Raw genomic sequence first — 52,044 nt, 5'->3', positions numbered from 1 at the left:
AACGGGGTGTTACAATTGGTATCAGAGCAGGTCGGTCCGTCCGGCCAAGTAGTGAGTCGAGTTGTGTCTTTAGGAGTTGGAATACCACTATTATGATATTCTAAATGTTGTGTGTTGTGCAGAGAAGAGACCTGGAGGCTGCGAATCTTATTTGCTATAAGAGGACCAGAATGGCTGGAAGAAATGATGCTGCGATTGCTGCTGCTTTGGAAGCTGTAGCTCAAGCTGTGGGACAACATCCAAATGCTGGTGCTGGTGCGAATGCTGATGTGAGAATGTTGGAGACCTTTCTGAGAAATCATCCTCCTACCTTCAAAGGAAGGTACGACCCTGATGGAGCACAGACGTGGCTCAAGGAGGTTGAGAGAATTTTCAGAGTTATGCAATGTACTGATGATCAGAAGGTGCGTTTTGGAACGCATATGCTGGCTGAGGAAGCTGATGACTGGTGGGTGAGCCTCCAACCTACCATAGAGCAGGATGATGCAGTTATTACTTGGGCTGTGTTTAAGAGAGAATTCCTAAACAGATATTTTCCTGAGGATGTTCGCGGGAGAAAAGAGATCGAGTTCCTTGAGCTAAAGCAAGGAAGCATGTCGGTGACAGAGTATGCAGCAAGGTTTGTGGAGCTGGCTCAGTTCTATCCACACTACACGGGGGACAATGCTGAGTTCTCCAAGTGTATCAAGTTTGAGAATGGTTTGCGTGCTGATATTAAGCGAGCCATTGGTTACCAACAGATCCGTGACTTTTCTGCTTTGGTGAGCAGATGCAGAATCTATGAAGATGACAGCAAAGCTCATTATAAGATTATGAGTGAGAAGAGGGGTAAGGGCCAACAAAGTCGCCCAAAGCCTTACAGTGCTCCTGCTGACAAAGGAAAAGGAAGAGCTAATGATGAGAGGAGGTCTAATAAGAAGGATGCTGGTGCTGAGGTTGTTTGTTACACTTGTGGCGAGAAAGGCCATAAGAGTACTGCTTGTACTAAGGATATTAAACGGTGCTTTCGTTGTGGCAGTAAAGGACATACACTTGCAGAGTGTAAGCATGCGGACATTGTGTGTTTTAACTGCAAAGAAGAGGGTCATATTGGGTCTCAGTGTACGAATCCGAAGAAGACTCAGACTAGAGGGAAAGTGTTTGCTTTGACTGGTACTCAGACTGAAAATGAGGATCGTTTGATCAGAGGTACTTGTTATATTAACAATACTCCTTTAGTTGCTATTATTGATACTGGTGCTACACATTGTTTTGTTGCTTTTGATTGTGCTTCTAAGTTGGGTCTTGATGTGTCTGATATGAGTGGAGAAATGGTCGTCGAAACTCCAGCTAAGGGTTCGGTGACTACTTCTCTTGTTTGTTTACGATGTCCTTTGTCTATGTTTGATCGTGATTTTGAGATTGATTTAGTTTGTCTGCCTCTGAGTGGAATGGATGTAATTCTTGGTATGAACTGGTTAGAGTACAACCATGTTCTCATTAATTGTTTTAGTAAGTCGGTGCGTTTCTCTTCTGCTGAAGAGGAAACTGGAGCAGAATTTTTGTCTACTAAGCAGCTGAAGCAATTAGAACGCGATGGGATCTTGATGTTTTCCTTGATGGCATCCTTATCTTTGGAGAATCAAGCAGTGATTGCTAAGTTGCAGGTGGTGTGTGATTTTCCTGAAGTTTTCCCTGATGAAATCCCTGATGTACCACCGGAGAGAGAAGTTGAATTTTCTATTGACCTTGTTCCGGGAACGAAGCCTGTGTCTATGACACCTTATCGTATGTCAGCTTCTGAGTTGGCTGAGTTGAAGAAGCAGTTGGAGGAATTGCTAGATAAGAAGTTCATTAGACCGAGTGTTTCACCTTGGGGAGCGCCGGTATTGTTGGTTAAGAAGAAAGATGGAAGTATGAGGTTGTGCATTGATTATCGACAACTGAATAAAGTAACTATAAAGAATAGATATCCACTTCCTAGAATTGATGATTTGATGGACCAGCTGGTGGGTGCACGTGTGTTCAGCAAGATTGATTTAAGGTCGGGATATCATCAGATTAAAGTAAAAGATGAAGACATGCAGAAGACGGCCTTTAGGACGCGATATGGTCATTATGAATATAAGGTGATGCCTTTTGGTGTGAGTAATGCGCCTGGCGTGTTTATGGAGTATATGAATCGCATTTTCCATGCATTTTTGGATCGCTTTGTGGTTGTGTTCATCGATGATATTTTGATTTACTCTAAGACAGAAGAAGAACATGCAGAACATTTGAAAATCGTTTTGCAAGTGCTGAAAGAGAAGAAGTTGTATGCTAAATTGTCTAAGTGTGAATTCTGGTTGAACGAGGTAAGTTTTCTGGGCCATGTTATTTCTGGTAGTGGTATTGCAGTCGATCCATCTAAAGTTGAAGCAGTATCACAATGGGAGACTCCTAAGTCAGTTACAGAGATTAGAAGCTTTTTGGGTTTGGCAGGATACTATCGAAGATTTATAGAAGGATTTTCTAAGTTGGCACTTCCGTTAACACAGTTGACGTGTAAAGGTAAAACCTTTGTGTGGGATGTTCATTGTGAGAATAGTTTTAATGAATTGAAGAAGCGTTTGACGACGGCTCCAGTTTTGATTTTGCCAAAACCTGATGAACCTTTTGCGGTGTATTGTGATGCGTCCAAATTGGGCTTAGGCGGTGTGCTTATGCAAAATGGTAAAGTTGTTGCTTATGCATCAAGACAGTTGAGAACTCATGAACGAAACTATCCTACTCATGACCTTGAATTAGCTGCAGTCGTATTTGTCCTTAAGATTTGGAGACACTACTTGTATGGTTCGAGATTCGAGGTGTTTAGTGATCACAAGAGCTTGAAGTATTTGTTTGATCAGAAAGAATTGAATATGCGACAGCGACGGTGGCTCGAATTGTTGAAGGATTATGACTTTAGTTTGAATTACCATCCGGGTAAAGCTAATGTTGTTGCGGATGCCTTAAGTAGGAAGAGTTTACATATGTCTGCTATGATGGTGAAGGAATTTGAATTACTTGAACAGTTTAGAGATATGAGCTTAGTTTGTGAAATGTCGTCTCGGAGCGTTAAGTTAGGAATGCTGAAAATTGATAACGATTTCTTGAAAAGTATTAGAGATGCACAGAAGGTTGATGTTAAGTTTGTGGACTTGTTGGTTGCTAGTAATCAAACTGAAGATGGTGACTTTAAAGTCGATGATCAAGGTGTGTTGAGGTTCCGAGGTAGGATTTGTATTCCAGACAATGATGAGATAAAAAGGATGATTCTGGAAGAGAGTCATAGGAGTAGCTTGAGCATTCATCCGGGAGCTACAAAGATGTATCATGATTTAAAGAAGCTGTTTTGGTGGTCAGGATTGAAACGTGATGTGGCACAATTTGTGTACTCTTGTTTGATTTGTCAGAAGTCGAAGGTAGAGCATCAGAAACCTGCTGGGTTGATGACACCGTTAGATGTACCAGAATGGAAATGGGATAGTATATCCATGGATTTTGTGACGAGTTTGCCAAATACTCCTAAAGGGAATGACGCAATTTGGGTGATTGTTGACAGATTGACGAAGTCGGCACATTTCCTTCCGATTAATATTAGTTTTCCTGTGGCTCAGTTGGCAGATATTTATATTCGAGACATTGTGAAGCTGCATGGTGTTCCTTCGAGCATTGTGTCAGATAGAGACCCACGATTTACTTCTAGATTTTGGAAGAGTTTGCAAGAGGCTTTAGGCTCTAAGTTGAGATTGAGTTCGGCTTATCATCCTCAGACAGATGGTCAGTCGGAAAGAACAATTCAGTCACTCGAAGACTTGTTGAGAGTTTGTGTACTTGAGCAAGGTGGGACTTGGGATAGTCATCTCCCGTTAATAGAGTTCACATATAATAACAGCTATCATTCAAGTATTGGGATGGCACCTTTCGAGGCTTTGTATGGTCGGAAGTGTAGGACTCCGTTGTGTTGGTTTGAAACAGGTGAAAGTGTAGTTTTAGGACCAGAAATTGTTCAGCAGACTACTGAGAAAGTGAAAATGATTCAAGAAAAGATGAAAGCGTCGCAGAGTCGACAAAAGAGTTACCATGATAAGCGTAGGAAAGACATTGAGTTTCAAGAAGGGGACCACGTGTTCTTGAGAGTTACTCCGATGACCGGTGTTGGTCGTGCATTGAAGTCTAAGAAGTTGACTCCGAAGTTTATTGGTCCTTATCAGATATCTGAGAGAATTGGCACGGTGGCTTATAGAGTTGGCTTACCACCGCATTTATCAAATTTGCATGATGTGTTTCATGTGTCGCAGCTGAGGAAGTATGTTCCAGACCCGTCCCATGTGATTCAGAGTGATGACGTGCAAGTTAGAGACAACCTTACGGTGGAGACTTTACCTTTGAGGATTGATGATCGCAAAATGAAGACGTTGAGAGGCAAAGAAATACCTCTAGTGAGAGTTGTTTGGAGCGGCACTACTGGTGAAAGCTTGACGTGGGAGCTGGAGAGTAAGATGATGGAGTCTTACCCAGAGTTGTTTGCTTGAGGTAAATTTTCGAGGACGAAAATTCTATAAGTTGGGGAGAGTTGTAACGCCCGTCTTAATTATTTACTTAATTTAATGAGGATTTATATATTTATTTATATATATATGATTTAAGAATTTAAATATGTTTGCATGATTTATAGATAAATTATGTGATTTTCTAGAATGACGTGAAGTATATTGATGTTGTGAAGTTGTTATGTTGGTGTGACTTATTTTATTATTAAATAAAATAAGATATGAGAAATAAAATAAAAATATTAGAATTGGGCTGTGATGTGTAAAGAGTAAGTTTAGAGGTGAGAAGAGTAATACGAAAAGATAAATAGGGCAAACATAAGTTAGAAACGTTTTTTTACGTGAAACGCTTTTGGAGAAAAGGGAGAAAAGTCAGAAAAGAGGAGAACTAGAGGGAGAGCTGCGATTTCATCATAACCAGGTAAGGGTGAGACTAATTTTCAATATTATTAAGAGTATGATTCTATAGGATGAATTTAGCATGATCAGGTTAAGTTTTGGTGAGAATTGAGAATTAGGTTTAAGAACAATTTTGATGATTGAACCATGAACAGATGTTAGATTGATGCTAAATTAGTGTACAGAACTCAGATATACCATAAGATGATAATTAGATGTTGAATTGAGGTTAGAATTAGGAGATTAAGTGAAAAGTTGGAATTTTTAGGTTTCTGGCCGTACTGACATTCATCGCTCGCACCTGCGAGCAAGAACACTCGCAACTGCGAGCTAGAACCCAGAACTCGCAACTGCGAGCAATGCAACTCGCAACTGCGAGTGACCTGTGAGCCCGCAACTGCGAGCAGAATAACTCGCCACTGCGAGTAAATACGTAGGAACCCAGAATGCACACTTTGCTCGCCATTGCGAGTGAAGTTACTCGCCACTGCGAGTTAGGCTGTTAGTTGCCCAAAATTGTCCCGATGCGATCCTTTCGCACGTGTAGTCTTGAGATGACCTTAGAAGTAAGTTAGAGCGCTGTTTAGGATGCTTTCATAAGCTCCAGAAGTCTGTTATGGTGACTGAAACTAGAAGTGTTGCTGCATGAATGCTATAATGATGTTTTATGATATTTATATTGATGTAATTAATTCTTTATGTGAATGTTAACACATTCAAGCGTTGTTAATTGTTGTATGTTGCTGCTGTTTTCTGTTGTTGACTGTTAGTGTCTTGAGGTTGCATGAGTCGGTCTATGTTGTTGGAATTTAAGAAGTCGTCCGTGATTATGAGTCGTATGAGTTGTACACGTCGTTGTCTAAGTTGTTGGAAGTTGAGTTCATTGCATACTCATTAAAGTTGGGGGCTTTAGGCCCGGCAGCCTTTGTGCTCATTAAAGTTGGGGGCTTTAGGCCCGGCAGCCTTTGTGCTCACACGTTGAAGAGCTTATTATGCTCATTTTGTTGTTGAATGGTACCACATGCATTTGCATATCAAGAAGTTTCATGTTGTTCAAGTTGTCAAGTTGTTGTTGAGTTGATAGAGTTGCATGGTCAAAGATGAGTTGTGTTGTCAAGTTGTTGTTGAGTTGATAGAGTTGCATGGTCAAAGATGAGTTGTGTTGTCAAGTTGTTGTTGAGTTGATAGAGTTGCATGGTCAAAGATGAGTTGTGTCGTCAAATTGAGTGTTAAGTTGATTATGATTTGCGATGAAAATTAGTAATGGTATTTGATGATTGTATTTGTTATGAAATGAAAAATATGCTAATTGTTAATTGTTGATATGTTATTAATGTTTAAGTTGTTAAATGCATTTTATTAGATTATATGCTTAATGTATTGATTATGAAATCTCACCCCTTCTGCGTATATGTTGCCTCGACCGTGGGTAATGTGCAGGTAATAAAGACTAGCTGTGTTCGTGAGTAGACTCCTCACATCGTGTCGTCTAGGATGCTCTGATACGTAACGGGATGGGGATTGTCTGATGCTTGTTTTCCTTGTTACGTATTTTATTTAATAAATGTTGAACATTTTTATGAAGACTATCTGAGATGTTAAGTTGTGGCCTTTTATGCCAAAGATTTTATGTGACGTTGCGAACTAAATTTCCGCTGCATTTGATTATTGAATTTTATAAAGACAGGTTGCTTAAATAAATAGTATTTCCTAGTATTATATTTGTTGTTAAATGATGTATTGATGTATGTGATGCTCCGTTATGTTGATAAACTCTGATAATTTTTATGAAATTTTTAAGTCGGGAAAACGGGGTGTTACATTAAGAGTAAAAACGATTGCAATTCAGAAAAACAACAAACAAACATAGCATTAATGACATTGGGGGCGCGTGAAAGTACTTTCAAAGCTTTTAAATCATCATTGCCCTTTTAAGTTATACACCAATACAGGTAGGCCACGTCAGAAGTGCTCAGAGTAACTGCCAAGTTAGTGGGCCAGTGTTACTAAAAAGTAACTTCCAGCGTTTCCACTAACTCTACTATTCAGAAGCACAAAATCCAACTTCTGGACTTCAGATGCTGACGTCATCATCAAAAGCGTATTTTCCTTAGAACCTCAATTAAGGGCTTCTGATGGACCATAGCTTTTGAATTGACTTCAGAACGTAAAAACCTATTGAGGAGCAAGCAAGCTTTAATCAGACATAAAATGCATGTTCAAATTTTTCTTTATAAAATCAAATCTTTCAATAGTTAAAGGCTTAGTAAATATATCAGCCCATTGATTCTCAGTATCAATGAATTGTATATCTAAAATTCCTTTTTGAACATAGTCTCTGATAAAATGGTGTTTGATTTCAATATGCTTAGCTCTTGAATGCAAAATTGGATTTTTAGACAAACAAATAGCAGCAGTATTATCACAATAAATGGAAATACTATTAGCAATTATCTGATAGTCTTCCAACTGATGTTTCATCCAAAGTAGTTGTGTACAACAACTTGCAGCTGTGATGTATGCTCCTTCTGCTGTACACATAGCAATGGTTGTTTGTCTTTTGCTAGCCCAGGATATAAGATTATCACCCAGAAATTGACAATTACCACTGGTTGACTTTCTTTCAATCCTATCACCAGCATAATCAGCATCACAGAATCCAATTAGCTTATAATCTAAGGATTTCCTATAAAGAAGTCCAAGATTAGTCGTTCCCTTCAAATACCTGAAGATTCTCTTGACAGCAGTCATATGAGATTCTCTAGGATCTGATTGGAATCTTGCACACAAGCATACACTAAATAAAATATCTGGCCTAGATGCAGTGAGGTATAACAAAGAACCAATCATACCTCTGTACATCTTCTGATCTACTTTTGCTCCTTCATCTTCTTTGCTTAAAATGCATGTTGGATGCATTGGAGTGTTCATCACTTTACAATCTTCAAGCTTGAACTTCTTCAGAAGCTCCTTTGTGTATTTTGTTTGATGAACATAGACTCCATCTTTACATTGATTCATTTGAATGCCCAGGAAGAACTTTAGCTCTCCCATCATTCTCATTTCAAATTCATCCTGCATTAACTTAGAAAATTCCTTGCAAAGAGATGCATTAGTAGAACCAAATATTATATCATCAACATATATTTGCACAACAAGAATATCTTTCCCAAGGGTCCTTCTGAAGAGTGTTGTGTCAACCTGACCTCTTTTAAAATCATTTTTGATTAAGAAATTACTTAGTCTATCATACTAAGCTCTAGGAGCTTGTTTCAAGCCATATATTGATTTCTTCAGTTTAACATGATCAGGATTTTTAAGATCCTCAAAACCAGGAGTTTGTTTGACATACACTTCTTCTTCTATGACACCATTAAGAAATGCACTCTTGACATCCATTTGATATAATATAATGCCATGATTAACTGCATAAGAAAGATGTAACCTGATTGCTGCCAATCTTGCAACTGGAGCAAATGTTTCAGTATAATCAATGCCTTCTTGTTGGCTATAACCTTGTGCAACAAGTCTTGCTTTGTTTCTTGTTACTTCTCCTTGTTCATTCAATTTGTTTCCGAATACCCATTTTGTTCCAATAATGTTCTTATGCTGAGGTTTGGGTACCAGATCCCACACATCATTTCTTTGAAATTGATTCAACTCTTCTTGCATAGCTAAGATCCATCTATCATCTAAAATTGCTTCATCAACTGTTGTAGATTCAATCATTGATATCAATCCAATCATTGTATCTCCTTGTCTGAAGTATGATCTTGTTCTTCTAGGACTGTCTTTGTTTCCAATGATTAGCTCCTCAGGATGTGAAGACTTGTGCTTGAATGTGTTTCTGGGAGGATCTGCTTGATGTGAGCCATCTTGTGCTTCATCAGAAGCAGCTTCATCTTGAGCTTCTAATGTGCGTTCAACTTCTGGACTATCTTCAGATTCAGCTATCTGATCAGGTTCTGGAGTATCTTCAGGAACCTGTATCTCTGCGAAACTTTCATCTTGCTCTGGATTTTTACTCTCAGGCTCTTTTTTATCAAATATAACGTGCATTGATTATTCAACACAAAGTGTTTCTGAATTATACACTCTGTATGCCTTTGACCTTTCAGAGTAACCTAAAAAGATTCCTCTTCGGGCCTTGGCATCAAATTTCTTTAGGTGGAGCTTGTTATTTAGAATGTAACATGTACATCCAAATTGATGAAAGTAAGAGATATTGGGTCTCCTTCCTTTAAAGAGTTCATATGTTGTTTTCTCCAAGATAGGTCTGATATAGATCCTGTTCTGGACATAACATGCTGCATTCACTGCTTCTGCCCAAAAATGCTTTGCTAAATTGTTTTCATGGATCATGGTTCTAGCCATTTCTTGTAAAGCTCTATTCTTTCTTTCTACAACCCCATTTTGTTGTGGAGTTCTAGGAGAAGAGAATTCATGTACAATTCCATGTTTTTCACAAAAAGCTTCAAATGGCCCATTTTCAAACTCTCCACCATGATCACTTCTGATTTTCAAAATCTTTGTTTCTTTTTCAGATTGAATTTGAGTGCCGAAACTACTGAATACATCACAAGCAACATTTTTACTCTTCAGGAATTTTACCCAGGTCCATCTGCTGTAATCATTAACAATAACCAATCCATATTTACTTCCATATAAGGATGCAGTGCTAACTGGTCCAAATAAATCAATATGGAGTAGTTCTAAGGGTCTGGAGGTTGAAACAATGTCTTTTGTTTTAAAAGATGATTTCACAATCTTCCCTTTCTGGCATGCACCCCAAAGTGCATCTGAATGATAGTCAATGTCTGGAACCCCCTAGTCCTCCTCCACCTCCACCTCCACCTCCTCCACTGCAAATTTATCAGCGTCGTCCACGTCTCCTTCCTGCCGATCCACAATCTACGAAAAGTCCAAGTGACTCATCTCCTGCCCCAATCTCGTCTTCTACTTCATATCCGCCGACATTGTCAGATGACCTTCCTGTTACTTTACGTAAAGGTACACGTTCCACCCGTAATCCTCATCCCATTTATAATTTCCTAAGTCATCATTGTTTATCACCTACACACTGCACTTTTATATCTTCTATTTCTTCTGTCACTATTCCTATGTCTCCACTGGAAGCTCTTTCACATCCAGGTTGGCGACAGGCTATGATTGATGAGATGACAGCCTTGGAACTAAATCAGACATGGACTCTTGTGCCTCCTCCTTCTGGAAAATCTATTGTTGAATGTCGTTGGGTTTATATTGTTAAAGTTGGTCCAGATAGGAGGATTGACCGATTGAAAGCTCGTTTGGTGGCGAAAGGATACACTCAGGTGTTTGGCTTAGATTATAGCGATACCTTCTCTCCTGTGGCTAAAATGGCTTCCGTTCGCCTCTTTCTTTCTATGGCTACCATGCGACATTGGCCATTATATCAGTTGGATATAAAAAATGCATTTCTTCATGGAGATTTAGAGGAAGAAGTATATCTGGAGCAACCTCCTGGTTTTGTTGCTCAGGGGGAGTGTCGTGGGTATGTTTGTCGTCTTCATAAGGCCTTGTATGGTCTCAAATAATCCCCTCGAGCATGGTTTGGGAGATTCAGTAATGTTGTTCAACAATATGGCATGATTCGAAGTGAAGCCGACCACTCCGTGTTTTATAAATGCTCATTGATGGCGTATTTCGCAAGTGTACGAAATCGTTCAAGTAGTAAAATAAAACGGTAAGACCGAGTGTCGAACTCGAGGATCGCGTTATACTATTGAATTGTATTTATAACTTAATCGAACAAAAGGTTACGAAGTTGGTTTTATCGCAATGATGAAAATTAAACAAAGTAAAGTGGTTCAAATTAATAAGAGAAAAGTGTTGGGGATGAGTTTTGCTGGATGACTATTTCATGTTAACAACCTAATTATCGCTATTGAATCGACTCATCTAATTGCTACCGAATCCTCTATAAAATTTGTGCCCTAATTCCTTAGTGACAGAAACGTTAATTCTAAAATAAACACCTAATTCCTTAGTGAGTTTTAAGATTAAAATTAAGCATGAACGAGCAAGGATTCTCAAACGGTTCCAAGGGTTTGCATCTATTCCTAGATTACAAAGGCAAGGATTTCTTATCTCAAAGCGTTTATAAATTCCACTTCCGTTTCACAAAATAAACCGTAAATCAATTTAAAGGTGATCAATCAATAAAAGCATTAAGAACAGAGATAAGAGAAGCAATTCAATGAGTTTCATCAATAATAAAAACTAGGTCATATGACAATCATGTTCATCTAGGGTTACTCATCCCCAACAATGGAGGGTTTAGTTACACATAGCAATTAAACAAGAGAAAGGGATAAAAGAAAGATTACAAGAATAATTCATGAATGATTCTTGCTCAAAATCTCCTCCAATGATGCTCTAGATCTCTCCTTGTGTGTTTCTATGCCTTTTAATCTCCAAAAACGTGAACCCTTAATTCAGAAACGAAGTTTTATATTTATAAGCAGGCCAAAATCGGCCCCCGAATCATTAAAATCGGCCCCCGAGCTGAATTTTCGTCACCCTGTGAACAGTAAATCGGCCCCCGATTGTGGTAAATCGGGGCCCGATTTTTCCAGAAAGTTGTTCCTCCCATTCTTGCTGAAATCGGCGCCCGAATGTGGTAAATCGGGGCCCGATTTTTCCAGAAACCCAATGACTTGAAATCTTCAATTTCTTGTGCTTTTGGCTTGAATACCTTGATGAATTACCTTACAAATACATGAAAAAATGTCTACAAAACTAGTCATGACATAGTGTCATCACAACCCCAAACTTGCATCGTTGCTTGTCCTCAAGGAACACACTAAAAATGAAAAATAACAGTAAAATAACACTTACTCCACCAAGGGTCGTGTCAAAAGTTCACTCCTTAGTTAGCAATTGATGAGCTAACGTGCTTGGCAACACATCCAATCCACAACTTCTCGCAACAATATTGAAACAAGGTTCACACAGTCGACATGCAAACTACTATATTACCAAGACTTGAAAAGTTTCTAAGCATCAATCAAAGTCAATATCATGCACACACTTTTAAGGACTTTTTCGGTTATAACGGGGCTTAGGTTCGAGGTAGGATAATTTGGAAAGTAGGCTTAAGAAAAATGACTTGGAGTTAAGCATCATCCTATGGTTCTAAAAATTAAAAACAATACCACACAAAATTCAGGGACTAGAGATCATAAACATTGAATAATAAAAAAAACTGATCACTTGTTGTCTTTATGCATATATATTTTTTTTTTGAGCTGAATTTTTAACGTTTCAGCTTATTTTTGACATGCTCTTTCTTTTTTTTTTTTTATAAGACAACACAAAATGATCTTCAGTTCTCTAGTATCCCTACCCCAAACTTAGAGTGTTGCTAGTTCCATGAGCAACCCCAAACTTGAATTTTTGTAACATTGAAACACAAATTATGCCTAACTCCAACAAAATTATTGGGACAATCGTATGGTCTCTAGGCTTGTAATGTGGTTCGTCACCGAAACAAGGGGTCTAATCCTAATGGCTCAACTTGGCTTAAACAAAGGAATAATTCAATATAAACTTAGGTTGGCTTCAAAGGCTCAAGGTACAAGCAATTTGCCTTAGTGTGCACACAATATAACCAATCAATAGCAGAGAAAAATCGCAAGCCCTAGAAATAGTATTCACATGGAAACACTCATATTTGTAAAAATTGAAAAATAAAAATTTGGCTATGACCTTACAAGCTGAGGTTTCTGGAAGTTGTGGCTACCTAAGCATTCCGTCCGGCCGTACACTTCCCATTGAAAGATCCAATCAAGCAACCACCTCCTTTGAACTTTTGACAAACCATTGGTGGAATCTTTGTTACTAAACTGGTACATTTCAAGAAAAGTGAATTCATTAATAATAAACAAACGCAGATGCATTACAAAATAGGGGAACAAATCCATAAGCACCAAGACACTACTCAAGTTTGACTCAAATACAACTGAAGCAAAGTACAAAAGCAAATAACTGACATAACAAAAAAAATACTAGAAAATTGCTTACTGACGTGGGTTGCCTCCCACGAAGCGCTTTTTTAATGTCATTAGCTTGACGCATCAACCACTGTTAAGGTGGCATATATGATACAAAGAACACATCATCCTTCTTCTTCCTTTTGTTGGGTAAGAACTCCATGAACGTGAGCAATAGATGATGTTGGTTCCATATCATTTTCAAGTGGAGAACAATGAACAAGGCATAAATGACATCTAGGACTTCATCAATCTCTTCCTTTTTCCCTGCCTTGTTGCTAAAAAAAATTGGAGAAATGTTTTGTTGAGGAATTTTTGGTTGGACACCTAAATCTCTCCAAAGTTGGGACTTTTGAGTTTCCTTACCAACAAGACCATCCTTAATGTTTACCGATTCCCCGTCATCTTCTTTCTTTTCCACAACACTGAATTTATCTTCAATCTTCAGCTTCTCAAACTCAACCACTTGCTCAAATAACCTTTCACATTGACTCTCAAATCTTTCAATTGAACCTTGATTATTATTCATGAATTCAATCAAAATATTCTTAATGTGAAATTTCCTGTCATATGATTCGTTGGGAAGAATTTGAATAGGTAGCATTTGCTCCCAATTAATTTTTTCCATGAGAAACTCATCTTGTGCTTCCAAAACCAATAGATCTTCACCTTCTGGTGGTGGGACATAACAATCAAAAGTGTCACTCTTATGCCCTTCTATACAAAAATCAAATCTATGAGGTAAAAACCGAAGAAGGTCCTTTTCAAATGTATCTCTCATGATCTGCCCCTCCAATATACGACATTGTGCAGTTAGAAGACAAGTTTAAGTTTCTTCCGAAAGTTGTAGAAGAAGATAATCATCAAATTCTTCCATACTATGCGGTGGTTAGTTATCTCAACGGAGAAGAAAAAAAATCACTAGAACTCGACATTAGAAAACTTAACAAATAAAAATAAAATAAAAACAAAAATTTTATTGCAGAGCAAAAAATTTCAATTAAGCAAAAATAAAATTCAACAGTGATTTAGCAATCCCCGGCAACGGCGCCAAAAACTTGATGGCGTATTTCGCAAGTGTACGAAATAGTTCAAGTAGTAAAATAAAACGGTAAGACCGAGTGTCGAACTCGAGGATCGCGTTATACTATTGAATTGTATTTATAACTTAATCGAACAAAAGGTTACGAAGTTGGTTTTATCGCAATGATGAAAATTAAACAAAGTAAAGTGGTTCAAATTAATAAGAGAAAAGTGTTGGGGATGAGTTTTGCTGGATGACTATTTCATGTTAACAACCTAATTATCGCTATTGAATCGACTCATCTAATTGCTACCGAATCCTCTATAAAATTTGTGCCCTAATTCCTTAGTGACAGAAACGTTAATTCTAAAATAAACACCTAATTCCTTAGTGAGTTTTAAGATTAAAATTAAGCATGAACGAGCAAGGATTCTCAAACGGTTCCAAGGGTTTGCATCTATTCCTAGATTACAAAGGCAAGGATTTCTTATCTCAAAGCGTTTATAAATTCCACTTCCGTTTCACAAAATAAACCGTAAATCAATTTAAAGGTGATCAATCAATAAAAGCATTAAGAACAGAGATAAGAGAAGCAATTCAATGAGTTTCATCAATAATAAAAACTAGGTCATATGACAATCATGTTCATCTAGGGTTACTCATCCCCAACAATGGAGGGTTTAGTTACACATAGCAATTAAACAAGAGAAAGGGATAAAAGAAAGATTACAAGAATAATTCATGAATGATTCTTGCTCAAAATCTCCTCCAATGATGCTCTAGATCTCTCCTTGTGTGTTTCTATGCCTTTTAATCTCCAAAAATGTGAACCCTTAATTCAGAAACGAAGTTTTATATTTATAAGCAGGCCAAAATCGGCCCCCGAATCATTAAAATCGGCCCCCGAGCTGAATTTTCGTCACCCTGTGAACAGTAAATCGGCCCCCGATTGTGGTAAATCGGGGCCCGATTTTTCCAGAAAGTTGTTCCTCCCATTCTTGCTGAAATCGGCGCCCGAATGTGGTAAATCGGGGCCCGATTTTTCCAGAAACCCAATGACTTGAAATCTTCAATTTCTTGTGCTTTTGGCTTGAATACCTTGATGAATTACCTTACAAATACATGAAAAAATGTCTACAAAACTAGTCATGACATAGTGTCATCACTCATCCAACAAATATATCTATTTGGTCGTGTATGTTGACGATATTGTTATTACAGGTGATGATCATGATGGGATTGCAGGACTTAAACAATATCTACTCCAACACTTTCAGGTTAAAGATCTAGGTCGGTTGCGTTATTTTCTCGGTATTGAGGTGGCTCAATCTAAGGCAGGAGTTTCTATTTCCCAGAGAAAGTATGCTCTAGATATCTTGGAAGAAACATGTATGCTTGATTGCAAACCGATTGATACTCCTATGGACCCAAATGTTAAGTTGCTACCTGATCAAGGGGAGACCTTGTCAGATCCAGGAAGGTACATGAGGTTAGTTGGGAAGCTGAATTATTTGACCATGACAAGACCTGATATTTCATATACAGTCAGTGTTGTTAGTCAATTCTTGAATTCCCCTTGTGATATTCATTGGGATGCTGTGGTTAGAATTCTAAGATATATCAAGAGAGCCCCTAGAAAAGGTCTTGTTTATGCAGACAGAGGTCATTTAGATATTGTTGCGTATACAGACGTAGATTGGGCTGGAAGTCCGTCTGATAGAAGGTCCACATCTGGATATTGTGTTCTTATCGGAGGCAATTTGATTTCATGGAAAAGTAAGAAGCAAAATGTCGTTGCTAGATCAAGTGCAGAGGCAGAATATAGAGCTATGGCACTTACTACATGTGAGCTCATATGGCTCAAGCATCTGCTCCAAGAGTTTCACTTCAGTAAAATAGGCATTATGAATATCATTTGTAACTATCAAGCAGCCCTACACATTGCTTCTAATCCAGTCTTTCATGAGCGAACTAAGCATATTGAGATCGATTGTCATTTTATTCGTGAGAAAATTATGTCCGGTGAAATTGCTACTTCTTTTGTTGGTTCTAATGATCAACTAGCCGATATCTTCACAAAGTCTCTTCGAGGACCAAGGATCACTTACATATGTGACAAGCTTGATGCATATGATTTGTATGCCCCAGCTTGAGGGGGAGTGTTGAGATATGCGTAAAAATAGTATCATTGACTGATATATTATCTCCTTATTTATATTATCTTTATTTCCTTGTAAATATCTACAAGGAAATATATGTATGCCACGTCGTCAAAAATGTGCCAAATCATCAAGAAAGTAGCTCCAAGGGTATTTTTCATTTTTTTTTCAAGGATATCCAACCAAGCCATATTTGCACGGACCATTTTCTTATTTCAACCTTTTTATATTATTTTATTATATTTAGTTAATAAATCTATTTGTTAAAAATATGTAGAAACAAGTAGGGGTGGGAACAGGCTAGGCCGTCCGACAGGGGCCTACGGCCTAGCCTATTTAAAGCCTAACTCGACCCAGCTCGTTTATTAACAAGGCCAGACTCAAGCTTTTTATAAGGTCTATTTAATTAAACAGGCCAAGCTAAGGCTTGCAAAAAAGCCTATTAAGCCCATCAGGTCAGCCTATTAAGCTTTTCATATATAATATATCTTCCATTATTGATATTTTGAATTTTTTTCCATAAATACCATGAAGGTGAGAAAAACACAAGAAGGGGGGTTGAATTGTGTTTTGAAAATTTTTTCGTTTCTCCTAAACTGAGCACACTGGTCAGAAGCTAAGTGAGACAGCTTATGAAGTGATAAGAGGTGTGAAAGAGACGTTGTACATTCAGAGGTGTGAAAGAGACGTTGTGAAATTGTCAGCACATCAAAAGAGTCGTTGTTGAAGCTTGATCTTTCACCGATGATCTTTTGCCTGGTTTGGTTGTTGTCCTACGAAGAACCAATTTCAAATCCATTCCAGTTGAGAGGGAACAATTCTGCAGGCTTGGTTGTACAATCAGAGCTGTTATTTTGTCTTGTAGCAGAGACACAAAACAGAGTAGTGGAGAAGGTGGTTGTACAGTTTGTACAAAGTACAAATGTCTACGCTTTTGTTCCTTTTGCAAGCAAATGCCTTCAAACACTTTTGAAATGACCGTTGCAAAGTTCCACTAGTCTTCTGCTATCTTTAGATGAATTTCGATCCATGAAACAACTCTTGAATCCTTGAATTTTGCAAATTTAGTTGATCTTCAGCTTCTGGTGAAAACTGTAACACCCCGTTTTCCCATCTTAAAAATTTCTCAAATATAAATCAGAGTTTAACAACTTTAAACGGAATGTTTCACTTCTTAAAATTCTTAAACCGAATAAATAACAATTTATCCTTCAAATTCAACATCATAAAGTATGAAACTTCGCAACTGAAAATTAGTTCAACATAAGAAAAGTCTTTGGCACGCAGGCCTCATCATAAAAATCTCATAAGTCTTGGTCCAATATTTATTCATAAAAAGTTCATAAATAATACGTAAGGAATAGAAATAAAAGCAAGTGTCATCCCGTTACGTATCAGAGCACCTAGACACAATGTGAGGAGTCCACTCACGACCGCCTCTAATCTTTATTACCTGCAAGTTAACCATACGAAGGGCAACATTTTCAAGCAGAAGGGGTGAGATTTCACAAACAACATATTAAGCATATAATTCATCAAAAAGTATTTAACAACATAAAACATCATTAATACAGCAAACATTTATCACTTAGCATCATATTAAATCATAATCAAAATATCATCATTAAATCATAATCAAATATCATCATTAAATCATAATCATTAAATCATCATCATTAAATGCATATTCAATCACTTAATCGACTCGACACTTGACTCGACAATGCGACTCAACTTGATAATGCAACTCTTAATCATCTTAAATCATCTCAAAACTTCTTGATATGCAAATGCATGTGGTACCATTTAGGGCATCAAGCCCCCAACATATATGAGCGTAAATAGGCTCCAGGGCATCAAGCCTCCAACAAAAGTGAGCAAAAGCTCCAGGGCATCAAGCCCCCAACGTAGTTTGAGCAAAGCTCCAGGGCATCAAGTCCCCATCTTTAATGAGTATGCAATTGACTCAACTTCCTACAACTTGTCAACTTAGACAACATCATGTACATCTCTTATAATTCCATTAACATGGACAACTTCTTAAATATTTACAATTTGGACCGACTTATACAACTTTGTGACATTTAAATTATCAACAGCAGCAAACAACAACATAAAACAGTGCTTGAATATCATATCATCATTAAAGGAATGAATCTTATCAACATAATATCATAAAGCATCATAATAAATTCTTATAATTCAATACTTCATTGCTAATTCTCACAACCCTCTAACTCAGGCTTCTGGACAACTTTAATCATTCTAAACAACTTCATTCTTACCTCTAGGATCAACTCATAACTACTCGTGCGAAAGGGATCGCTAAAACTTAACAAGGTTGTCTGTCTTTTAGCTGCTCGCGAGGCGAGCTCATCTACTTACCATTGCGAGTTCCTGTTTCTGGGTTACTCGCCATTGCGAGTTGGTCTGCTCGCGAGGCGAGTTAAAGTTTGGTTGCTCTTGGGTTCTTGACATTTTTCACCCAGAAATCCCATTTTTAACTTCCCTGGGTCCATCCTTGACCCCAAAACTTGCCTATTCGTTCTTATAACTATTAAGGCACTCAAAACCATATAAAACTTGGACTAAAACATCAATTGAAGAATCATGATTTTCTCGTTGGGTTACTCGCCGTTGCGAGTTGATTTGCTCGCGAGGCGAGCGATGAAGTTCATCACTCGCGAGGCGAGCTAAGCTACTCGCCATTGCGAGCGATGAATGTCAGCTCGGGCAGAATCCTAAAAATCTCAACTTTTCATCTATTCTCATGGTTCTAACATCAAAACAGCATCTAATTATCACCCTATCAAATATCTAAGGTCTGTACACAAGTTTTGCATCAATCTAACAATTTTTCATGGTTCAATCATCAAAATCGGTCATAAACCCTAATTCTTAACTCTCACAAAACTCAACCTAAATCATGCTAAATCCATTTTTTTTTCAGAATTAGAGACTTAATAATATTGAGAGTTAGTCTCACCCTTACCTTATAACAGATGAAATTGCAGCTCTCCAGGTCTCCTCTTCTTCTCTTGACTCTTCTCTCTTTTTCACCGAAAACGTACGTACTGTGTAAAACTATTCTCTCAACCTAACTTCTCTATATATAACACTCTTCTATTCTTCTCTCACCACTAAAATTACTCATCTCACATCACAGCCTCACTTCTTAGTATACTTATTTTATTTTCATATCTTATTTTATTTAATAATAAAATAAGTCACACCATCATTATAACTTCACAAAAATCATATAATTCGCATAAATCTTGAAAATCACATAAATCACATATAAATCATATATCCCTCATAAATTACTTAATTCATATAAATATATGTTAAAACTTATTAAAATAATTAAATAATTACGACGGGCGTTACGACTCTCCCCAACTTATAGAATTTTCGTCCTTGGATAAGACTCCAACATCTTACTCTCTAGCTCCCACGTCAAGCTTTCACTGATCGCTCCATCCCAAACAACTTTCACAAGAGGTATCTCTTTGCCTCTCAACTTCTTCACTTCAAGACCTTTGATTCTCACTGGTAAGGTCTCAACCGTAAGGTTATCTCTAACTTGCACATCATCTCTTTGGATCACATGCGATGGATCTGTAACATACTTCCTAAGTTGCGACACATGAAACACATCATGCAAATTCAAAAGCTACGGTGGTAAACCCACTCGGTAAGCCACCGTCCCGACTCTTTCCTATATCTGATACGGACCAATAAACTTCAGAGTCAACTTCTTTGACTTCAATGCACGACCGACACCGATCATGGGAGTAACTCTTAAGAACACATGATCTCCTTCTTGAAACTCAAGGTCTTTCCTGCGCTTATCATGATAACTCTTTTGTCGACTCTGCGACGCTTTCATCTTTTCTTGAATCATCTTCACTTTCTCAGTAGTCTGTTGAACAATTTCTGGTCCTAAAATCACACTCTCGCCCGTTTCAAACCAACATAACGGAGTTCTGCACCTCCGACCATACAAAGCCTCAAAAGGTGTCATCCCAATACTAGAATGATAGCTGTTATTATACGTGAACTCTATCAATGGAAGATGACTATCCCAAGTTCCCCCTTGCTCAAGTACACAGACTCTCAACAAGTCTTCCAACGACTGAATCGTTCTTTCCGACTGACCATCTGTCTGAGGATGATAAGCCAAACTCAACCTCAGCTTAGAACCTAAAGTCTCTTGCAGACTCTTCCAAAATCTAGAAGTAAACCTTGGATCTCTATCCGACACAATGCTCGATGGAACACCATGCAGCTTCACAATGTCTCGAATATAAATCTTTGCCAACTGAGCTGCAGGGAAACTAATATTAATCGGAATGAAATGCACCGACTTCGTCAATCTATCAACAATCACCCAGATATCATCATTTCCCTTCGGTGTACTGGGCAAAATCGTCACAAGGTCCATGGATATACTATCCCATTTCCACTCTGGCACATCTAAAGGTGTCATCAATCCAGCAGGTTTCTGATGCTCAACCTTCGACTTCTGACAAATCAAACAAGAATACACAAACTGTGCCACATCACGTTTCAATCCAGACCACCAAAACAACTTCTTCAAATCATGATACATCTTCGTAGCTCCCGGATAAATACTCAAGCTACTTCTATGACTCTCTTCAAGAATCATCTTTTTCATCTCATCATTGTCTGGAATACAAATCCTACCTCAAAACCTCAACACGCCTTGATCATCGACCTTGAAGTCACTATCTTCAGTCTGATTATCTGCGACCAACAAGTCCACAAATTTAACATCAACTTTCTGCGCTTCTTTAATACTTTTTAAGAATTCACTATCAATCTTCAGCATTCCTAACTTAACACTTCGAGATGACATTTCGCAGACTAAGCTCAAATATCTAAACTGTTCAAGCAATTCAAACTCTTTAACCATCATGGCAGACATATGTAAAGTCTTCCTACTTAAGGCATCTGCAACAACATTAACTTTACCCGGATGATAATTCAAATCAAACCCGGATGATAATTCGAGCCACCTTCGCTGTCTCATATTCAATTCCTTCTGATCGAACAAATACTTCAAGCTCTTGTGATCACTAAACACCTCGAATCTCGAACCATACAAGTAATGTCTCCAAATCTTGAGCACAAATACAACTGCAGCTAATTCAAGATCATGAGTAGGATAACTTCGTTCATGAATTCTCAACTGTCTTGATGCATAAGCAACCACTTTACCATCTTGCATAAGCACACCGCCTAAGCCCAACTTGGACGCATCACAATACACTACAAAAGGTTCATCAGGTTTCGGCAAAATCAGAAATGGAGCCGTCGTCAAACGCTTCTTCAATTCATTAAAAATGTTCTCACAATGAACATCCCACACAAAGGTTTTACCTTTACAAGTCAACTGCGTTAATGGAAGTGCCAACTTAGAAAATCCCTCTATAAATTTCCAGTAATAACCAGTTAATCCCAAAAAGCTTCTAACTTCAGTAACCGACTTAGGGGTCTCCCATTGTGATACCACATCAACTTTAGACGGATCTACCGCAATACCACTACTAGAAATAACATGGCCAAGAAAACTTACCTCTTTCAACCAGAATTCACACTTAGACAACTTAGCGTAAAGCTTCTTTTCTTTCAGCACTTGCAAGACAATCTTCAAATGCTCATCATGTTCTTCTTCAGTCTTAGAATAAATCAATATATCGTCAATGAATACCACCACAAAACGATCCAAAAATGCATGGAAGATGCGATTCATATACTCCATAAACACACCAGGTGCATTACTAACACCAAAAGGCATCACCTTATATTCATAATGTCCATAACGCGTTCTAAAAGCCGTCTTCTGCATATCTTCATCTTTCACTTTAATCTAGTGATAACCCGATCTCAAGTCAATCTTGCTAAACACACGTGCACCCACTAATTGATCCATCAAATCATCAATTCTTGGAACTGGATACCTAATCTTTATGGTGACTTTATTCAGCTGTCGATAATCAATGCACAACCTCATACTACCATCTTTCTTCTTAACCAACAATACCGGCGTTCCCCAAGGTGAAACACTTGGTCTTATAAACTTCTTATCAAGCAAATCCTCCAACTGTTTCTTTAACTCAGCCAACTCGGAAGCTGACATATGATAAGGTGTCATAGACACAGGCTTCGCTCCCGGAATAAGATCAATAGAAAATTCAACGTCTCTTTCCAGCGGCACATCAGGAATTTCATCAGGAAGGACTTCAGGAAAATCGCACACCGCTTGCAACTTATCATCCACTGCTTGATTTTCCAAAGAAAAGGATGCCATCAAAGAAAACATTAAAATTTCATCACGTTCTAACTGCTTCAGCTGCTTAGTAGACAAAAACTCTGCTCCACTTTCTTCTTCCGCAGAAGAGAAATACACCAACTTACTAAAACAATTAATGTGAACATGGTTGTACTCTAGCCAGTTCATACCAAGAATTACATCCATTCCACTCAAAGGTAGACAAACTAAATCAATTCAAAATCTCGATCAAACATAGATAAAGGACATCGTAAACAAACAAGAGAAGTAGTCACCGAACCCTTAGCTGGAGTTTCGATAACCATCTCTCCATTCATATCAGACATAGCAAGACCCAACTTAGTAGCACAATCAATAGCAATAAAACAATGCGTAGCACCAGTGTCAATAATAGCAAGTAAAGGAGTATTATCAATATAGCAAGTACCTCTGATCAAGCGATCCTCGTTCTCTGTCTGAGTACCAGACAAAGCAAATACCCTCCCAGTAGTCTTAGTCTTCTTCGGTTTCTTGCATTGAGACCCAATATGACCTTCTTCATTGCAATTAAAGCACACAATATCCTCATGCTTACACTCTGCAAGCGAATGCCCTTTCTTGCCACAACAGAAACACCGTTTCTCATCTTTAGTACAAGCACTACTCTTATGGCCTTTCTCACCACAAGAGAAGCAAACAATCTCAGCAGCAGTATCACCCTTCCTTGGCCTCCTCTCATCATTAACTTTTCTTTTTCCCTTATCAGCAGGAGCACTGTAAGGCTTTGGGCGACTTTGCTCCTTTACCTCTATTCTCATTCACAATCTTGTAATGAGCTCTAGTATCGTCTTCATAGATTCTGCAGCTGCTCACTAGTTCAGAAAAGTCACGGATCTGTTGGTAACCAATGGCCCGCTTGATGTTAGGACGCAAACCATTCTCAAACTTGATACACTTGGAAAACTCAGGATTATCATCGGTGTAGTGCGGATAAAACTTAGCTAACTCCACAAACTTTGCTGCATACTCTGTCACTGACATGTTTCCTTGCTTCAGCTCAAGGAACTCGATCTCTTTCCTTCCGCAAACATCCTCCGGAAAGTATCTGTTTAGAAACTCCCTCTTAAACACGGCCCAAGTAACGACCGCATCATCTTGCTCTAAGGTAGGTAGGAGGCTCACCCACCAGTCATCAGCTTCCTCAGCCAGTATGTGCGTACCAAAACGCACCTTCTGATCGTCCGTACATTGAATAACTCTGAAAACTCTTTCAATCTCTTTGAGCCATGACTGTGCTCTATCAGGGTCGTACCTTCCTTTGAATGTAGGGGGTGGTTCCTCAGAAAAGTCTCCAACATCCTCACTTCAGCATTAGCACCAACACCAGCACCAGCATTAGGATGTTGCCCCACAGCTTGGGCCATAGCCTCCAACGCAGCAGTAATTGCAGCATCATTTCTTCCAACCATTCTAGTCCTCTGCATTACACACAACAATCATAACAACATAATAATGGTATTCCAACTGTTAAATGACACGACTCGACTCAACTACTTGGCCGGACGGACCAACCTGCTCTGATACCAATTGTAACACCCCGTTTTCCCATCTTAAAAATTTCTCAAATATAAATCAGAGTTTAACAACTTTAAACGGAATGTTTCACTTCTTGAAATTCTTAAACCGAATAAATAACAATTTATCCTTCAAATTCAACATCATAAAGTATGAAACTTCGCAATGGAAAATTAGTTCAACATAAGAAAAGTCTTTGGCACGCAGGCCTCATCATAAAAATCTCATAAGTCTTGGTCCAATATTTATTCATAAAAAGTTCATAAATAATACGTAAGGAATAGAAATAAAAGCAAGTCTCATCCCGTTACGTATCAGAGCACCTAGACACAATGTGAGGAGTCCACTCACGACCGCCTCTAATCTTTATTACCTGCAAGTTACCCATACGAAGGGCAACATTTTCAAGCAGAAGGGGTGAGATTTCACAAACAACATATTAAGCATATAATTCATCAAAAAGCATTTAACAACATAAAACATCATTAATACACCAAACATTTATCACTAGCGTCATATTAAATCATAATCAAAACATCATCATTAAATCATCATCATTAAATGCATATTCAATCACTTAATCGACTCGACAATGCGACTCAACTTGATAATGCAACTCTTAATCATCTTAAATCATCTCAAAACTTCTTGAAATGCAAATGCATGTGATACCATTCAGGGAATCAAGCCCCCAACATATATGAGTGTAAATAGGCTCCAGGGCATCAAGCCCCCAACAAAAGTGAGCAAAAGCTCCAGGGCATCAAGCCCCAAACGTAGTTTGAGCAAAGCTCCAGGGCATCAAGCCCCCATCTTTAATGAGTATGCAATGGACTCAACTTGCTACAACTTGTCAACTTAGACAACATCATGGACATCTCTTATAATTCCATTAACATGGACAACTTCTTAAATATTTACAATTTGGACCGACTTATAAAACTTTGTGACATTTAAATAGTCAACAATAGCAAAACTTGCCTATTCGTTCTTATAACTATTAAGGTACTCAAAACCATATTAAACTTGGCCTAAAACATCAATTGAAGAATCATGATTTTCTCACTGGGTTACTCGCCGTTGCGAGTTGATTTGCTCGCGAGGCGAGCGATGAAGTTCATCACTCGTGAGGCGAGCTAAGCTACTCGCCATTGCGAGCGATGAATGTCAGCTCGGGCAGAATCCTAAAAATCTCAACTTTTCATCTATTCTCATGGTTCTAACATCAAAACAGCATCTAATTATCACCCTATCAAATATTTAAGGTCTGTACACAAGTTTTGCATCAATCTAACAATTTTTCATGGTTCAATCATCAAAATCGGTCATAAACCCTAATTCTTAACTCTCACAAAACTCAACCTAAATCATGCTAAATCCATTTTTTTAAGAATTAGAGACTTAATAATATTGAGAGTTAGTCTCACCCTTACCTTATAACAGATGAAATTGCAGCTCTCCAGGTCTCCTCTTCTTCTCTTGACTCTTCTCTCTTTTTCACCGAAAACGTACGTATTGTGTAAAACTATTCTCTCAACCTAACTTCTCTATTTATAACACTCTTCTATTCTTCTCTCACCACTAAAATTACTCATCTCACATCACATCCCCACTTCTTAGTATACTTATTTTATTTTCATATCTTATTTGATTTAATAATAAAATAAGTCACACCATCATTATAACTTCACAAAAATCATATAATTCGCATAAATCTTGAAAATCACATAAATCACATATAAATCATATATCCCTCATAAATTACTTAATTCATATAAATATATGTTAAAACTTATTAAAATAATTAAATAATTACGACGGACGTTACAAAAACAGCTTCTGATGAGGCAGCTTCTGACGAGGCAGCTTCTGATGACGTTATACTTCAGGACCTCTAGTTTTCAGGAGCACTAGTCTTCAGGAGCGCTTTGCCTTCAGGAGCGCTTTGCCTTCAGGAGCTTCTAAGCTTCAATTCTGTTGATTCCTTTGCTCTTTATTTGCTCAATCAGAACCTTTGTATGATATAATTTTTTGTCTATGGTCCTATACACTTGAACAAATATTAGCAATTCCAATTGTCAATTTTTAATACCTTGTTATCATCAAAACTCTAAAGGTTCATTGTTAAACACATTTTGTTCCAACAATCTCCCCCTTTTTGATGATGACAAACAATAGTATTTAAAAACTTGATCAATTGTTGTTAATCTAATTAACAAGTTGACTTTGGGGTTCTGAGGTTTGTAAGCTCAGAGTCTGAGGTTTGTAAGCTTTAACTCCCACTGAGTCTGATAGTCTTTAAGGTGAGGATTGTAAGCTCCCCCTAAGTTCAATCCAGGTTAATTAAATTCATTGAGCGCGCAATAATATCAGAGCTTTAAAATCAAATAATTGAGAAGTAGATTATAGATAAGAAGAGTGGTTCAATTAATTTTATTTGAAATTTGATACTCCTTCTTTCATTCATAGCTTATACCTTTCAGGTAAAAAATGATAGAAGTTTTTCAAAATAATTTTTCAAATATCATTAATGGGGCTCAGAGCCTTTAAATACTATCACATATACTCCCCCTTTTGTCATTAACAAACATAAATAAAAAAGAAGAGATGAGAAAAACATAGAATAAAAGGTTCAGAGCAATATATAAGCATATAAACCATCTTCTCAAAATAAAATAAACTAATCAGAGCATAACAATCAGAACCAAAAACTATTTCAGAAACAAATGATAAAACATGATATATCAGAAGCTAAAAGAAAAATAGGCAATCTAAAGGTGTGCAACTAAGGGTTTGGCTTGCTTTCATTTTCTAAAAGTTTCTTCAGAAGCTCATTTGTCTCTGCAAGTCTCTTGTCCATCTCTGCCCTGAGCTGTTCTTCTCTGAGTCTAGCTTCTTCCAGCTTAGCGTCTGTTTCAGCTTTGACCTCTAACATCAGTACCTTCTATTCAGACAGCTCTCTTTCTAGCTCCTTATTCCTTTCTTCTGACACCTTATTCTTCTGAACTAGAGCCAGATCAGGTGCAGCTTTACTCAAGTTGACCTTAGAAAGGGACAAATTCAGATCCTTGGGGTGAATAAATGTAGGGAGAAAATCTGTAGGATCTCTTCCTCTTATGCTCAGTGGATTCTTCACCCAGGTTCCAAGGACCTGTATATCATCAAGATTTTCTCCAACACCATTCAGCCAGTCTTCCAGCTTCTGCTTAGCTTGCTCTTGAGCTTCTATACAGGAATCATGCGGTGCTGAAATAACATTAACCACTCTTTCCTTCAGCCTCCTCCACTGCTTCTGATAACTGACTTGGTGACTCAAGTCATTTCTCCCTTCTATCAGTTTGATTAACTCAGAAGCAATGTCTTCACACACATCTTGTAATACATGTGGATCTAGGAATCTGGTGGGTGGTGAAGGTTGTCTAGAGGGTTTTGGTGAAACTGTGGGTACAATGGCTAGATTAGATGATGATTGGCCATTTGTGGTTTCAGGATTGCTGGTTGAGGGTTGGTCAGAAACAGTGTCTATAACCATGTCAGAGGCTTGAGGATCATCTTGATCATCCTCAAAATCAATATCCATATCAGTGGGTATAGAAACACCATCACAATGGGTTAACTGGACAACTTGAACAGGTAAAGGAACGGTAGATGATTTGGTTGGCTCAGGAACAGGTTGTTCAGGAGCATCTGGTTTAGGTGAGGTATGTTCAAGAACAGTATGTTCAGGAACAGTTTGTAAGATTTGATTTGAGCTGGTTGAGGTTGCTATTTGTGGTTCAGTTTGTGAGTTGGGTGGTTGTTGTTGTGGTGATGAAGTCTTTTGTGGTTCAGGTGCTTGGTGTTGGGGGCTTTCTGAAGTGATTTTCTTAGAAGCCACTTCAGAGACTTTTTGTAGGTCTGACTCAACATCAACATTGTCAGGTAAAATCATGTTGAGAGGTGGAATGTACTGAGGCTGATCAGGATAATTAGGTGGGAGTCTACTGCTTTTGAGTTCAAGTAACTCACCTATCTTCCAATTAATTGTTGGAAATACTGGTTCAAAGGGTGTTGAGGTTGGATGGCTTTTTGATAGTTTTGGGTAGCGTTGACCTAAGGGTTTATCATCATCAGAATCAGAGGATGATGATGAGGTTGATGAAGAGGTTGATAAAGAGGAATCAGATATCTCATGTATTACAGGTTCTGTGTGAGTAGCAACATTACCTGTCATAGAAGATTCTGAACAATCTGCTGTTTTCTTTTGACCATCAGGAGCCATCAGTAATTGTGAAGCTTCTGAAGTTACAATCTCTTGTAGTTTAGTAGTGATCTTCAAGGCTTTTTCAGCTACTTCAACAACTCCAGATGCAGCAGCAGCTTCTTCTGCTTTCTTCTTCTCTAATTCCTTTGAGACCAATTTTGTAGTAGCTTCAACATCTTCTACTTCCTTAATAACATAAGGAGATTCCTTGATCTTCCTTACTGCTGGCTTCCTCTTCTTCTTTGGTATAGTAGGTTGATCAGGAGCAATTGACGAAGCAGCAGCTATTCCACTCATAGTTTTCTTGTTCAGGACCACATATGTGTCCAGGTCCTCAACTTCTTCTTCAATTGATGGCATTGCAGAACCACCAATCTTAAGCTTATCAGTAGCAACTTTTTCTTTCTTCACCTTCTTTGCAGGTTTTTCAGCTTCTAGATATTCTTCTTCAGTCAACTTCCTCTTTGATTTTCTGCCTCTAGCAATTGGCAGAGCACCACCATACATTTCTTCAGGTACATCTTCCAATCTGATGACCTTATTATATGTTTCATAGTGGTCCTTGATGAAATGCATCTGAACATCAAGAGGGTCCTTCTTGCAGATTGGTGGAAAATCCTTCATGAGATCAGACTTAGCACTGGATTCACTTAAGTCAATATTGAGCTTAGTGACAGTGCTGATCAGCTTCATATGCTTGAGAGTATGAGCATTAATGAACTTCCCAGTCTTAGTGTCAAGCAGCTCGTCTGAGTAGGCTTCAACACTACTGAGTCGGTCCAAAATCCCTCCTTGATAAAAGATTTCTGATAAGAGTATTCCATAAGGTACCCAGCGTCTATTCTCCAACTGACTCTTTCTCAGAATATCAATCAAGTACTTGAAGAGGTACTTGGGCACATTTACCTTTTCCTTCTTGATAAAGTGCTGAAGAAAGACTTTCAGCCCCAACGAAGGTTGATCACCTCCACCTTTTGGAAGCAGATTCTCATTCTGAATCTTCAGAAGCAACTTCTTTTCTATGCTTAAGTCAGCATACTTTCCTGTCTTATTGGAATTGTACAAAGCCATGTTTACTTTTTCTTTCCAGAAGCCTTCTTTAGCACTTGAAATATCTATCCCTGAATATTTTCCAGAAGCTTCTACTCTGAGTACAAATGCTATCTGCCATTCTGCAATGATTACTGGAATTCCACAGATGTTTGACCTCATTTCAGTGTAGGTAAATGGTTCAAGTCTCATTTCTTTTCTAGTCTTCCCTTTCAGACTAGGATTACGCAAAACCTTCTGCTTCTCTTTAGTTTCTGAAGCAGCTTTATCATACACCGATGCTCTTACCCAGAAGTGCCTAACCAAGGCTTCGTGAGTTGGTCCATTCAACATTTTGAAGTATGGCATGAGACCTTGTGCTTCGTAGAAACTTCTGATCCAACATCCATGGAAAGCTAGAGATTCAAAATCCACAGGATTTTCTATTTGAACCTTTAAATCCCATTCTTCTAGTTCCATGGTTCTACCTCTGATTTCATAGGCAGGGGCCTCTTGTGAAGTAGATTCTGGAATGTTCTGATGAGAGCTTGATGATGCCATTGATGATGAAGATGATGATTTAGGGTTCTAGGGTTGAGAATTGTGCTAACTTCGCAAGAACAGGTTTGAAAGATGAAGTGTTTGTTGTGAAGTGAGTAGTGTGCGAATTCACAAAGTGTTAAGAGTAAAAACTATTGCAATTCAAAAGAGACAAACAAACATAACATTAATGACATTGGGGGCGCTTGAAAGTACTTTTAAAGCTTTTAAATCATCATTGCCCTTTTTAGTTATACACCAATACAGATAGACCACGTCAGAAGTTTTCAGAGTAACTGCCAAGTTAGTGGGCCAGTGTTACCAAATAAAGTAACTTCCAGCGTTTCCACTAACTCAACTATTCAGGAGCTTAAAATCCAGCTTCTGAACTTCAGGTGCTGATGTCATCATCAGAAGCGTATTTTCCTCAGAACCTCAATAAAGAGCTTCTGATGGACCATAACTTCTGAACTGACTTCTGAACCTAAAATCCTATTCAGGAGCAAGTAAGCTTTTAATCAGACACAAAGTGCATGTTCAAATTTTTCTTTATAAAATTAAATCTTTCAACAGTTAAAGGCTTAGTAAATATATCAGCCCATTGATTCTCAGTATCAATGAATTGTATATCTAAAATTCCTTTTTGAACATAGTCTCGGATAAAATGGTGTTTGATTTCAATATGCTTAGCTCTTGAATGCAAAATTGGATTTTTAGACAAACAAATAACAGCAGTATTATCACAATAAATGGGAATACTGTTAGCAATAATCTGATAGTCTTCCAACTGATGTTTCATCCAAAGTAGTTGTGTACAACAACTTGCAGCTGAAATGTATTCTGCTTCTATTGTAGACATAACAATAGTTGTTTGTCTTTTGCTAGCCCAGGATATAAGATTATCACCCAGAAATTGACAATTGCCACTGGTTGACTTTCTTTCAATCCTATCACCAGCATAGTCAGCATCACAGAATCCAATTAGCTTATAATCTAAGGATTTCCTATAAAGGAGTCCAAGATTAGTTGTTCCTTTCAAATACCTGAAGATTCTCTTGACAGCAGTCAAATGAGATTCTCTGGGATCTGATTGGAATCTTGCACACAAGCATACACTGAATAAAATATCTGGCCTAGATGCAGTGAGGTATAACAAAGAACCAATCATACCTTTGTACATCTTCTGATCTACTTTTGCTCCTTCATCTTCTTTGCTTAAGGTGCATGTAGGATGCATTGGAGTCTTCATCACTTTACAGTCTTTAAGCTTGAACTTCTTCAGAAGCTCCTTTGTGTATTTGGATTGATGAACATAGACTCCATCTTTACATTGATTGATTTGAATGCCCAGGAAGAACTTCAGCTCTCCCATCATGCTCATTTCAAATTCATCCTGCATTAACTTAGAAAACTCCTTGCAAACAGATGCATTAGTAGAACCAAATATTATATCATTAACATATATTTGCACAATATCTTTCCCAATGGTCCTTTTGAAGAGTGTTGTGTCAACCTGTCCTCTTTTAAAATCATTTTTGATTAAGAAATTACTTAGTCTATCATACCAAGCTCTAGGAGCTTGTTTCAAGCCATATAGTGATTTCTTCAGCTTAAAAACATGATCAGGATACTTAAGATCCTCAAAGCCAGGAGGTTGTTTGACATATACTTCTTCTTCAATGACACCATTAATAAATGCACTCTTGACATCCATTTGATATAATATTATGCCATGATTAACTGCATAGGAAAGAATTAACCTGATTGCTTCCAATCTTGCAACTGGAGCAAATGTTTCAGTATAATCAATGCCTTCTTGTTGACTATAACCTTGTGCAACAAGTCTTGCTTTGTTTCTTGTTACTTCTCCTTTCTCATTCAACTTGTTTCTGAATACTCATTTTGTTCCAATAATGTTCTTGTGTTGAGGTTTGGGTACCAAATCCCACACATCATTTCTTTGAAATAGATTTAACTCTTCTTGCATAGCTAAGATCCATCCATCATCTGAAAGTGCTTCATCAACTATTGTAGGTTCAATCATTGATATCAGTCCAGTCATAGACTCTTCTTGTCTGAAATATGATCTTGTTCTTCTTAGACTATCTTTGTTTCCAATGATTAGATCCTCAGGATGTGAAGGCTTGTGCTTGAATGTGTTTCTGGGAGGATCTGCTTCATGTGAGCCATCTTGTGCTTCATCAGAAGCAAATTCATCTTGAGCTTCTAATGTGGGTTCAGCTTCTGGACTATCTTAAGATTTAGCTATCTGATCAGGTTCTAGAGTATCTTCAGGAACCTGTATCTCTGCAAAACTTTCATCTTCCTCTGGACTTTTACTCCCAGGCTCTTTGTCATCAAATTTAACGTGCATTGATTCTTCAATACAAAGTGCTTCTGAATTATACACTTTGTATGCCTTTGACCTTTCAGAGTAACCTAAAAGATACCTCTTTGGGCCTTGGCATCAAATTTCTTTAGGTAGAGCTTGTTATTTAGAATGTAACGTGTACATCCGAATTGATGAAAGTAAGAGATATTGGGTCTTCTTCCTTTAAAGAGTTCATATGCTGTTTTCTCCAAAATAGGTCTGATATAGATCTTGTTCTGGACATAACATGTTGTATTCACTGCTTCTGCCCAAAAATGCTTTGCTAAATTGTTTTCATGAATCATGGTTCTGGTCATTTCTTGTGAAGTTCTATTCTTTCTCTCTACAACCCCATTTTGTTGTGGAGTTCTAGGAGAAGAGAATTCATGGACAATTCCATGTTTTTCACAAAAAGCTTCAAATGGCTCATTTTCAAACTCTCCACCATGATCACTTCTGATTTTCAAAATCTTTGTTTCTTTTTCAGATTGAAATTGAGTGCAGAAGCTACTGAATACATAACAAGCAACATCTTTACTCTTTCGGAATTTTACCCAGGTCCATCTGCTGTAATCATCAACAATAACCAATCCATATCTACTTCCATATAAGGATGCAGTGCTAACTGGTCCAAATAAATCAATATGAAGTAGTTCTAAGGGTCTGGAGGTTGAAACAATGTCTTTTGTTTTAAAAGATGATTTCACAATCTTCCCTTTCTGGCATGCACCACAAAGTGCATCTGAATGATAGTCAATGTCTGGAAGGCCTTTGACAAGTTGTAACTTACTAAGCTTAGAGATTAATCTCCAGTTAGCATGTCTCAACCTTCTATGCCACATCCATTTCTTATCATTCACTGATAGAAGGCAGTTACCTTCTGATCAACCAGTTCAGAGAAATTGATTTTATAGACATTTTCCACTCTCTTTCCCTTGAATATTATGGATTTATCTTCCTTGTTGATTACAGTACAGTTGGCTTTCTCAAATAACACACCATAACCATTGTCACAAAATTGACTAATGCTCAAAAGGTTATGTTCAAGACCATCTACCAACCATACATTATTAATTGAGGTAGAGGAATTACCAATAGTTCCTGTACCAATGATCTTGCCAGACTGGTTGCCTCCAAACTTCACATTTCCTTCCTCTTTCATTGTTAGGCTGAGGAACATGGACTTCTCTCCTGTCATGTGTCTTGAGCAACTGCTGTCAAGGTGCCATGATTTTTGTTTCTTCTTTGCTCTTAGACATACCTGCAACATTGACATTTTCAGATTTAGGTACCCATTGTCTTATGGGTCCTCTCAGGTTAGTACTAGAAGATTTACTCTTCACTTCTTGTACCTTGTGCTGTGAGTTTGATTGCTTCTGATTAACCATCACCTTAGGTTTTGGTTCTTCAGGAGCAATAACTATTTTCTTCTAAAACTTAGACTTCAGAACCTCAGATTTTGGTTTCACAAGACTCTGAGGAACATGTTCTGATCTTTTTAGGATCCTGATCTTTGAAGTCTTGGAATCAGATTTGATCATAGCCTTTGGCTTAGAGTTCTTTGGCTTTGAAGTAATCTTAGCCTTAGAGCTAGAAGCTTTAGGTTCTGATGGAACAACAGTTTCTAACTCAGCACCTTCAGGTACAAAGAAGGTTTTCAATCCTTCCTTGATGCATTCACAACATGCTTTGAGACTGATTTCATTAGGTTTCCCTCCTAAAAATCCAATCCCTTTGCCATTGTTTCTGTAAATGTTGTAAATCAATGAAGCAACTTTGCTTCTGTCAATACCAGACATGATAAAATCTTCAAGAGCAATTGCATGGTTGCTTAAAGGTTTTTCATTACACTTTTCTTGTAGCTTCTGACACAAGAACCTGAGCTTATCTTTATAAGTTCTACAAATGAAATCAAAGCCTCTAAGTTCTTCTTCAGAAGCTTTCAGATCCAATAGAGTTGATTCTTGTTGTTTCATTAAATCAACATATTTTTCTTTCAAATCCTTCAACTCATTGATTCTTACTTCAAAATGTGTAAGGAGTTCTTTAAGTGACTTAACAAGTTCATTTCTAGGAATTTTAGAATATACCTCGTTTTCATCTTCAAAGTCTGATTCTGATCCAGCTTCTAAAGTTGCCGTAGCTATTAACCCAACAACTATCTTTGCACCTTCATCAGCTTCCTCTTTATCAGATCCAGATTCACTTTCCAAATCATCCCAGGTGGCCATTAAACTCTGCTTAATTTGCTTCTTGAATTTGCTTGGTTTGAAAGATGACTTCTTTGACTTGTGCTTTGACTTTTCCTTCTGAAGATCAGGGCAATAAGCAATGAAATGTCCAGGCTTCTTACAGTTGAAGCAACCTTCTGATCTTCTCTCTTTGAGTTTCTGGAGTTACTCCTTTTGGTCAGAAACTTTGTATTCTTCTTAGCCAAATACTGCAGTCTAATGGAGAGCATAGCCATCTCAGCAGCATCTTCTTCAGAATCTGAACCAGATACTTCTTCTTCTTCAGATTCAACCACTTTGAGAGCTTTTGATGACTTGCCTTTGGATGGAAGAGCTATTGATTTACTCTTCTTAGTAGACTCATGTTCATTAAGACTTAAATCATGAACTTTGAGAGAACTAACAAGATCTTCAACACTTAAAGTGTTTAAATCTTTAGCTTCCTCAATGGCAGTCACCTTTGATCTCCATCTAGCATGCAAACTTCTGAGTATTTTGCTCACATGATCATAAGCAACATAACTCTTCTTTAGTATTTGAAGTCCAGAGACCAGAGTTTGAAACATTGAGTACATCTCCTCAATAGTTTCATCATCCTTCATCTTGAACAACTCATACTGATGTACAAGCATAAGAGCCTTTGCTTCTCTGACTTTCTTGCTGCCTTCATAGTTAGCACAAAGAGAAGCAAACATTGCTTTAGAAGTTGTCTTGTCACTCATCTTCATGTACTCTGCTTTAGGAATAGCAGTGATAAGTGCTCCTATGATGATATGATGCTTCTTGTAAATCTTCTTCTGAGCAGGAGTATGTCTCTTTCTATCAACAACAGTTCCTACTTCATCAAGAGCCAAGTCATCACCAACACCTTCTTCCAGTATGTCCCATAGTTCTTCGTCTAAACTCATGACACAGCTGTAGAAGTTAGTTTTCCACCAAGAAAATTCTTCAGGATCTCCGTTAAACTTGGGAATCTTTCCTACGCTGGATTTCTTGTCACCATAATCATATGGAACAATGTTGTTGTTGTGGCCAGATCCATTACCAGAAACAGATGATTCACTAGACATGTTTTTCTCAGATCTTGGACTGTTACACTGTTAGGTGTTATCAAGAGAACCAACGCTCTAGATACCAATTGAAGGTGATAAAAACACAAGAAGGGGGGTTGAATTGTGTTTTGAAAAATTCTTCGTTTCTCCTAAACTGAGCACACTGGTCAGAAGCTAAGTGAGACAGCTTTTGAAGTGATAATCAGAATCTGAACGCAGCGGATAAAAACAGAGAGAGAGAGAGAGAGAGAGAGAGAGAGAGAGAGAAGAAGAAGAAAGACACAAAGCAATTATACAGGTTCCTTCAACAAACCGGAAGTAGTTTTATCCCCCTTGCACTTCCAAGGAGAGTTCACTAAAATGTAATATCTGATTACAATTGCTCAAGCACACAGCAAGAGACTTCTTTTGCTCAAGCACACTTTGCAAGAGTCTTCCTATGCTCAAGAACACAATCAAGAGACTTCTATGCTCAAGCACAACTGTAAGAGACTTCTAAACAAATAAGATTACAGAGAAAAATGTTTGAGGTTGAACACTTGATATACAATCAGAGGTGCTCACAATACAAATCAAATAAGACTCTAAGACTTAAGAATTTCTAGGGTATGACTTGAGAAACAGAAATTCTAAGTGAATGCAGAACAATTTCAGCAGAGGTTTGACACTTGTAAAAATGTTGAGAGTCTTTCGTTCAGCATTGCCAAATTTTTAAGACTTCACTCCTTTATATAGAGGTGTGAAAGAGACGTTGTGAAATTGCCATCACATCAAAAGAGTCGTTGTTGAAGCTTGATCTTTCACCGATGATCTTTTGCCTGATTTGGTTGTTGTCCTACGAAGAACCAATTTCAAATCCATTCCAGTTGAGAGGGAACAATTCTGCAGGCTTGGTTGTACATTCAGAGCTATTATTTTGCCTTGTAGCAGAGACACAAAACAGAGTAGTGGAGAAGGTGGTTGTACAGTTCGTACAAAGTACAAATGTCAACGCTTTTGTTCCTTTTGCAAGCAAATGCCTTCAAACACTTTTGAAATTACCGTTGCAAAGTTCCACAAGTCTTCTGCTATCTTTAGATGAATTTCTATCCATGAAACAACTCTTGAATCCTTGAATTTTGCAAATTCAGTTGATCTTCAGCTTCTGGTGAAAACAGCTTCTGATGAGGCAGCTTCTGACGAGGCAACTTCTGATGACGTTGTACTTCAGGATCTCTAGTCTTCAGGAGCGTCAAGTCTTCAGGAGTTCTCTACTCTTTAGGAGCGCTTTGCCTTCAGGAGCGCTTTGCCTTCAGGAGCTTATAAGCTTCAATTTCGTTGATTCCTTTGCTCTTTATTTGCTCAATCAGAACCTTTGAATGATATAAATTTTTGTCTATGGTCCTGTACACTTGAAAAAATATTAGCAATTCCAATTGTCAATTTTTAATACCTTATTATCATCAAAACTCTAAAGGTTCATTGTTAAACACATTTTGTTCCAACACACCAGCTTTCATATGATTGGTTATTTAGTAGCTGATATATTGGTGTGATTAGACCTTCATAAGAATTCATTATTTAGTAGCAGACATATTTGTGTGCTTTAGGCCTTAATAAGTTTTGACCTATTTAGGAGTAGGCTTACATGTGTTGCCAGACCTTAGCATAAAATAAGCTTTTAAATAGGTTTTCAGGCTTCATCAGGCCTTTAAAAAGGCCAGGCCAAGCCTAAAAAATGAGCCTATGACGGGTAATAGGCCAGGCTCAGACCTATAACTTTTTTAGTATTACTTTTCCCACTCTACGCCTTTCCTCGCGCGCCCTATTTTTTTTCCCAATTTTACCCCTGGTCCGGATTTCGTATTCCGGAACGTATTGTTAGTATTCTTCAGATGTTTCTAGATTTTAAAATCTGAAATAGTATTTTAGCAGAACTTTTGCAATTTTAAGCTCTACAATTCGTAAAATAAAATGCGAATAAAATAAAAAATAGAAATAAAAAGACACAAACATAAAAACAACTCATTTTATTAATATATGAACAATACATTACAATAATTTTCAAGCTTTTTAAGCTTATTACATAAGAGCCTAACCACTGCTATGTGATAGGACATAGCAGTAGCTTGGCTATTGGAGGAAAACCGGAGGAGGACGGAAGAGGAGGGCGGGAAGAAGAAACAAATGCCCTGAGGGAGGTGGGGGTGCTCAGACTTACGCCCAGACAGACGAAGCTAAGAACCACACTGACCCACATGACCATCAGATGAACCGTCCTTCGTTGCAGCGCGGTTCCATCCTCATTGACCGTTCATACAAACCCTGAATGTTTTCAACGAGGCCCTTATCTATGAAAGGCCAACGATGGAAAACCATGGTTGTAGAAGGAAGAAGATGAGGAGAGGGATGGTGTGAGAAATGGTGGGGTTTGGAAGGGTATTTACATGGAGGGGTGGGTGAAAAATGGTTGGGAAGCCATAAATGCAGTCAAAAAACGTGGTAAAACACGTTTTTTTGACTTGACCACTATCAAAAACGTGTGGGGCAGACCACCGGCCATGACACTGATGCGTTCCGGAATATACAATCCGGAATGCACCTTTGGTTTCCGGAATATACTTTCTAGATTAATGCGATAATGGTGAACGAGGGGAAAGTTGGCACTTCCTGTAGGGCTAAGGACATTCCGGAATGTAAAATCCGGAACGCTTCAGCATTGGATTCTTTTGAAAGAGAGCCATTAATTTGGGTTTGGACGGTTACAACCACTAACACGTTTTCATTGACTGTATTAATGACCTAGGACTTGTTTAAGGCTATAAATAGGCTTCCATCTTCAACAAATACCTCCATTCTTCACTTCACCTCTTTTCTTCAATTTTCTTCAAACGTTTTTAGTTTTTTAGGGGTGTCGGTGGTGTCATGGTCATTGTTGACCGTTCCTACGAACCCTGCAATAGCATTTCAGCTTGTGTGGGGTTCATATAACGGTCAACAGAGACCCTTGACATCAAAGAAAGACATAAAAAAGCGCACAACATCTGGTCCGGATTTTATTTTACGGAAGTAACTAACAATCTGGTTCGGAAAACAAAATCCAGACCAGGGGTATTTTTGGAATTTTTGCAGGGCACGCGAGAAGGCAGTTTGGTGGAAAAAGTAAATCCCTAATTTTTTAAGTAGGTCAGGCTTAGGCCTTACAAAGCCCGGCCCGGCCTAGCCCATTTCCACCCCTAGAAACAAGACAAAAAAATTATCACTTGATAGATAAATTTATTCTTTCTATTTTGATACTTTGAATATCTATAGTAACTACAATATAATTTTGTCAACAACGAAAATTGTCAACCTTATTTTGATACTTTCAATATATACGGTAACTACAGAGATAATTTTGTCGACAACGAAAATTGTCAACCTAAGAGTCATAAAATTTTATTTTATTTTACATTTATATGTTGCCCCTTCGTAAAATTCGATCTAGCCCGGCCATTCATCAAAGATGTAGTATAATCTTCTCGTTTCTGATTTCTGATCAGTTGACACTACTTGCTTTCTTCTCTGTAAGTTTTGTTTCAAGAACTTTTAGAGAGTTAGAAACTTCAGCTCTGGACACATAGAACTTCGAAACAACTACAAAGAAGACGAAGTTCAAGACATTCAGTATCGCCAAAAATGCATAGTAGTAATCAAGATGAGAAGCATTCAAATTGTTCAAAATCCACCCTCGACCACCATGTTTCTCAGTGACATGTGAAACTGTTGAAAGAAGAAAAGTGCTGAGAAAACTACCAATTCCAGTAGTAGTTAATGAGTATGATGTTCCAAGGCTCTTCATGCTTTCTGGTGCTTGATCATAGAAAAACTCCACTTTTGCACCCTCTAAAAGTGCTTCAGCCACTCCCATAAGTATAAATTGTGGTAGCAAAATGAATATGCTTAATGGAACTTCATGTTTTTTGGCCACACTAAGTCTATGTCTTTCAATCATGGATGCAACTGTCATTATCACTATGTGGATTATGAACCCTACACTCATTCTTTGAAGAAGTGTAATACCTCTAGGATTCTTGGTCAACTTTTGCATAATCTTGACAATGAATCTTTCATAGATTATGTAAGTGATAATCATGGTCAAAACTGTACATGCAGTTAAACTTGCTGGAGGACCTTTTAAGTTGCCAACGGAACTGTTAAGAGTAGTTCCTTGTTTTATGAAAAGGGTATTTATTTGAGCAATCATTGCACTTGGAATAAATGTAGCAACCCAAATAGGGATTAAGCTAAGGATTTGTTTGGTATCCTCTACTTGTGTTATTGTGCATAACATCCATTCATTACTAGTACTTGAACCAGTGTCCACACATGCCTTATTAAGGAACCTGCACATGTATACAAACAAGAATCAATATTTTAAAATAAGGGAAAAATAACAATACTTAGTCTAACACTCTCTTTCTAACTTATGAAGCACTAATTCTAATACTATAACACGAACATCGAGCACGACATTGACACTAACACGTCGACACTGGTAGTAGTTTGCGAAAATGAATTAATTTAGTGTAATCAAGTATCAGGATATAAGACACGTCTTCGGCCAAGCAAAATGGTAGATGTACTTTTTTGGTTATATTTATGTTCGTGTAGTAGTTTTTAACACTCAAAATGAAATTCATGCAAGTCCCACTATTTTGGGAATGGACCCCATATTAAAGTGACGCAACAAACATGAATTTCACTCGGTAAAAGAGATATATAGTGTTTGAAAGAGTGTTCGAGGGAGCGTTCCTTGTAAAATCAAATGATCAAGTAAATGCGAGTATGGTAGGATTTATACTTGAATGTTTGAGTGAGATCAATCCTGAATTTGCCTTTCTTTGTATACTCTTCCAAACTAAGCTCATATAATTCTTTAGGGTCATCAGGAACAACTACATCAAATTTCCTTATAGCTGCCACAATGACCTTAGCCATGCTAATAAATGGACTCCCTTTAATCAATTTGTGTCTATAAAAAGGTGTGCCTGCCAAGAATGTGATGATTGATATTGCAAGTCCAAGAGTTGGAAGAGCATATCCAAGAGTCCAACCCACATTATCTTGTACATACACTATAACTGTGAATGCAAATAATGACCCAAAAACAATGCAAGACATCCACCAGTTCAAGAATGAGAGCTTAAGTGATTTTTCTTTAGGGTCAAAATCGTCAAACTGGTCAGCACCAATGGTTGAAATGTTGGGTTTGGTCCCACCTGTTCCCACTGCTATAATGTAGAGGGCAGTGTAGAACACAAATAGTGTTTGTGTGGAAGCTTCCTTGCATTTTGTAACATCCATTTCATTGCATTTAGGTGGCTTTAGGCTTGGTAGGGAAACCGATAGTGTAAGTAGACACATACCCTGCCAATAACCGAAACTAATGAATTATTATAAAACCTTGTCAAATATTACTAAGCAAGACATGTTTTAATCACAGATAAACACAAATCAAGAGTTGTGTCCTTGTACTCCTAATCCTTTCATTGTTTGTTATTATTCAAAATTGAAATTGGTTTATGATTTAGTTGTGATTTTCTACTATGAAATTAGTTTTGTACTGAAATACCACATGTATCAAATAGGTTTTATATTAAGAAAATTTGTTATCTACCAAAAAGTCTTATATCCTAACAATAAAGGACCAACATGCACACAATATAGTGTAGTTAGAATTTAGACATGGATTTTTTTTTTTATGACAATTTTTTTTTTTTATGACAAAATGAGATGTGGATATGTTGTAGTAGTAATAATAATAATAATAATAATAATAATAATAATAATAATAATAATAATAATAATAATAATAATAATAATAATAATAATAATAATAATAATCTTCTATATTTTAAAAAATATCTTCTTCAAATCTATACTATATATAAAGAAAACTACCCCTTTCAGCACACTTTTGGGTTGGACTTTTCTTTCCAAAAATACCCTTAATTTTTAATTTTAATTTTAAATACCAATAACACATGTAACAAATAGATAATAATAAATTTAATTTAAGGAGAAAACTTGCACACAATTGCTTATGAATTGTTCTTACTGTTAGCCAATTATAAAATAACACGTGAATTACTAATTCATGTCACTAATCGTCCCCGTTAACTCTCTGTTATTAACCACAGATCAAACTCACAAAAAAATAGCACAAAAAAAAAAACTCATGTTACTTTTCTATCATCCGATTTTATGTTGTACATCTGTGTTGTTCCCCTCAATACAATCAACAAAGATTGCCAAGTATTTTCATATCTCTTCCACAAAAATCAGTATTTCCATATTATTTTATTACTTTCACAAAAAACAGTATTTCCATATTATTTTATTAATATAAGTTAATCTTCCTTACCCTTTGATCAATTGTAACAAACGTGAGCAAAAAATAATGGTAAAGATTGAACTTTAAATCCTCTAAAAAAGATTAGTAAGAAACGTGAGCAAAAAATAATGTTAAAAATTGGAATTTAAATCCACTAAAAAAAGATTAGTAACAAACATGAGCAAAAAATAATAATGTTAAAGATTGGACTTTAAATTCTCTAAAAAAAGATTAGGACTGAAAATATTTTAGAAAAAGATTTGTTATGACTATATTAAATATTAATTAGCAATCAGTTTCCAGAAGAAGAACATAATTTGAAGGGGATACTCATAACTTATATCAACAAGAATTCCTAAACTCAATTGTTCAAGGAAGTATCCCACCACATATTTTAAAGGTAAAAAAAGGTACACCTTTGATGTTGTTAAACATAGACCCTAGATATGACATGTGTAATGGGACACGATTGTTATGCCGTGGTTTATTTAAGAATATGTTTGATATGGAAATCCTAACAGGAAGCAATGCTGGAAAAAGAGCATTCTTGCCCAAAATTAAATTAAATATAAATGTGAGTTTAGGACTTCCATTTGTGCTTAGTAGAAAACAGTTTCCTGTTAGACTAAGTTTTGCTATTACCATAAATAAGTCACAAGGGCAGACCATTCCCAATGTCGGAATCTATCTTTCACGACATGTTTTCAGCCATGGTCAATTATATGTAGCTTTATCAAGAGGAGTTTCTCAAAATTCAATAAAAGTTCTAATTAAAGAAGGGAAAATAGAAGGAGAAGATGGAGATTTTACGAAAAATGTATTTTTTTAAAGATATTCTTTTATCGTAATCATAGCAATGTTTCTTTTACATAACATGTAATTTATACATTTTTGTTTTTTTTCTTATACATTTGTGTTATGATGTTAATAAATGATAAATATTTTATCTTAATTTTATATGCAGGCAAACTAAAATTTGTTGAGTTCAAAAATAATTTTGTTATATGCCTTGACAATATTTTGTTTATAAATCAATATATCAATAATTTCCATTAATATATTAAAATTTAAAAAATTTAATCAAAATTATACAAACAAACATAATAAAATAATCACATGCGTTATCGCAGTAGAAAGAGCGTACAGACGGGCACGATAGTGCCCGTCTTTCCGCTAGTTAATAATAGTAATAATTATCATTATTTTTATAATAATTATAGTAATCACATAGTTTGACCTTGTTTTCTTTTAAAAATATAGTTATAATCTTTTTTTCTTTTTTCTTTTTTTTTTTTTGTTGAAGAAAATCTTTTTTTCTTTATACGGGCACGCTTTGGCCATTGGTTTAGGGTTTCAATATATTTTGCTCATTGAAAAAAAAAATTTGCATTCTTGCCCTGGATTACAAAGGTCCTCTTATAAAGATCGGAGGGTTAACACAAATAAAAAAATAAAAATTTACATCATTTAAAATTTAAATGTAATCAAGAGACATACATTACATACCGATAGATAAACAAAGGCAGAAATGACAAAAGTCCAATAGCGTCCAAGATGAGCATCAGCAATATAAGCACCTAATATGGGAGTCATAAAAACAGTGCCAACCCAATTGTTGACATTGTTGGAAGAGATGACAGTGCCTTGGTGAAGCTTCTTTGTCAAATACACAAACAAATTTGATGATATTCCAAAATAAGCAATTCTTTCAAATATCCCATACACTGCAGTAGACATGAATTCATTCAAGCAAAATTAACAATTCAATTAAATGGGTAATATGGTTTGAATGCATGAGAAACTTATCAACAACATATAAGGTTTATTTCCTAATGAGCATGCTTTGATCATCTTAAGCAAAGTTGGAGCTCTATACTGAATGACCATTATTTTCTTTGTTGGTAAAGATAAAATTTTAGATTAGAGGAGACACAACTGCTCTAAGTGACCATTATATTTTATTAGATATTAATTTTATATTCTAAATTACACTCTATAAGAGTAAATGGTAAACTTTTTCTCTTTTATTCTACCCAATAAGATAACTCCTTAAGGTTTTTGCTTACAAATTAAAAAAATTGATATATATTATATCATGACCATAATGTCTCTTATTTTTTATTGTAAAGATTATAAATAATCCACGGTCATATCGATATGACCGACCAAACAATTTCGGCATTTTTTTCGGTTGAGTTAGGACAGGACATGTGAATAAAATATGTTAATTTTTTTTTTTTTTGAGAGAAAAATATGTTAATTGTACTAAGGAATAATTGAACAATATATATAGGTAGATTAAATTGTACTGTGGATGCATGAGTGTCCGAATAACATTTTTCTAGTGAAAATCATGACCATAAAGTGTGTGAGAGAGAAATGTTACCAACAAGAAATGAGCAAGCTTTCCAACCACCTGTCTTGGATCTGAGAACAGATTTTCCTTTAAGATCAATAGTTCCATCTTTTGTGTACTCATTTCCAATCATGCCTTCTTCCATTGCCATAATATTTTTTTTAGGAGCCTCAACAAAGCAAATATATTTTTGTGTTATCCATCAAATGAACTATACTAATTTATAGAGATGACTCCGTGTTCTAGGGGGCAAATAAATTTCATTTTATGGAATGTAGTCAACATCAATAATTTTTTTTTGACAAATATAAATAGTTTTCGCAATAATATTTTTTTTATAAAATATTGTTAAATAATCACTAAAAAATGTTTTCATCAGAATAGAATAACTTTTTTTTACAAGGAATTAATATTTCTATTTCTTTTAAATAGAAGAAATGACAATAATCACTCGAAAATCACATACACAAGTGGAGGAACTGAAGTTTAAAGCTCGATCACAACTTTCAGCCCAACAATTTTGACATTCTTGTTAAAGTATAATAAAAATTAAAGAAGAAAGTAAGAGAAATGAAATTTGTAAAAAATATTACCCATTTTGTTTCAAAACAAATGTTGTTTAGGATTTTTACACATATATTAATAACTGTAATAGATAGAAGAAAGAGTTTGACAAAAAAAAAAAAAGAATAGTAATTTTACAATGTTTTTGTGAACTAAGAGTGAGAAGAACATCAATGAGAAGCGTAAACTTCCATCATTTGCCACTCACTCATATAAATATATTATTAGAAAAAAGGAAATATTGTACAAGTTATCTTATTGATTATTAGTATAAGTTATCTTATTGATTATTAGTATGTTTCTTACTATTTGTTTTTGAAGAAGCTAAATAACCCTTTGGAAGTAAAGCATGTTGCATTAATTAAAGGATCTAATTGAAGAACTTTTTTTTTTAAGAAAAGAAGAAATTGATATTATAGTGAATACTGAAAATAAAATTCATTTTAATTTTTTTGATGAAAAAAATATAAAAAAAAATCTATTTTAATTTATTTTTTTATTAAATTGACACTCGTTGTGAAATAGAGAGTATGGATTTCTTTTTTTACAAACAGTATAAATTATATTCACAACGCAAAAATATGGCTTAGTGGCATACTGGTAGTATTTTGAAATAAACTCAAAACTGGAGTCAACCTAGGAACACATTTTTGGCTTCTAGGAAAATTACAAGCAGGGAAACAACGTTAGAAAAATAGAAGGAAATGACAAAAATCATTAGAAAAAGACAGTCAAGTCTCTTTCTGCATCGCTCGTCATTCCCGGCATGGAAAAAATGGGAGCTGCCTAAAGATATATGAGGTGAGAGATACTTTAAGTTAATGGGGCAAATAAAAAAAATTGTTGCTAACTTGTGTTCTGACTTCTAAGTGTACGTACCTCTTAAATAATCCAAACGTAGAAATTTTGTTTTCCCTCCTTCATTAATTATAAGATTCTTTTTAAACTTTTCTTTGTCTTTTAACTAATGTAACGCCCCGTGCCAAGCACGGGATACATTTTATTTAAAATTCTTTAACGGGTTTTACACAAAAATAGGTTTTTCAAATATTATTTGATTTGTTTAGTTTGATTTCATTACAGAATTTTGACATTATGTTATACTTTATCATCATATTTAAAATTGAAACAATAAATCACTGTTTATTGAGACCAAAAAGGTTAAATTTTATAAAGATATAACTATTTTTGTGAGAGTGGCAAAATAGTGATATAACAATAAAGATATAACTATTTTTATCGGAGTCGCCTTTTTAAATTCCCTGAAGATAGAAAAATAGTACATTCAAACTGATATATCTTCAAAATTAATTGACAAATAATTAAATATTATAATGTGTTATATATTTAAAATGAAAAAATAAAAACAAATTAGGTTCAGCCATTCAAATCCAATTCAATGTTCTTGTAATGTATCTCTGTTCTTGTAATGTATCTTTGTATTTACTTTCAATACCCATCAGAGTTGGTTTAATTTCTTTCATTCTTAAAGGCTCACTTAAGTATAATTTCTTTTATTGAATCCTTATTATTTTTAGTGTGGAGGGAGTGTGGAAGCTAGGAAAGTCAATTGGGTTAAGTGGGATAAGATGTTTCTTGGTCGATATAGTTGTTGCTTGGAGGTTCGTATAGTGCAGAATTTTAAGTTATCTTTGTTAAGTGAATTGTTTTGAATGCTAATATGGATCAATGAGTTTGCGGTTTAAAGTTTTAGCATATTAGAATAGGTTGGAGGGAGTTCATGTGAAGAGTGGGGACAGTTAGGCGTATATTTGGTAGAAACACTTCCATAGTGCTAAAATAAGGGCGGAGATGGGGATTTGAAATTGGTTTGATGACAACTTGACGATAGTGGAAAGTAATGAGAAAAATACACTTTTTTGCCATGATTCGTGGTTGTAGAGTGGTCCTTTGTGTATTATATTTAGAAGTCTTTTTTAGTTATCTCAAAATAACTGTGTCATTTAAGGAGATGCGTAGGTTAGAGTCGAATGGGGTTGAGAAGATGTCATAGAATTTTTTTTGGAAGGAGGTGCAGGGGATATATTGTTGTTCTTTGTTGGACAACATTTTTTTAAGGCTAGCGTCATTGATAAGTGAACATGGAAAGTTGATCATGGTGAAAGGTACCCTGACAAAGGGGTATATCATCTGATGATGCAGGTGGAACATGATGAACCTATGGCTCTAAAAAAATCTCATTGGGAACAAAGTAGTTCCTTTAAATGTCTCTCTCTTTTCGTGGAGGCTCTTGAATAACTGAATCTAACAAAGGATAACTTAACTTGATGGAGTATTTTAAATATGAACTCATTTTTATGTTCTGACAGGTGTGAGAAAGAGGAAAATGTTAATCATTTTTATTTTTAGTGTGAATTCTTTGATAATATTTGACATAATATTCTAAATTCGTTGGATAGTTATTGTGTTCTTCCCATTAATTCCTGCGACAGTACTCTTAATGGTTCTCAACGGTTAAAAAAGAGGTTTATTTTAGTTTTTAGTTGATTTTGTTGACTTGCATTTGGATTATTTGGAAATACATAAATTCTTACATTTTTGTCACAAGAACCCGTTTATGGTGTTGTTAGATAAATTTACAATTTTCATTTAGTGGTGGCAAAATGCTAAGAAATTACGTTCGTATTTTGAGTTGCAATGTTACTGGAATAGTCCTTCATCTTGTGCTTGAACGATTTTTAATATAATTGATTTAACGTCTTCATACAAACAAAATTCACCTTAGTCAAGACATCAATTACATCAATATATAATATCTTAAATGTTAAGTAACTTAACACTAAAATTTTCACGTTGTTAGAAAAGGGATGGGGATAAGGGGTTCAAAATTATTGTAATGATAACAATATGATTCAAATATATATATATATATATATATATATATATATATATATATATATATATATATATATATATATATATATATATAACCAAACAATTACATTGATGGTTATAAATTATTACCTTGAAACAGTTTAATTTTTGCTAACATAATGACAACAACAACATTTTGAGATTCACCAGAAGATAGAAAAGAGTTCAACTCTTCAACATACTCTCCAAAAAGAGTACATTTAACGCGATACCTATTCAAAATTGTCAAAGATTATACAAATATTAATTAATACCATAATACATGTTTTAAAAAATACACTTACAAAAAATCAAGCTTACCCATTTGACTCCAGTTCAATGACATTCATCTTAATTTTTCCACTGTCACATTGATATTCTCTTTAAACACACACTCCAGTCATGACTCCAATTACATCAGGTGCAGGTGTAAACGAATACACGTTTGTTGGGACCAAAGCAGTTTTAGATAGTTTGACTTTTATGTTGATTGTGAAATTTAGTTTGTATTCGCTGTGTGATGGTCGATACGAACTACTGTTGCTGTAACACCCTATTTCAAATAAGCGGTAAAACGCGCGAATATACAAACATATTCTAGAAATAGATGCTACGTCTTCGAATCAAACCACAAAAATACATGCATAAATATCATGTTACACAACATAGCAGCGGAACATACATATAATTCATAAAACATCTCCAGATCTCAACAAAATACAATTGTATTCTCCAATTCTCAAATAACAAATAACATCTCAACTCCAAAATACATAGTCCAAAAATAAAAACCAACATGCAAGAACTACCCTAGATCAGAGCCCTAATCTAGACACTTGCATAAAAAGAGGAACTCCACTCCTCGGCTTCATCAAGCAAACAAACTAAGCATCCTGCACTCCATCTACCCGTCCATACAGAAAGGTAGGTGGTAAACCACTGAGGGTTAGCATTACATCATCACAATCCATATAAGATTTAAATAAGAACATTGAAGATGAAAGAATATATTCAAGAATAACAATTCAAACCTGTATTCACAAGCATTCACAACCTTCATATAATTCATTACCATCATTCCAAGCTCAACTCAACAAGTGTATCATACACATATCACAATTTCACCTTGTCAATCAACAGTTAACAATTCAATCCGCAATTACAATTAGCAAAAATCAACCATCAAACACATCTTAATGCAATTCAATCCACCAACAGTTTATACAATGGCTCTAGACTCATCTAGATGCATGTGGTACCAAAACACCTCAAGGTCGTCATCTTCGATGCAACAAAAACATCGTAATCACCTCAATTGGATATAAAATCCACCACCATCAGTCATGTATGCATGAACATATGACTCAACTACAATGCATATGTTCACACAAACAATTCACCTCAACATCACCAATATTTGTATATATGCAAACAACAACAACAATTCACCACCTCTTAACATATATACAATCACCAACAACATCCATAATTCAAGCAACATATAGTTGTCACATATATACACCACCAACAATCAACATTTAACATGTTCAACAAATAACATAACATAAACATGTTCATCACCCTTCAATTAGTATATATGCATCGACAACAATTCACCACCACTTAACATATACATACATCATTAATCATCTCCACATAAATCAACATATAGTTGCCACATTTCCACATAATTCCTTACAATCCAAATAGGGGAACAAATACAACATATGATCACAAACATCATATTCATCACTCAACAACCATTCATACATCATCTCATAATCATATTAATCTATTCATAAAGGGTTCATAAGCAATTGGCTCTCAAAAATCATTTTCTACCAAGTTCGTCTCCAAAAATCACAACATTGAAAATAATTGAGCATCTAAGCCAAAACCAAGTAAACGGGCTCAATTGCCTATGCCATGTATCCTCACAAGTCACACATATGTGAAGTAGAGGTTATATAAGCATTTCATCAGCCAAATACGATGAATTCATAAAAATCATAAAGTTCGTCTCACCGAAACACTTTTCAAGAAATTTTCCATTTTCTAAGCAAAACAAGTTAAATCCCTCACCTCATAGTTTAAATACTACTAAACACCTTAATTGAACTCATAAAGCATAAGTTTCAAATATTAAAAACATTCCACAAGGTTTGGGTCGACTTAGAACTAGTTATGCGAGATTTTTGTAAAATTTCACCAAGACCACCTTGGAGTATTTTCATCATAACTCAAAAACCAAAAATCATTTTCAAGTCAAACTAAAGCCTCTGGAAAGCTAACAAAATTATCTACAACTTTCATGTTTACACCGAAAACCAATTCAAAACAGAAACGAGGGAAAAAGATGCAAGAATGCGAAACAGGGGGGCCTGTCCTGTGCAACTCGCAACTGTGAGTAACTTTACTTGCAACTGCGAGTAAATCAATCGCCATTGTGAGTTATGATAGTCCAGCATCGAGAAAAACCTCATTTTCACCCCAAAACCCCAATTTTGACTTCCCAAAGCTCAAATTTGATCCCAAAGTTTGTTTAAACATTTCTAAACATGAAAAGACACTCAATTCCATATAAAATTTGCCCCAAAACATTCTCCTAACAAAAAATCATCATTTGACCCATTTTTCATTAAAACTTCATAAACAACACAAAGTCATACCAAACCCCACAATTATGATTACCCAAGGTTTTAATCATCAACAACAACATCCCTCAACAACAACAGCAACTAACCATCATGTATTCATCAACAATTCATCACAACAACACCTCATATCACCATTTTTGGACAAAAATGCAAAGCATACATATAACCACAATTTAAGCATGTAATTTCATCATCAACCACTCAATTAACATTCAATTTACATACCCAAACATTGCATCAAAACTTGAACACGAATTTACAATCAATTAGGTTCAATTCATCAATTCCACAAATGGGCAAAAAATGAAAAGTTATGAATTATGGTTGAAACCTAACCCTCTTACCTCTAGCACCAAGATTCTCTAGCCCAAGCTTCAATTTAGCTCTTAGATGATGAATCCCTCTTGCCTCTAACCCTTGTTCTTGTTCTTCCCTCTAGCCTCTATCTCTTCTCTTCTCAAATGAAAAATGTTGTGAAAAAAACCCTAATTCTCTACCAACACTAGTTTATATATAGGCTCACTTAATTGGTCTTATCTCACAAACCTTAATGGGCCTAACCCATTTCTATTTTAACCTCAAAAATGTTACTACTCACTTAACGGTAAAATATAACACTAACGGTCACTTAACGGTAAATAAATAATTACTACACCCTTTAGTAACTTGGTAAAATAACTCTCACTAAGCACTAAAAATAACTTTCAGCAAATTACAAAATTACCCCTGCTCTCAAAATGACCAAAATGCCCCTAAGTTCAAAATGACTAAAATACCCCTTCAATACCGAATTCTACGAATCCCAACCAAAAATACACACAGAGGCAAATAATCACATTTGAGCACCTATAACACACTTAAAAGCAATTAAATAAATAATAAAATAAATCTAGCGAAAATCGGGCTGTTACAGTTACAAGCAACATCAAATGAGGAAATCGTGAACACCATTTCCTCTTGGAGCTGCTCCTTAAACTTGTATATCAATGTCCATCGTATAGACGCACCAATTCGATCACCCTAGATAACAAAGATTAAAACACTATACTTTAAACAAAAAAATACAAAAAAATTCAAAAAACAAAAACGATATGAAAAAAGTACCTTTCGATCCTTTAGAACCATCTCCATGGAAAATGGTAGTTTTTGTTTTTGTAGTCTTGAACAAACCAAGCACGAACAACCCTCACAACCAATGTTCACGATTGTTTTCTTGGCGAAACATCAGAGATGAAGTCGTGTTTCGTAGACATTTTTCTTTGCAATAGAAAAAATTACAGAAATAACTTAGAATATAGTTATCAGAGAACCAGAGAATAGAATAAGAAGAACTATATTTTGTGATTCTTGTGTACTCGTACCCAAAGACGCTACTATTTATATAAAAAAATAGTACCATAACGGTTAATATCTATTAATTATTAATTTAACCGTTTTAAAATTAATATTATCAACGTCTTTAATATTATAAAATGTGCATTAAACGATTAGATTATATTTCATGTAACCTACAAAAAATTAACTTCATAACATTTGAAATTTAATAATATCTTATTAATATTAAGTAATATAATTTTGTAACGAATAAATATTAATTATATAACCTTAAAAACTAATTACTGCAATTAAATTTTTAATTAGTAGGTTACTGTAATAGTGTAAAGTACAAAAATTCAAAATATAATTTATTTAAGTTATATATTATAATTTTGTAACCTACCAAATTTTAATGTA

The 52,044-nt window shown here is 36.0% G+C and overlaps 3 protein-coding genes and 2 pseudogenes across 4 annotated transcripts; all 5 read right to left on the bottom strand.

The window, feature by feature from the left end:
* Window positions 1-12,940: 12,940 nt before the first annotated feature.
* LOC146954000 (uncharacterized) lies at window positions 12,941-14,040 on the bottom strand (annotated as a pseudogene).
* Window positions 14,041-19,568: 5,528 nt separating this feature from the next.
* On the bottom strand, window positions 19,569-23,932 carry LOC146953999 (uncharacterized). Its single transcript, XM_085743432.1, has 7 exons — window positions 23,776-23,932; window positions 23,337-23,491; window positions 22,765-23,269; window positions 22,297-22,471; window positions 21,572-21,738; window positions 20,884-20,935; window positions 19,569-19,800 (listed from the first exon to the last, which is right to left on the bottom strand). The coding sequence occupies exons 1-7, from the start codon at window positions 23,930-23,932 to the stop codon at window positions 19,569-19,571; spliced, it is 1,443 nt and encodes a 480-aa protein (XP_085599558.1).
* A 3,050-nt stretch (window positions 23,933-26,982) lies between these two features.
* On the bottom strand, window positions 26,983-29,871 carry LOC146953998 (uncharacterized). Its single transcript, XM_085743421.1, has 2 exons — window positions 27,888-29,871; window positions 26,983-27,725 (listed from the first exon to the last, which is right to left on the bottom strand). Exons 1-2 carry the CDS (start codon window positions 29,869-29,871, stop codon window positions 26,983-26,985), a joined length of 2,727 nt encoding a protein of 908 aa, XP_085599547.1.
* Window positions 29,872-30,137: 266 nt separating this feature from the next.
* On the bottom strand, window positions 30,138-31,111 carry LOC146953997 (secreted RxLR effector protein 161 pseudogene; annotated as a pseudogene).
* Window positions 31,112-38,746: 7,635 nt separating this feature from the next.
* On the bottom strand, window positions 38,747-44,406 carry LOC146953996 (protein NRT1/ PTR FAMILY 5.2-like). 2 transcript variants are annotated; one of them, XM_085713256.1, is made up of 4 exons: window positions 44,246-44,406; window positions 43,366-43,583; window positions 40,327-40,892; window positions 38,747-39,868 (listed from the first exon to the last, which is right to left on the bottom strand). In XM_085713256.1, exons 1-4 carry the CDS (start codon window positions 44,364-44,366, stop codon window positions 39,022-39,024), a joined length of 1,752 nt encoding a protein of 583 aa, XP_085569382.1. In that variant the 5' UTR covers window positions 44,367-44,406; the 3' UTR covers window positions 38,747-39,021. The 2 variants fall into 2 exon arrangements, with proteins under 2 accessions (XP_085569382.1, XP_085569375.1); XM_085713249.1 differs by having other exon boundaries at window positions 43,357-43,583; window positions 44,246-44,403.
* Window positions 44,407-52,044: the final 7,638 nt, after the last annotated feature.

The sequence above is a fragment of the Medicago sativa genome, chromosome 1 (genome assembly GCF_051527215.1).
Source record: "Medicago sativa cultivar Bolivia chromosome 1, Bolivia_mono, whole genome shotgun sequence".
NCBI classification, from domain to species: Eukaryota; Viridiplantae; Streptophyta; class Magnoliopsida; order Fabales; family Fabaceae; genus Medicago; species Medicago sativa.
The sequence above is the reverse complement of the archived record's forward strand: the minus strand, read 5'-3'. Positions and strand labels throughout refer to the sequence as shown.

Bases quoted from the DNA above. Each gene is read 5' to 3' on its own strand.
- LOC146953999 (XM_085743432.1), bottom strand. From the start codon at position 23,932: ATGGTTGGAAGAAATGATGCTGCAATTACTGCTGCGTTGGAGGCTATG. The intron at 23,270-23,336 runs GTGAGCAGCTGC...ATGAGAATAGAG, and splicing joins TCCGTGACTTTTCTGAACTA to GTAAAGGAGCAAAGTCGCCC. The intron at 20,936-21,571 runs GTAAAACCTTTG...TGTTGGTCGCAG, and splicing joins AACGCAGTTGACTTGTAAAG to ATAATCAGACTGAAGATAGT.
- LOC146953996 (XM_085713249.1), bottom strand. From the start codon at position 44,366: ATGGCAATGGAAGAAGGCATGATTGGAAATGAGTACACAAAAGATGGA. The intron at 43,584-44,245 runs GTAACATTTCTC...TGTCTACTGCAG, and splicing joins AGCTTGCTCATTTCTTGTTG to TGTATGGGATATTTGAAAGA. The intron at 39,869-40,326 runs GTATAAATCCTA...ATACATGTGCAG, and splicing joins GATCTCACTCAAACATTCAA to GTTCCTTAATAAGGCATGTG.
- LOC146953998 (XM_085743421.1), bottom strand. From the start codon at position 29,871: ATGGCATCATCAAGCTCTCATCAGAACATTCCAGAATCTACTTCACAA. The intron at 27,726-27,887 runs GCCCCCAACACC...CACCTAAACCAG, and splicing joins TAAGAAAATCACTTCAGAAA to ATGCTCCTGAACAACCTGTT.